The sequence below is a fragment of the Pavona decussata genome, unplaced genomic scaffold, assembly GCF_977016875.1.
Source record: "Pavona decussata unplaced genomic scaffold, jaPavDecu1.1 SCAFFOLD_50, whole genome shotgun sequence".
In the NCBI taxonomy this organism is placed as follows: domain Eukaryota; kingdom Metazoa; phylum Cnidaria; class Anthozoa; order Scleractinia; family Agariciidae; genus Pavona; species Pavona decussata.
Genome location: NW_028145472.1, coordinates 294,270 through 347,600, shown reverse-complemented (window position 1 = coordinate 347,600; position 53,331 = coordinate 294,270). Strand labels below are relative to the sequence as shown.

At 38.7% G+C, this 53,331-nt stretch overlaps 1 non-coding gene and 2 pseudogenes across 3 annotated transcripts; 1 reads left to right on the top strand and 2 right to left on the bottom strand.

Annotated features, from left to right (window-relative positions):
• Nucleotides 1-8,665: 8,665 nt before the first annotated feature.
• LOC146481354 (uncharacterized) lies at nt 8,666-15,177 on the bottom strand (annotated as a pseudogene). The gene is made up of 5 exons (XR_014864464.1): nt 14,083-15,177; nt 12,786-13,284; nt 11,373-11,581; nt 10,237-10,581; nt 8,666-9,610 (listed from the first exon to the last, which is right to left on the bottom strand). The product of XR_014864464.1 is annotated as an uncharacterized LOC146481354 (transcript).
• Nucleotides 15,178-29,496: 14,319 nt separating this feature from the next.
• On the top strand, nt 29,497-35,617 carry LOC146481353 (uncharacterized; annotated as a pseudogene). Its single transcript, XR_014864463.1, has 5 exons — nt 29,497-29,770; nt 32,054-32,238; nt 33,175-34,113; nt 34,884-35,009; nt 35,297-35,617. The product of XR_014864463.1 is annotated as an uncharacterized LOC146481353 (transcript).
• Nucleotides 35,618-41,696: 6,079 nt separating this feature from the next.
• Trnap-agg (transfer RNA proline (anticodon AGG)) lies at nt 41,697-41,769 on the bottom strand. The gene has a single exon. It is a non-coding gene; the product is annotated as a tRNA-Pro (tRNA).
• Nucleotides 41,770-53,331: the final 11,562 nt, after the last annotated feature.

Here is a 53,331-nt window from a genome sequence, read left to right as displayed (position 1 = left end):
CGGCGAAACGAAAATATTTAGGAAAAACACTTCAGAAGTCGTTTTCCGTTTTCTTTTTTGTCCTTTTGATAGCGATTTGCTATCAATCGGTGATAATAATCAGGCATGCGGTTCCGCTCTTAGCGTTTTCGATCGTGACTACTGCGCGGTCTAAAGCACATTCTCTGAAAGCTTGGCTAAGCGCACGTCATTCCGCAACGGATTGCGCAAGCTCCGGAAAATAACTCTGCATTCGCAAGTTTCAATTAATAGTACTCTCGGCTATTGCGAAAAAAAAAATAGCTCGTCCACACTAATAAGTTTTTGTTTCAAAAGATATACTTTCTGCGACGATAGCACACAGCTCTAGTTTAAAACCTCTAATTTCGTTGGACGTGGATCTCTGCAGTTCTATTTTATCATTGATAGGGTCCATTGCCTCTGCTGTTGCTAATAGACCCTTCTCCAAAGTGGCCGCCGAAAATTCAAATAAATTAAAATTAAAAACGTATACCTGCACTAGAAAGAGCACTTTTACTTTAGTAACCCTGCAAAGTTTCAGCATATCAGCTGAGAAAATGTAAGTTGAAAATGAAAATTTTACAGACGTTTGTATGACTGGGGGTCAATTTGTCAAATTTCATCTTACATTTCCTAGGCTGAAAGAACACCTAATATGCTGAGGTGCTCTTTCCAGTGCAGGTATCAGTTTTTCATTCAGTTCAATTTTAACTCATTTAAATCTGTTGGCGCCATTTTGGAGAAGGGTCTATTGTCCTGTTGTTGTTTTCCAGCCAATTCTGTGAACCATTATCAGAGCGAGCTCCATGGTGGATTTTTGTGTGTATGTTTTTGCCTACCATGCAAACTAAAACGATTGAAAACGGAGATGTTTCACACTCATCTTAACTGTAAAAGAAAACTTGAACGCTGATGTCTTCACAGTAGAGACGGTTGAAAACGGAGAGCTATCATGAGTCAGAGTGCTTTGGTAGTAAAAGCGAAGCATTCCGAAAACAAATTTGCATAGTCCAATTTCCCAAGCAGAATCCGTGGGAACTTAACAACAAAATAAAATATCGAGCGATACCTCGTTCTTTCTATCAAAACGGTCGACGTTTAATGGTATTACAGAACTGGTGGACTTTGGAACAATTTGGACCCCCTATTAAAATCAAGCCGTTCGGTTCAAGTTTTTAAACTTAATTTAAAGAATAAGCTTTTGGACAATTTTGTAAATACTTCCTGAACTTCATTTATTTTTAGTATTTTTCTCGATTATAAAGTTTAGATAATGTTGTGAATGTTTTCTTAAATTTGATTAATTTTTATTGTGTAGTTATCAGTAACTTTAGTATTTAAATAATTGTTCCTGAAAAGCCCCATCGGGGAGGTAACAATAAAGTATGTATGTATATCAAGAATTAAGAGCGCAGTTTGGCAATCAAACATGATCTAGATATGGAAAATGTTCCGGGGCTGTAAACAATTTTCCTAATAAAGGAGCACAAAAGATCACATAACAACCCAGATGTTGAATTTGTTTGGTTCTCAAGACACACAAATCCGAATGAAGCATTCATTTTTTGAGTGTTGGCATCTTTAATAATTCCTTCACACTGTAAAGTAACGCACCTTTCAATGAGCCAACAATCGTCTCCTTTATGCCATGGAGTGGCCCTGATATCACAAGTTTTCCCTGCTTGTTTTAGCGCAAATATCTCGCCATCGGTGTTTCGGCATCCCTAAAAGTCGTTTATTGTTTTCCAAGAATGTTTTCAGGTCGTTCAACGGGATATTTCTGAACGTTAACGTACGTTGCTCTGTTCAGAATCTTCATCCGTTATTCTAAGCAGCAGAAATTTAAGAGAACAGATTTACGTCCCGTTGTTGGCCAATAGAAAATCATAGCTGGCATTTGTTTGAAGGAACATTTCCCAACCCTCCGAAAACCAAAACAATTTATTTCTTCGTATCACTAAAGGTTTAGGTGACAGGTGACATCCCCACCCCCACCCCTTCCAAAAAGAGAGAAAGAAACGCTTGACTTTAATCACAATTCAATCCAAATCGGTTATTCCCTGTGAACAGATTTTCACCGACACGAGCCGTTGGTTGACCCTGATATCTACTCTACGCATTTATTCGTTTAGGCATTTCCATCAGAAGAAGACACGAGATCGGTAAATAACCTCACACTAAAATACTGCTTGATAGTTAGTCTGTGCCACGCTCCAGGAAGAGCCACCGAGTTACACCATCTTACATACCTTAGTAGGAAACGTTGCAAGGAAGTATATTGCATTTGTTGGCTTTCCGAAAATGTTACTTACTCTTGAAATGACTTGTTTTCGAATCGAAAACAAAGAAGTTTGACGTCCATTGGTACGAACGCGTTTACTCGACATTTTGCCAAGGAAAATTCCAATTTTTTTTTAAATCAAACTTAAGTCCTGAAATTTCTTAGATGGATAAGGCCTACGGGACCGCAGAATGTTCCACCAAAACCATCGAACCGTTAGCGAAGTGACCCTGCTCCTGGGTCATTTGTATTCCCAATTAAAAGCGTGCAGTTAGCGAGCTTGAAATCCGGAATCCATTTTTTTTACTTTTCTATTGCAACGAACGGTTAGTAATTGCATATTTCTGCCCAAGGCAACCGAATCTTATCCTTCGAATTTCCGGCTTTCCGAGAATGCAAGCTGCTCTTATATTGCACTTTAATAACACATAACCCCTATTTTTTTTTCCAAAAACAGAAGTTACCGGATTTTCAATGCACAAAAGTTTTAGACGATATTTTGTCGAATCAAATTCCAGGCTTAGACCTATCTGACAGATGTTCCGTGAATTAAACTGTCAGATGCTCTTGTTTTTAAATTGATTAAAATTTCGGTCATTATTTTTTTTTTCGCAATTTACAAACCGCGGTTAGCTCACTTGAAATTCGGTCTCCACAGTACTCCTTCTATGCTGTTTCTGTTCAGAAAACAGTTACTAATGATATCGTTCTGTCTTCACTATAAACCTCCTTCGTGTAAGTTTTCTTTCGAAGAAATCAGTAAACGCTGACACTGAGGAAACTTGGCGTATCACTTCAGGAATATACCAAACCTTGGTACATATATGGGCCTTCTTGAAGTGAACGAAACAGTATCTTTTCCTTCTCAGAAATTTCCGTAAACGGCTTTATCGGGCAAGAAAATTGTCTGTTTGTGCTCAGTCTGAAATTCTGAATTCACTTCTTTCAAAATGTAAGTCAGTGAAAAGCAATCAAGTTCATATGAAAGCACTGAGCCATTTATTATAACCCTCGACTTTCCCATTGAAGGCCGGAATATCATATTGTAATTCCGTTTGCCGGTTAACTAATATCGGACTGAACTTTGCTGAAAAGTATGGATAAATTATGCTCGTAAATTGGCGTGTTAACCTGCCGACAGCGCTAGTAAAAGTCATGTATAAGGTTCAAAGCTGTAAAGGAGAATCAAAATATAATAGTATTCTCGAATTTGCGCTCGATACGATACTACTTTACATTTATTGACTCATAGGTTCTTTACCGTCTAAGTGCGAAGACCTCAGAGGAAACCGTGACGGACGCCAGCGGCGAAAATTAACAAATTGACGTTAATTTTTTATGCGTCAGCCGGCGGTCGGGCATGCAGTGTCCTTAAGCAGGGCGGATATCCGCCCTGATCCTAGTATTGATGATAAATTACGTCATAACATTATCAAAGTTGTTGTGGATCCACCACACCAGAACCTTTACAGTTTAATTAAATAAATCAATTAATTAAATCTAATTATCTGTTTGCGTTGTTCGTTTGTTGTGGTTTTCTGTTGTGTGTAATTGCATCTAATTTACTGTGTTTTTACGTAAACGGATCTGAGCTATAGTGATGTTAATCTATGTAATCAAATGGTGACGAGTGAAATTAGGAAATAATTGCACATTTCCCTCGCCTAAAGGCTCGGAAAATTATTAGAATTTTGACAAAACGCGCGTGAAATTATTTCGTAATTTCACTCGTCACCATTTGATCACCTTTTAATATCGTGGGTGACGAATTTATATGCTCACAATCGTGGTCGGTTCCGTCTTGTTTACACACGCAGGCAAAAAACCGCTCGAGTACTTTATCCAACTGCTCAGGACGAACCGTCTCAGGGTTTTTCTCAAGGCCATTTTCATCACACCAGTTCTCAAAAACCCTCACCCGATTTTTTATGCTCTTTTGCGTGTTTAGGTTTTCTGCAGCGTCTTTTAATGCCTAACTTCTTTCATCCGTAACATCTTTAAACCTGGACGACATCTTGGCACTGAGATATAGAAAATGTTGCCATAGCCATTTTGTAATTTCACATGTGAAATTATAAATTAACTCTGAGAGGACTTTGAGACACACGAGAAGAGGATTGACTTTAAGATTCTCCTAATAACTTATTAGACCCTACATGGTCAGTCTACAAACTACTTGAGGCCTGTAATGGACGTGTATTATCCACCGCGAACTCTGTAACATCAGTGTCACTTTCACTGCTCTGCCCTCAAAAAATTAAAGCAAACAACTATGGTGGCAGAGCTTTTTCGTTTTTTGCACCAAAATTATGGAACTCCTTGCCAGAGGGTATTCAGAAAACGAAGACTGTGAGCTGTTTTAAAATCAAACTGAAAACTTATCCTTTTAGGAAAGCTTTTTTACCTTAGTTGTTATTAGTTGTACATGATCAGATAGAGCTGTAGGGCTTTTCGTATTTTTACTTTGTATGTATTGGCAATTATTGTAAGGTCCATTGAGCTCTGGAAATGCGCCATATTAGAATGCATAAATTATATTATTATATGAAATGCTATCAACCGGTCAGTTTTCGATCGTGACTGCATGAGAAGCGCATCATTAAACATCACGGTCTTAAGCACATTTTCTGAAAGCGGACATTTTTTCCATCCAGGACAAAGACGAGTCAAATTTGACCGTAATTCCGTCCACATTCAACTGCAAACAGTGCATCGAAAATCGAACTGTGTTCAGAGCGTAACCAAAAAAAAAGGATCTCGAGATATGGTTACCTTTCTGTTGAAATATTATCCTGAAGACAGAAGCCGGTAGCTGTTGTTGGCCAACCCAGGGCGAATGATCGTTTGCTAAACGAAGCTTTCAAAACGAGTCACGAAAGGACCGTTAAACCACTCGTGATACACAGAGGCGTAACAAGATATCATGACGCTTTGTTCGCGCTCTCGGTACTCGAAAAGCGAATGCTCAAGGCTGCGGAAAATGGCTCTGCATTCAAAACCAGTTTCCACATATTCAACATTTTCTCGGCTACTTAAATTTTTTGGAATATAACACACAGTTCCAGTTTAGAGCCGCTAATTTTGTTCGACCTGTGTATTAACCATATCACATGCAGCTCTACTCCATTCTGTCGTTTGTTCGTTATCCCGGTTTGTTTCTTTCAGCCAATCCTGTCAGCCGTTCTTAGATTTCAGATTTCAGATTTTTCTTATTTATGCACTATTTTAATAGTTTACTACAAAAGGAAATCACGATACATCACAAAAGTAACATAAAGACAACATTAAATTACATAAATCATCAAAGGTAAAATGTGCGCAGTGACCAAATGAACTTAGGCTTTCGAGTTTCACAAAACAGTAGCACAAAACAAAAGACAAGAAAATTAAGAGTGCATAAAATTATACTACAATTTTTACATAAAAAAACAATAGAAATGATAATTAATAGTGAGGGCAGAGAAATCAAATACTCATTGGGTTTTAAAAGGTACAATTAATTTTATTTGTATTGCTTGCAGAAGCTATTATATGGGAGTTTCTTAATTTAGAGGGAATTTTTTCCCAAATTTTAGACCCAGCAAATGCAAAAACGGCAGCTCCGTAACTATTCCTTTTATCCTCGGCCGATGAAAATTGAGGTTTGATAAAAATCTGGTGTTGTAGCTAGCTATGAACTTCAGAGGCAAGAGTAAGGGTTCCTTAGAGCTGTGGTCCGCACTTAAACGATCGTAAACGGACATGTTTACACATAAAAGCAAAAGATTTTGAAACTCGCACTCGCACTCGCAAATGAGCCTGAGTCGGGCCAAAAACATATTTTACGCCCGCGAACATCAATTCTACTGTTATATTAGTTTGGTTAGAAATGGTCTTCTTACCAATAGCCGTTTCTTGGCCTTTTCATGACAATGAAGGAAAGGCCAATATTTTTGACTGAAATGGTGTAAAATCGTGAAAAACGTCTATGGTGGACCTTTGCATGACATTTAATGAAAACTTATAGTTGTGGCTTGAGAGACGATTGACTGTATTATCCATTGATAATTATGACTGCATTATCCAATGACAATGATTTTAGGCTTAGTTTGGATCCTTTTTTTTTTTTCCTAAATGTTTCATTGCGTCTAGTCTTCTTTTTGTTGGTGTCGGTAACCAACTGAGAACTTTTTTATGATGATACGTGAACTGAGGGAAGATTGAATTGTAAGGACAATCACATGACTTTTGGAGGGCATATAGTTTATTTGTGGTCCGAGTAGCATCATTTGCGCCCGAGCGGAGCGAGGGCGCAAATGATGCTACGAGGGACACAAATAAACTATATGCCCCGACAAAAGTCATGCGATTATCATTATTATCAATTCACGAGACCAAATATTACAATGTCATTCAATGAGAAAATATTGCTTAACTGAGATGTAGCATGAAACTATGGTATGGAAAGTTGTTGTTACAATCGGCGATCAGCTAAACAAGAGCCAAATAAAATTCCTTCTTCTTTACAATAAAAGTCAAATATAATCTTACTAGTTTTAAAAAGATTGGTAACAATGATTAGCAAAAAGACAGTTTATATTTAAAAAATAATAGTCTTCCCGTTCACAGGCAATGGACTCAGGCTGTCTTTGCTAATTTCATTAAATAAGTTACGGCTTTTAGTCGCTATTATCGCTCTCGATTATTCGGCGGCGTTTGCGGGTTGGTGGCGACGGTTCTTCATAACTTCCGTGATAAATGATCATTGTTCCAATCTGAATATGTCGGGTGCAGTTTCGGTGCGACTGTGCCAAGGAAATAAATTGGTTTTGGAGAAGAGACGGTCGGTTTAAGTTTGAGCTAGGACCGGCTGACGGGCCGGCGACATTTTGCCTTGTGATTTCTGAGGCTTCTTGCTGAACAGCGAGTTGTTGCTGAAACGTGTCACTTAAAATCTTTGAACACTCTCTTTTTGTGCACTTGTTGTCTCGCTGGTGTTGTGGGAAAGGCTCCGTCCATCTTTGTGCTTTGTGATTGCACAGATTTTCCTTGCGTCCACACCGCGCTGGAACAAAGAAGTGAGAGTCGATGCACGAATGCAGTGATTTGTGTACCACTCCGATAACTCTGCTTTGATAGAAATCCTTTCCATCATCTTGCTGATGGTATTTTTTCCAGAGGTTCATTTCTGTACCAGTGTCAGACGCTTGCAAAGTTTATATTCTTGGTGATAGCTTTGTTTGGAGTCTGAAACAGTGCCTTGCAGTCGGGATGAGTCTTGCTGAGATAAAATTCAAACGCAGCCACTGGATCAAGTGCAGTTGAGGTTTCGTACATACGAACATCCGAGTATCACTGCTTAGACTGTTTAGCGCCTCCTTGGTAATTTTTAGTTTGTTCAGTAAGTTTTTCGGTGACGTAACGGGCTCCAGTGTCATCAGTTTTTATTTCAAATGACTGCTTTGAAAGCTCCCGCCATCCCTCTCTGCCGCGGCGAACAAAATCAAAACACCACGAACACCAAATAAGCTCAACTAACTCCACCCATCTTGCCAAACGCCGTCCGTGTTCTGCTCTTCCATGAAGTATCGATCCAATTTCTGCATGTCTCCTGACTGCATGAATAGATGATTTGTGTTTTGGTTTCGCATTGTTCTCTTTCGTAAAAAGCTGAGCTTCACTTCAAATATTTTGTTGGCAGACACGAATTCGCTGTCTTGCAAAATGTTTATGTTTCGGCTGAGGGAAGCACAGGTTAGATGGCGATGAATGGCCGCTCCAATTCCAGTCAATGCACTTGGAGGTAATGTTTGGCCTTTCTCTGTTTTCACTTCAGTGAAAAACTTTCGCAGCATTTTACTCAAGTCCTTTGCACTTACTGTTTTGAGATCCACTGCAATTTTTCTTTTCTCACACCATTTCCCGAACTTTTTCACTTCCCACTCAGTTGCTCTCTTAGTGTTTTTCGCTGGAGCTTTTTGTTCAATTTCATCCAGTTGCTCGTTTGGGACTTCTTCCATTTTAAAATAAAATCTCCAAACGTCAATGCAATCGTTCACTACAGAATTTCAAAGTGAGCAAGTGCAAACTCATCCACAAAAATTCGCGCCAACTCTGGCATTGAAACTCAGGATCTCATTGGCCGAGCAAAGTTGTTTGACATCTCTGCAGGCAATCAAAATCAGTGCGGCAAATGCATTTCAGCCCGTGCGTTTGCCGTTTGGCCCGCAAAAAAGCGCGTTTTACCGAGGGCAGTTTGTCATTTGGCCGCGCGTATTGATAATAATGATTATTATTTGTTTTTAGTAGATGAATAGATACAGATAGTTTTTATATATTATATGTATATATGTATTTTTATTATTATGATTACATTCTCTTTTAACTCCTAGGATAACAGGCTGCGCTGTGCGCCCTGTGCAGCTTTTTAACTGATTCAGTAACATCCAGTTGAGAACTCCGCTATAATAATAATCACTGTTCCACATCTTTGGCTAGAATTATAATTTGTAACATCAGTATAGCTCAGATCCGTTCACCCACAACACACAACAAATTAGATGCAAATGTGTGTGCCAAATTTGGTGCTTCTACGCGGCCGATTTGTCACGATTTTTTCCTTAAGCGGGTGGACTATATAACAAGGCTCGTGACCTAAACAACAAACGTTGTTATCCGACCCCTCTACCATGTACGCAAACAAGGAACCTGAGACGAAAGTACAATTCAGTGATGACAAGAGAGGCTTAGTGACAAAAGTCTTCTTAGTCTTCTCGGAAGCCAATAATTAACAGTTATCCTGCGAAATCGCGACTTATGACCTATGACTTATGTGATTACTGTTTAACGAATATTTTGGAAATTCACACTCGGTACACTATTATAAGTTTATCATACAGTACGTCGTTGTCCCCGGTAACAGTCTTTCACTCTCAACTAGCACACTGCTGCCTTTCTGTGATAACAGCTCTTAGAAAATCATCAGCGTTGGCCTCTGCGCATGCCCGATATCCTTCATGATGATAGGCTGAGAACATCCGAGGTGTAAAGAACTGGTTGGCCGTGTTAGTTTGTGGGAAGACGTTGCAAAGGATCTTGGACAACCGCTGACATGATTTTCGGTGACAACACTCGCAGCAACATAAAGTCAATTTACTGACGTCATCATGGAACATTCCGTCAGGCTCATCAAGCCCGTGGAGGTCAATAACAGCGGTATCACCGTGGAGGTCAACAACAGCGTTATCTACGCAATCACTGGCGTTAGGTTGTGAATTCTTTGGTATGATAAGCAGAATTTCTCCTTCACCTTCATCACCAGATTCATCGCTTTGATAATAAACTTTAAATCTGTTGAAATGACAATGGGAATAGTATTGGTAAGAAAAAAAGGAAGTGGGTTTAGTTTCATAAGAAATGTGTACTGCAATCTTTTTGCTTAATTGTTGCTAAGGAAGGTTATCAAGGTTTCTGGGAACCTTAACAACCTCCAGGAATAAGCTGTTGGCCGTTTCAGCCTGAAATGTTCTTAAGTTAAGTGGTATAAAATTTCAAAAAATCGATATGAACATGACGGGGAAACCTCAAAAAGACCATATTGCGCTGCATCATATCAAATTTCTTTTACATACGTGTCTGGCTAGCCTACATTTAAAGAATGCTGTTACTACGTGTTTTTAGCTCGTCGCAAAATAGGGTACAGAACTGAGTATAAATGCTTTATCTCTTAGTCTCAGCTTGGGTACGTTGTAAGCATATTCTTAAAATCTGGGTCAATTTCAGCCTCAATTCTCATATAAAAAGGTTCTTATATAAAAAAAGAGTGTAATGGCCTAACAATTCATTTGTCACGACCTCCTGGATTAGTGAACCTAGAAACATCTTTCACCCAGTAGAGGGTAACAATGACAAAAAACGGTTTCCTCTTTCCCAGCGAGATAAACAAAATTAAGTGACTTTGTAAAACAAACGCGTACTTGTAATGTCGCGGATTTCCCCCGTTCTGTTGTTTCGCTAACTTCTCCCGCAAGTCTGAAATGACATCTTTACCATCCTCACTAAGAAACGAGCATTTCAGCTTGGCCCGGGCCAGATGCATTGCGTTCAGAATGCTTTCTCCATAGAATGTATCCCCGCCCTTGTGGCCTCCATCTACTACGACAATCCTTGGCAGTCTTCTTTTCAACAGTGGAAGAATAGCAAGGTTTTCAACATGGCCACCATCACTGAGTAACAAGATTGGTGGCGGTACAGGTCCAATGTTATTCTTAGCAAATATTTCTCTCACATAATAAACGAAAGAACTGTGCACGATGAACCATCTAAAAGTAAACACAAATGGAATTACAAAACAAGCCTTTTTGAAAACGTCAGAATTGACGATAACGATAACGACGACGACTATGATGATTAAGACGATGATGATAATGATGATGATAATGATAATGCCGATGATGTAATCATGATGATGATGATGATGATGATGATGAGTCTTAAAGTCTTAAAGAACTAAACCTAGATAGGTAGAGCTAATTCAAATGTACACGCAGGAACAGGTCTTATAGTCTGCGTACATGGCCAGGAGCCTGCAGGATGTAACTACAGGAAGGGTGGCCGTCTTGAACGCTTGAAGAGTGGGAGCCATCACCACATTTTATCATGATGATGATTATGATAATGATGACATGGCAATGACGTGTAAATGATGTTGTAGGGGTGGTGTTGTGATGTCGATGGTAACGATGATGATGATGATGACGATGATGATGATGGTGGTTTCGGTTAAAGCTATTATGATTGTAGTTATGGTGATGGTTACTAAGGGTGACGGTGATGTCAGTATAATATCTCATTAAAGAATATCATAGGACAAGGAGAACAAAATCAATCTAGATCATGTTTTTACAGAGGATCGCTGCGACGTTATTGTGGTCAACTGCCGCCTATATAGTTGAAATCAATTATCCCAGACTTCAGATTTAAGGCTACTTTTCAGTCAATCGATTAGATTAAAGCTGCACGGTCCAATCACTCAATTTGAAGTCTTGCTTTTTCGAAGAAATCTTGTTTGGCCATCGGACAAAAACATACGAAAACTATGCCACACTCTTACCTGGCCAATCTCTCCCACCAGCGTGGTTCTGAGGCTCCTGTATCAATGAGGGCGATGATAGCCAACACGATGTGAATGATCAAAAAGATTATCATTGCGACTTCGACAGATGACTCGAAAGTTGTGGCTGCAGAATCATCATAAACATAGATTAATGGCACAGCAATCAAGGGAAGTCCACGGAGAATGTTTACCAGATATGCAGCGATCTGTTGAGTTAAGAAATAAAAAAAAATTGAAAGAGAATGAGGGTGATGGATCTGAGTGGGAATTTACCGAAAACGATGGAAGATTAAATAATGTGTGGATAAATGGGAACTGTTAGTTATCAAGGGAATAAAACATGCCAGGATGATCACATATTTTTGGTAAAATTTTACGTTATTATCTTAGTTCTTACATGAAGCACTTGTAGACCACCTACCTAACAGTGAGATTAGAGATCCAAGGAATTGCCTTAGAGGGCCTGGATTGTGTTCGACTACCGGCGGTTAAAGTATTTTATAATTCAGCCCGTTGTAACCTCCTTTCAAACAGTGGCCTCGATGTTCGTCGTCCGTACACAGCAGATATCCTGCGATATCTACGATACGCGTGTGTCGGGGAAAAAATGGCAAAATAAAGATTGCCTCCGTCTCTTCTACAATAAAACTGTGCTTTGTTATCAATGCTTTAAATGATAAAACAATTATCCTGCTCAATCTTGCGAAATATCCCTTAATGTTAGCCAACTCGGCCTACGGCCTCGTCGGCTAGGTATCAGGCCATATTCCGCGCGATTTCGCTGTTGTGATCTATCAGTTAAAAAACATAGCATTTATCTGCTGACAGTTAGAATGCAGGGCACTTCTCAGCTATCAGGACGACAGCAACAAAAATATTAACCCAACTTAGCCTCACAGGAGGGGAGGGACAGACAGTATCCTCACTGGATTAAAATAACTTTTGATATCCAAGCAAAAGTCAAAACCCTTTGTAAACAGCTTTTCATAAATTTATCTGGCAACAGCTTAGTACGAGATGCCATTCGTTGTCCGCAAGGTTTTTCTTTTTCATGGCTGCGAGCACGTTTTGTCATGTCAGTGTGTTTTTAATATTTTAAATCGAGGAATGACCAAGCTTGCTTGGCGTCCACAAAATGAGACGATGATGTCATATGACGTTTAAATAAAGCCTTTATTAACTTATTGTGTTCCTACTATAAACTTAAAAAAAAGTCGAAAACGCGCTTGCCAGAATGTTGACGACGTGGCGTAACCAATGAATGTCATACAAAATTGTTTTCTCCAGATACATTGAAGGAAAAGTTTGGTAGACTTATTAAATGAAGTTATGAATGTTTAATCTAGGGTTAGTAAATTAAATTAGGCAAATCCTAGTTGTTAAACGATGACAACGAAACACGAAACATACCTTCAATGCCAACGATTCCTGTTTCAGGGATTTGACGTTCGTTACCATGGTAGCGCCCATTTCGAGATCAAGAATTGTGTAAAGACGAGTCAGTCCTGTAATGGACTGATCATATTTTCCCATGTGGGTTGAAAGTGCTGCTGCAGATGTTGCCATGGCATCTGACAACATCACATCTTCAGGCTCCAGTCTACCCTCGAACTGCTTTTTATTCGTATCGCGGTCAAAGCGTTCAATCCCAGTTGGTGACATAATCAAAAGCTCATACTTTTCCTTGCAATCGTGACTTATTTTCCAACGGTTAACCACCATATTGGATAAGTACTCGGGCTTCATTCCTTTCAGATCTGCTAAGGTCAGAGGTCTTGTCCCGTCGGTACTTTGTTGCTCATTCCGACGCAGACATGTGCACAGAGGGCAGACGTCCTGAACGCGGATACCTGAACATCGACAGGGTCCCAGGGCGTCCTTGTGGTAAAATGCCTTCTGTAACCTCCACCTGCGTAGAAAACGTTCACTGTATTTATTTGATTCTTAAATTACGCTCATGGTACAGATGGTTCTTGTAACCGACTGACAAGCAGTGGTTACTGATTATTTTTTAGTTTCGATCACAGACAAAAGGGACGGAGAAATGAACTGGGTAAGTAAAAGTTGTTAACTCTATAATCATCTGTGGCTAGCCAAAGCAAACAGTCCTTCCACACCAAATCAACTCGTCTAAACGCTTCTTCATTTAAATGCTCCTTTCCTACTGGCATTTGCGTGAGCACGAGTTTTGCTTACCGATCACAGAGCTTAGTAAAGCAAAACTGCAGCGAACGCAATCGTTTCGACACTCACTTGAAAACCGATGCAAGAAAAGAGTTCAAGTTTTTTAATCAATCAAAACATCAATATCAAAGCAAAGCGAGAGAAAAAAGAGCGAAATACTTTGACAGTCAACTGAAAACCTCTGTAATAACATCTTCTTTTTGTGAATGATGTATTATTCAGTGAATGACACAGGCATACTCGGAAAAAAAGGAAATCCGAGTGCTCTTCTCAGGAGTCGTACGTAAGACCTTTCGATTACTAGTTCGGATGCTCTACTAGTGAGCTACAGGAGACTCGTGGGAGCTAAGACCATTTAAACTAGGTTCATGGGACAAACATCCTGCATACTACCTCGATTGGAATGTCAATGTGTGGCATATGCGCAATGGAATAAATGTGATGAAATATTTAGAGCCTGGTGAACAAATGATATATTATTCAGTGAATGACACAGGCATACTCATGAAAACATGCCACTCACCTGTTGAAAACATGCACAAGTCTCTCTTGTACTGTGCTCGCCAAAGGCACCATCCACAACGCGATCCCAGAAGCTCCGAGCAGCCAATAAAAAATAGAATCAGAATACGCAATATGACCGAACAACTTGAGTTGGTACACCTTCCAGTATATTACGTAAGAGTAAATGTAGATTATCAGGACATAAGACGTCTTGGTTCTTAGCAGAGGAAGAACAATCCATATTATTACGGCAATGACCCCCCCAAAGATTTTAGCCCATAGTGGAATCTTCGTGAAAAAGTCGTAAATTGTGAAGGGGATAAACGTGAACACGAAAAAGCTACCAAAGATGTATTGACTCAGATGAAGGAAGATTTTTAGCATTCGACATGACCGTTTGATTAGCCTTAACAGAACGTAAGAGGTGCTGAATAGAATAAACAACGCAATAAAAAGTATTACAGTGTCCACATCGTCAGTTCCCTGTAAGCAACGGTGGATTTCCTCATTACGCGATGAAGACGTACTCGCATCCGTTAACTCAGCATCGCAGTCAGCTGCATCTCGCATTAATTTTCCAAAGAAAAACTCAATGATAAAGGCTTCCCCATTTGATGATTGGCTGAATAACGGTCACCATCGTAACGAGGCAGGAAAAAACTAGCGTGTCTAGGATTCCTTTGAGGGGCTCCATCCAGTTGCATATGTATCCGCTCCTCTGAGTCATGTGGTTAAAGAAATCCTCGTACCAGTCGTTTTCCTTTCCTTGTACCAATTCTGTTTCTTCCCCTTCTTCCGCTTTTGTTCTTGCCTTCCTTTCCTCTCGGTATTTCCAGTCCAGGTAGGCAGTACCTGTGTAACCGCCCCCTGACACACAGCTCAGGAAGTCCACCTCTACTCCACGCTGGAGCAGTCTGCGCAGGACTCCGGAGCAGAATGCCGCTGACCGAATGCCACCACCTGAAAATGCAAGGCCGGTCTTAGCCATAATTCCTATAAAAACAAGAATAGAAAATGTATAAAGATTATATTGTACAAAGAGCGATTGTAATCTCATTTCCTAGTTTCTTGCTAACATTTGTTGATGACAAGCTAGATGGAAATATGGCTGTGTTAGTCGAATTTCACAACTTTCACCTCTCAATTGTTGAACAGAACTGAACTGCATTGCAGCCAAACGTTTAACAGATTTCCATAGACGATGGATGGAACTTCCTACTAACAGGTGTAGAAGAGCCTGTGAGTACGAGTCACTTTTGTAATTTATTCTTTTGAACTTCGGCTAAATCGCATGTTGTGATGAGTCCTCAAAGTAGATGAACTTTGTGCCCTCAGATTTATTACAGTAATTAAAGCTTACGATTGCAATTCATCACATTATAAACGTGAAGGTTCATCGTTTATAACTAGCAAATTAGGAAGTTTGGAATGATCTGCGCTCTCCAGAACTAACAGCTGCAAGTCTTGCAAAATTCACGATCTCGCTAGTGGGTTTCGAGCAAAGCCCGGGGTGTGAAAAGTTCGAATCACACATTTCCATGGCCTTTCCATGATCATAGGGATGATACAGTAAACTCAAAGGTCTCGCCAGACCTGTGGCCGGTTACCGTGGTAATTTTAGATTTAAACGTATGATATTTCCGCATCCGAGCCTTACTTCTTGAGTCAATTTTTGTTTGAAGACTAGTCCACATCAGTAAATTTTCTGTGGCAAGTTTTCTGTGACAAAGATACATGCTCGTGTATACGAGACAGCAAATTATGCTATGTTCAAAACTCGTTTGCCGATGCGGTTGAAATGACTTTGGACAGCGGAGAAAATGCATAACAACAAGGCGAGGGCACTAAGTATTGCTTTCCATCTTTCTGAAAGATGGCGCTTCTTAGCATTGTAGGTGGAAAAACGAAAGAAAATTGAAAGGAGATGATGGGCTAGACCCTGGGCATGAGACGGACAGGGTCAGGCTCCGGGTTTGGCTTGGAAACCATTGCCCACCTCCTTCGCATATGACATTTTTACTTTTGCCACATGTCACTGGAGTGCCAGTTTTTTAGCAACTGCATTTGTCACATTCACTAGCAAATAAAAAGGTTCATAGAAAACGAAAAAAAAATAAATTTTTTTCGTGGTAAAAATTACTTATATCTTCGGACTGATTCTTGCACTCTGTCAAGCTTTCACATTAGCTGTTGAGCGCTTCTTAGAATGGGCCCGCTTTGATTGACTTTTAATGTCCCTCGTTGACATATCAACGAAATGCCAATCAACTTCAAGCTTTATTAATTCTATTTTTATGACATGTCTATCGATGAAACGTCTAGCGTTGGACTGTCAGTATGAGAATGGCCACCTGCTAGGAGAACAATAGAGTTTACAATGTAGAACCAGCGAGTCAATAACACAAATTTCTGCAAGGCTGATCGGACTGCGTAGAAAACTTAACACGACAGCGGCATGATAGAGACCAAACAATGACCGAGAATCAACAGAATGTGGCAACCGTGGACAGCTGTTTCGAGATGGTTGGCTCTCGTCAGCACGGTTTAGCACAGCTAAAAGTAGAACAACCAACGCGAGTCGAGTTGTCTACCAAATGCACGTGGTAGTGATTTCGGATGGGCCCAAACTACCACATGCATTTGGTAGACAACTCGACTCGCGTTGGTTGTTCTACTTTTAGCTGTGCTAAACCGTGCTGTGCTACGCAGTCCGATCAGCCTTACAGAAATGTGAGTCATTTATATTTTTGGCTCATTAGATCTTTTACAGATCCTGCGTATACTTGCAGTAGTTTCGTTTGCGGCCCCTTGCTTATTGTTTACTTTTAAGTCAATAACATCCTGTCTTAACATCCTTTCCTAGTTCCTGCTCTTCAATTTTCCCTATTTCAATTACTTTTAATTTACTTTTATTTCATTTGAACTTGTCGAAAGTGGAAACAAACTGATTTTAAGTCATTATTGGATGCAACTACTTCTTTCTTGCCTGGCTTGCAAGGTTGTCGTTTGATATCTTATTTAGCTTGGGATAAAAGTATTCCAAATAATTTAAGGGCAAAAACAGTTATTCCATCTCGTGTTATTTGCGAAACACGGACCTGATAGTTTACCATACAGCAGTCGACTTTATCTGCTTACAGCATCCGAAAAAATCCCTTCAGTCTAAAAAACTCGTTTTCACTACAAAATCTTCAAGCATACAACCTGCTGCAAACTGTCATGAAATAGAAAAATGTAAACCACGGTGAATCTTACTTCGTTATAGAGTATTTTGTTTTAAAAACGTTAATGAAACTCCCTGAGCTAAAACGGCAAATCTACTGACCTGTTTTTAATTGTCGTGACCAATGCGGCTTTGTCGTATGTTTTACAACCTGCCAATAAAACCTTTTATCTTGTTTCTTTCTTTCTGTTGTATACCCAACAGGCTCATAAATATGGACAGTGGTAATTAAGCGACACGCGTTTTAAGAGCCACTCCTATTTTATGGTTGCCGAAATGTTGCTAGCAAAATTCGCTAAAATATATTTTTATCCGATAAAATATATTTTCGCTCCATAAAATATATTTTCATTCGATAAAATATATTTACATTCGATAAAAAATATATTTTCATTCGATAAAATATATCTTTATTTGTTAAAAAATATATTTTCATTCCATGAAAAATATATATTCATTTGATAAAGTCACGTGGTAACTGGCTTAGGCCTGGTTTCATTGCTTACACATGGCGACTGATGAAGACGTAACCGAGATTGACTGCTGTTGACTCCACGTGGGATGATTTTTTCTCAGCTCTTGCTCATCCGATTTGACATCTACGAGTGCAATGATTCGAGAGGAGATAGATTTGACAAAATGAATGTATCCTGGACAACAAGAGTCACTATAGGCCGACATACACATACTATACTTCGTGTCACCCACCAGGTGTCAAAAGAGGTTTTACTGAAGGTGAAGCAATGAGACTTCTTACAACAACAAAAAAGTGAATGCTGTGCCGCTGTCACTAAGGCCGCACAAATGGATCAGAGAATTAACTCTGCAGTGTATGTTTAAGTGCTAAAGTGAACCCATGAATTTCCCAATTTCCCATCGCACGAGGCAAAGAAGAAAAATCTCCGACCTCGACGGGAATCGAACTCACGACTCATACTACGGAAGCAAGTACAGTGGAACCCGGTTATTAAATACGGGCATCACGGGGACATTATTCGGGATGTCCGTGTTTAGCAGGCTGTCAGAAGAAAGGTCACAGACAGTCGCGGCCGGACACATTTTTCAATCAACTCAAAGAATAAAACAGACATTTTTACATCCAGAAAATGTTGTTTAATTTCTTAACTGTACAGTAACTGTAACCTTACTCTCATTTGCCATAGTCTCGGACTAAAATTAGGGACTGTGCAATAATTATCTGGAGAGGGAGGGGGGGGGGGTTCTAAGATTAATAGGGAGGGGGGGGGGGAGGGGGCTGAACTTAAACCAAAGCGCAGGGTAGGGGGGTAAGATGTCATTTCTTAAACATTTGTAGAGGGGGTTAGAAGTTAAACTGAGAAGTCTGATCTCAATCCATGGACTCAAGTTAATGTATATTACATGTAAGCTCATCAAAATAAATTTTTGGAATCTTTTAAGAAATATTAATATTAACAGCTTCAAAACCTTGTACTAAAAATGAACAGTTTATCTCAACGATATTGAACATATATTCAAGAACTTGAGTTAATCCCGAGTTGGTTTTGAACAAGCACTTCCGCTTCCCCAACGAAGCATTTACAGGAAAGCAAGTCTCTCAGACAAGATTTGTCCGTATGTGATGTAAACAGTAGTAATGTCTCTTGGTCAATATTGTCAATTTGCTTATGGTATCTCAGTGGAAACAAGGCACAATTAGTTGAGCGAATACTTAAGCATGCAGATGGTTCTGTAGCAAGAACATTTGATAAAGACATCGAAGATGATGATGAAAACATGTCCTCCAGTTCTCATGATGATACCTCAAGTGATTCTGAGGAGGAGTCAACCGAGTATGAAGGTGGTTCATCAGGCGACGATTATGTGGAGCGCAGCTTCCAAGTTTTATTTATTGATGATGCAGACATACCAGAAGTAGTGTAAAGGTAAAGAGGGATGTAGGGAGGATTGGAGGTCGGGGAGGGGGGGTTGAAAGTAATCTCCCCTCTAGACGGGGGTGGACAAGAAGTTATTTTAACTTTAATTCAGATGGAGGGGGGGTGCAACTTTATTTTAAGGCCTACTTTGCTAATAAACTTTGTTTATAACATAGAGGGCAAAATTTTCTCGTAAAACAGAAGCGGCCCGGAGTAAAAACATCCGTAAGCATAACAAACAAACAAACAAACAATTCACCTTTTTCTTTGCGTACAAAGCAGACAAAACGACAAAGAAGTCGTTGTTGTAGCGGCACAAAATGAAGAAGCCAACAAATGTGGAAAAGTCGCGCTCAGCCAATCAGGAGCAAGTATTTTCGCCGCTCCACCAATCAGGAATGAGTAATTTTGCCCTCGGTGAAACGAAAATTAAGAGAAAATGCCTTCTGTCTCGACCAATCAGCTTTCAGTAATTTTGTCCTCTATGTTATAAAGTGTGAAGAGCGACCATCTTTATATAACCCTGTTTATTTACGTTCTCCGTCAGTCAAACAATTGTTTTTACCATAAAAATACGCGATTTCCGAAGCTAAAAGTCTGAGCATTGTTTTTTAATTTTGCGCTTTATTCGGGTTGCTTAAATTACGAGAGTGTTGCATTGATGGCTGTTACCCAAAAATATTGTGGTCAAAACGATAGCGAGTTGTGTGTTTAGTGCGTTCATTGTGCATTGTGTTTTATTTAAAAGAAAAAAAAAAAAAAGAGAACTGAGATGAATGGCGTAGTATAAACCACTGAGAAGGGAGACAACCTTCAACTTAGCCTTTGTTAGCGTACTTCCTAGAACTCAGGCTAATTTACTATTTTAAGTAGATTTTAGAAGCCGGATAATTTATATTGTGTTGCAGCCAAACCTACACCACTCGATTTTCTATCGTTGCAATAGTTTTTCGTAAGTTTGATTTTAATGACGTTGATCAAACGTTGTTTTCTCCTCATACAAATTCAGTGTGAGGCAAGGGTTCTCTTTTGAGCTGTTTCAAGATAGCCATAAAGGCTTGTCAAGCACCCAAATTTTTGCCCCATTGTACACTCTCAGACTTCTTTTAAAAACATTTCCTACGGCGCCATTGAGCTGATTGAATAGATTTAATCCCTAAATAGAGATCAGGTACCACCCCCCTCCCCACTCCAAAAAAAAAAAAAAATTGAAATATTTTAGAGCCTTCGGAGTACTTAGCTTTCGAAAAGGAAAAAGAAAACTCTGGAAAGGGTCCACCATAGTTGAATTTCTACAACGGCTGAGGTACTATTTGAGATTTTACTGTAGTAAAAGGCGTTAACTATGGTTAAGAAAAGGTAGTCAAAGTTTATTATAGTAAATCAGACTTGATTACTTTTGAGGTTTTGTGTTTCGAGTGCGTCAATCAAACGTTAAGTTGGTGACAGACGTGAATAAATACAGACATTTCTTTTTCATTTGCGTGACTGATTTTCAAGTCAATAAAAATAGGCTTCATTCTGTCATAAGGTCTGAGCGCGTTAGTGATTATGACTATTGTGGCTCTTTTGTCTTTGATTCTTGCTATCCGGAAAGCTAAGGGGTTTCGATTTCTGGCTTTTTACTTTCTTCGTAAAAGAAAACGAGATTACGATTGCTCTCCTTGCAAGGAAAATCCGACAGCAGAGGAGACGGAGAGCAGCTTTCGCACGGTGAAGACGAGCGGCTTGGGTATATCCCAGACCGCAAGGCTGGTTTGAAGAGATGTATGAAAACCAGGTTATGTCATCCTTGTTATAAAACTACGGGATGGTGGAGCTCTGAAATAAAAAGAACTGAGAGTCAGCCTTAACGTTAGAAGCGAGAACAGGCTTCACAGGCTTCGACATCCATTCTCGTTGCCAAGTTTGCGCGTGCTCTGCGTCCAGTTGTGTAAGGGAAAAATACTTCGGCACCCTTCTCAGCGACCTGGGGGCGTAATAGCGGGAATCGGCGCACGTCTTCTAATATTTTGCACCGTGGGAAAAAGTATTCACAAACATCTATTCATAAGCAAACACACAGTGATTCAGAACGTATCTCAGGGTAACAAAAGCAGTGGTTTTACCACTCAGATATATAATTATACTTTCGATTGGAGAAGTTAAATTAAAACTTACCTTGAATTAAAGGAAAAGTTGTCTAACATGTTTAGTTCTCGTCAGAATTATCTCTGCAGAAACGGACCGGCTAACTGCCCGCGCTGATTGGTTGAAAACGAACTCTTAGCTTTAATGGATAAAGGCCACCCTTGGCGTAACAGTACAAATAACAAGGTGTTTGAAAGTGAAGTTTCCGAAGAATTTAGCGACTAAAACACAAAGCCAAGTAGAAACATAAACAAACGGAGATTTGCAAACATGTCAACCGCCGAAATTGACGAAATTAGAACAAAGGCAGAGCCAGAAAACACTAAAGATAACATAGAATGGGCAGCTCAAGTTTTTGAACGAAGTATGTAAAAATGCCATAAGCTTAAGTACAGCGTTAAAAGATACGGTAAACGCTCGTTAGCTATATTTTCATGTAGAAAAATCAAACAAAAAATAGAGAAAACTGAAAATTAGCTAGCGAATACACACATATAAGCTTACAAGATCCTAACATTTTCCGCGTAAGTTCCATCACGGCCACCGCCTCTCACCGCAGTGAAGCAAGCCTCAGAAATTACAACGCTCGTCCTTCGAGTGGACAACTAACAGCTTGTTCAAATATCCTCCCCGGAGAATTGAGTGGGAGGCCACAGCAGTCACAGCAGCCGGCCCAGTTTTCTTAACCGTGTCAACAGTTCGAACAAGCCTTTTGCTACCGTGAATTCGACTGTTGTTCATTCACAAAACACAGCGCAGCAGTTGGTTTAATACCAGCCGCAAGCTTTGAGCAGTTTGTTTTCGAATTGCCATGTTAATAACGTGCAGAGTTTCATGAGCCACAAATCCATCGGATTTCACTGAACATTTTACTTTCCCATCCTGTGACTGCAAAACAGGATGGGCCTAGGCTTAGGAGTTGAGTGGGGTTGGATTAGGGTTGGACACAGCCAAAAAAAAAAAATGGTAGTGTAAGGAGGCCCTGCCTAAGACCTAAAAAAAAAATACTCTTATCAGGGTACTAGACTCAGTGGAAGTCTTTCTTAGTAGTACCCTTATAAGAGTACTATGAAGAAGCGCTGGCGTTATATTCGAACTATGCAAAGTTTGTTAACTTTGATGCTTCGCTTTGACATGTTTGACAGCTTTCGTCTTCTTTAACCAATCAAATCATTCGAACTAATCTAACAACGATTGTGATTGGACTGTTTACGATTTACAGTTTGTTTCAGACAGGTTGTAAAAAAAATTATTTATTAATATCCCTAATATCTCTAATGATAATCGAGGGGAAAAAACTGTAAATATTTCAAACCCATTTATTTAGCTTGTGTGTGGTATACTGTCAAACAAAAGCTTTGGGAAAAAGAAGCCGAATTCTTACAAATAGCTCAATGGAACAACGAGAATTGACATTTGTAGCGTAGCTATTTAGTGCTCACGAAGAGACGCATGCACATGAAAAGATCAGCGCTATTATTTTTGTTTTAAGTTTATTTGTATCTTTTCCTTTATCCAAGTAGCAAAAACCGATATTCATGAGTGATTTGTTTGAGCTTTTGGTCTTGTGGATGAAATCGTTAACAATGTGAGCTTTAAAACGAACCTGAACTATTAAGCAGACAGCAGACTTTGTATGCGAATAGAAAGGTTCGCTAGCTGCGTGGTACTTAGTAAAACACAACATACAGATGAAAGTTAGAGGGAATAATAATGCAAAAGTTTCAAACGAATTCCAAACGCTTCGGGGTTTCCCTTCTTCAATGAGTGGATATCGAGACGCATTTCAAAACAGAAAGCACTGAAGGAGGGCAAAGCCCGAAACGTTTGCAATTCAATTATTTTAAATCATAACTTAGTTTCCTCGATGCTGTTTATATAGTTTTACACTGTTAAAGGTTATGGTAAATTTTGAAACTGTGGATAAAATCCTAACGGTGTAACCATTCAAGTGGAGGCTGTTGTGATCGTTCGCATCAGTACTTTTCTTTGGTGCTGATTGTTATGTTGTGCAACTGAGTTGATTTTAACTTATGACTGGATTTGTAGATGAAATCGTAGGCTCAATTGATGTGCACCCATACAAATTATTGAACAAGTTTCAATTGAGGTACGTGTTGGAAGACCAAGACCAGCTTTTTCGCAAAATGGACAATGCAAATAAGCTATTAATGAGTTCAATGAAGGTTTTGTGATCATGGCTCTTTTACAAATATCGGCCAACAGCAACTTAGCAAGCGTTGGCAAATGCCTATGCGCTTCGAAGACTATTTCCATTTTCCAAAACGTTTACTTAATTATAAGTTATGGGCAACACATCCAAGAAAAGGTTTCCCTTCAGAAAAACAGTCGTTAATCGAAAAAAAAAAAAAAACGATTCCAACAGTGACGAATTAACTCGTGAGCTTAGCGTCTGTATAGCAAAATTCACTCTGATAAACGAACCAAACGGAATTTATTTCTTCTCATAGGCAGCGATGAACTAAGTATTACTTTCCTGTGAACCTGATTGCTTGTAAATTGTAGTTTGAAAACTATTTTTTGAGACAGCACAAACGGAATAATTTTCTTGGGCGATGAAGACAATACCGAAATCTTTACGGAAAAAAAGATGCTGGGTCACTCACTTTAGCAAGCCAAGATGTAGGTATTTCAGTGTTTCCAAGTTTCCTGTCCGAAAACATTTACTGTTTTCTTCGACGGAAACTAACACGGGAAGTTGTAAGGAAACGAGACTTTGAGGAGACAGGAAGATGTAATTAGTAACTGTTTGTTGAACAGAAACAACAGCAAAGTATTTAGTAAAGTGGACACCGGATTTTGATTTGGCAAACTGCACGACTTGTTAATTACGAAGCAAATGATCCGGGACAGGGACACGTAACAATTCGTTTCGGAGGAACGTACTTCTATTTTGAAGGCCTCTTAGCCACCTCACAAAGTCGGGCGCTCAGCTTGAAATTGTGGAGAAAAACTCAGTGGAATTTTCTTGCATTGGAAATCTAACTTCTTTGTTTTCGGAGAGAAAAAAAGTTCCCTTCAAAGTGCAATATTTATGTATACAAGGGCAGTTGGCATTTTTCGGAAAGCCAACGGCAGCCTGCAGATTCGAATTTGAACTGAACTGAACTGAATATCACTAATTAAGGAAGCCGGAAACGAGCTGGGAATAAACACAAGAAACATCATTTTAAGTACATTTTGCATAAAATTTCCTTTAGGGTGTCACCGTACGGAAAGGAACTGATTTAATTGCTTCAAATACGTAGTTGTTACCAAATAAACCTCTAATAAAATGCAAGAGTTACACCTTTGAATCAATTGATATGTTTTAACTATCGAGTCTTTGGATATTTGCATGCATCAATTCAAATGAATTCTACCTGATTAGGTGCTGTATGATTATGCTGTATATATAACTCTGGCGAGTCTGTGAATGAAATCAACTAACTCTTCAAATACGGTCAAATGAACTTTACTTTCTTGTGGTGTTGTTTATTGAGCTGTGTAAAGTGGCTCTCACTTGATTACGTAGATAAAATCGTAAAGCGTGACAAAGAGACAAAAGCTATTGAACAGTTTTTTACCGATCTTTAATGTCCTCTTGGAAGTGAAATGCTTTCATGACTACGTAGACCAAATAATATTACCCACGATTTACCAGTGGGTGATACCTTAAACCATAAAGCGTGTCATTATAACATAAAACCACTACTTGGCAGGACCGTTATTTCGACGCCTTTGTAGGTCACAATAGCCGGGAGAAGACATGTAGTAAGTGGCCTTCTTTCGAGAGCTTAAGAATTCCTGTTTGGAAGTAGAACTGAGCGTGCGCTTAACCGCCAAGGTTAAGAAAAATCATCCGCTTTCAGAGAATGTGTTGTTGACCATAATGTTTAATGATGCGTCAGCCACGAAGTACGATTCAACAAGGGCAAACAACGGAACCCAAACGACTCTTCAGTCTGTCTTCTTCAGGTTAACCCTGAGCATACCTCAGTGACCGACTATCGCGTAACGCGCATTGTGATTGGCTACAAAGGTGCCGTCTATCGATCGATAGACGGCAGTTGGTCAGAGCGCGCGCGATTTAGCATGCATCATTGCACAAATATATCAAAATTTATGAAATAAAAAGATATTTTGCTTCATAGATCGATCACAGAGGTATGCTAAAACAATTAGACGGCTCGCTCTCGGTTTCTATCGCCTTTGATAGTTGGCTCGGGGCTTCGCCCCTCGCCAACTATCAGCCGATAGAAACCTCGAGCTCGCCGTCTAATTGTTAATTATTATCGCCGATTTAAAGCTGATTAACCTTAAAACCCTAAATAGTATCAGCATGGATATTCTACCCTCTCTATATTCATACATTCCTAACGTTAAAGGACAGTTTAATCATCATAAATAGCGAGACGCATTTCAAAACAGAAATCCACTGAAGAAGGGCAAAGCCCAAAACGTTTCCAATTCAATTATTTTAAATCTTAGCTTAGTTTATTTGATGTTGTTTATATAGTATTACACTGTTAAGGTTGCGGTAAATTTGAGACTATGGATAAAATCCTAAAGTGTAACCATTCAAATGAAAGCTGTTGTGATGGCTCCCGGCTATCAGTACTTTCCTTTGGCGCTGATTGAATTATGTTGTATAACTGAGTTGATTTTAACTTATGACTGGATTTGTAGATGAAATCGTAGGCTCAATTGATGTGCACCCATACAAATTATTGAACAAGTTTCAATTGAGGTACGTGTTGGAAGACCAAGACCAGCTTTTTCGCAAAATGGACGATGCAAACAAGCTTTTAATGAGTTCAATAAAGTTTTTGTAATTATGGCTCTTTTACAAATATATATCGGCCAACAGCAACTTAGCAAGAATTGGCAAATGCCTACGCGCTTCGAAGACTATTTTCATTTTCCAAAATGTTTCCTTAATTGTAAATTATAGGCAAGATATCCAAGAAAAGGTTTCCCTTCAGAAAAACAGTCGTTAATCGAACAAAAAAAAAAATGATTCCGGCAGTGACGAATCAACTCGGGAGCTTAGCGTCTGTATAGCAAAATTCACTCTGATAAATGAACCAAACAGAATTTATTTCTTTTCATGGACAAATGCAGCGATGTACTCAGTATTACTTTCCTGTGAACCTGATTGCTTGTAAATTATAGTTTGAAAACTGAATTTGGAAACTTCTTTGTCGACATTTGAGACAGAGCACAAACGGAATAATTTTCTTGGCCGATGAAGAAAATACGGAACAGTTTTTACGAAAAAAAAAAAAAAGATGCTGGGTCACTCACTCAGTAACAAGCCAAGATGTAGGTATTTCAGGTTTCCAAGTTTCCTGTCCGAATATATTTACTGTTTTCTTCGACGGAAACTAACACGGGAAGTTGTAAGGAAACGAGACTTTGAGGAGACAGGAAGATGTAATTAGTAACTGTTTGTTGAACAGCAACAACAGAAAAGTATCTAGTAAAGTGGACACCGGATTTGGATGTGGCAAACTGCACGACTTGTTAATTGCGAAAGCTAATGATCCGGGACAGGGACACGTAACAGTTCGTTTCGGCGAAACATCGGCGCTGGAAGTTTATCCACCTCAGAAAGTCGGAGACTCAGCGTGAAATTGTGGAGAGAATCTCAGTGGAGTTTTCTTGCATAACATACCGCCTAAACCTTTCTAGGCATTGGAAATCTAATTTCTTTGTTTTCGGAGAAAAAAATAAAAGTTCCGTTCAATCTGCAATATGTATACAAGGGCGGATGGCATTTTTCTGAAAGCCAACGGCGGCCCGTAGATTGGAAGAATATACTGAACTTAGGCTCCGTTTCATGAAACTTTGTGCGAGTAAAATGTTCTGCTAAAAAATCCAAACAGATGAAACTGTGATGTAAAGTATATGAAATAATTCATATATGAACTGCGGATATAGATGAAAGTGAGAAGTGATCATCGCAGTGAATTTTCCAATTTATGCAATTGGAAATTGGAAGCCTGAAAAAAATTCAGGCTTCAACGGGATTCGAACCCGTGACCTCCGCGTTACCGGTGCGATGCTCTACCAACTGAGCTATGAAGCCACACATTGGGAGCAAGGTCAATTGTAGGTTCCCATTTTCCCGTGAGAGGAGTGAAATGATGTAAAGTATATGAAATAATTCATATATGAACTGCGGATATAGATGAAAGTGAGAAGTGATCATCGCAGTGAATTTTCCAATTTATGCAATTGGAAATTGGAAGCCTGAATTTTTTTCAGGCTTCCAATTTCCAATTGCATAAATTGGAAAATTCACTGCGATGATCACTTCTCACTTTCAGATGAAACTGTGTTAGCTTACACAAAATAATATCACTATTAAAGAACCGGAAACGAACTCAGGGAACACAGGAAATACATTTTGCATTAAAGCTGTGTTCGAGTGTCTCCGCAACAGTGCGGAAACTAAGGATGTGGTTTCATTACTTCAAACACGTAATTTTTACCAAATAAACCTTTAATTCCAACTGTTACAGCTTGAGTCAATTGATATGGTTTTTACTATTGCGTCTTTGAATATTTACAAACTTAGTATCCATTCAAATGAAAGAGGCTATTTGATCAGTTGCTAAATGACTATGTTGTATATATAAGTGTGGTGAGTCTATGAAAGAAATCAACTGACCATTCAAATACAGTTAATTGAAGTCAACTTTCTTGTGGTGTTGTTTATTAAGATGTGTAAAGTGCTTCTAACTTGATAACGTAGATAAAATCGTAAAGCGTGACAAAGAGACAAAAGCTATATTGAACAGCTGTTTACCGATCTTTTTAATGTCCTCTTGGAAGTAAAATGCTTAAAAGACTACGCAGAACAAATAATATCACCCATGATGTACCAGGGGGTGATACCTTAAACCATAAAGCGTCACATTATCACATAGAACCATTACAGGACAGAACCTTTATTTAGACACCTTTGTGGGTCATAATATAACCGGGAGAATACCAAGTAGCCTGCTTTCGGGAGCTTGAGCGCACATTCCTGTTTGGAAGTAGAATAGCGTGCGCTTAACCGCCGAGGTTAAGAAAAAGGAATTAATGCTTGGAATTGTAGAGACTAAGGCTCTTTGAGGATTCTTTAAAATTCAGTATTCCACAGAACAACTCCCTTAAAGCGAATATTCAATATTTCATAATTTGTCTCGGTGAAGTGTAGATTAGAGGCCAACCTAGTTTTATACTTGTGCCTTGACGATATAGGAGTGAAGAAATCGTTAAAAGCAGAAGGTAGCTGCTTTAAATTAAATTTAAACATGAAGATACAATTTAAATAATATATAACATAAGGTATTTCATAATATTCAGATCTTTAAAAAAATGGAGGCGTATGTTCCTTATAATAAGAAAAAGTGACAATTCGAACAGCTTTCTTCTGCAATATAATTGCACCATAGATTAAAGAAGGGTAAATGAGTAAGAGGTACAGTGGGTAAGATTGGGATGATATGGCCCTTCAGTAGTGTGACCATTTAATGAATCTTAAATAATCACACTTTTTCAGTTTCTGCTCGTTTAGAACTATTTCTCGGATTCAAGAAAATGGGTCAAATTTAAACTGTTATCCAAGATCAGCGAAGGGAAATGTTAAAAACAATAATTTCCCTGATTAGATAGGACAACCTTTGGACGTTCCGAAAGACTTATAAACTTATGCTTGGTATACCCAACCTATATTTTACTAGTTCTGATTCCATTTTTGTGACGATTGTTTGGACCAGTAGAAGAATGTGCGTAATATAGCTATATGATAAAGCAACTACACACAGTCACTTAAGTCTATCAACATCAAAGACCGCAAATAAACCTACGTCATCCATAGTTCCCTTTTCTCCGATATTGGCTACTATTGTCTTTGAAAAAGATGACGAACAAAGTACTTCAAAGAACTTTTTAAGTATTTTTGAAGCGGTCAATTTTTTTCCGCTTCAAAAATGGCCGGAAACCACTTTGCTTTGTGAAATCAGAATTGAAACGAAGGGTGGTTTTCTTTTGTTAAAATCAACTTCAAGGCCGAATTCCTGTGGTTAGAAAAATTACACTTAAGCGAACGTCTTTTCTGTCGGTTTCAACACTACCTCGCGTCTTGAAGCGGCTAGGGAACTACGAAACGTTCTTATCCGAGACCGCCACCATGGACGCTAACAAGGAATCCGAGCCAAACGTACAATTTAGTGATGACAAGAGCAACCTGGTGACAAAAGGGTCTTCTCGGAAGACAAAGATAGTTGTTATCGGTGTCATAACAGTTCTTCTGTTACTGGGTGCGGTGGTTTCGGTAAGTGTGTATTTTTCGCTCAGAAATGCAACTCCATCGCGTTTGACTGAAGTTAAACTGGAAGAAGGCGAAACTCTGACATATCAAGTGGACCAGAACATAGAGATACAAGGAGGCGATGTACAGAAGGGTATGTTTAGTTTTGTTTTACAGGCCGAGTGCATGGTGTTGTTTTTACTCTTTCAGTCCCGAACAGATAATACTGAACTGAAAATATATAGGCTAGAACTCAAAATTTATACCCTTTATAGTGAAAACTGTTACTAACCGTAGTTTCAACAGCTGACCTCAGATCATCAGTTTATCAGTTTGATTGGTTTAATCACTGGATTTTTTAGTTATAACTACAAAAATTTAGGTTGCTTTTTTTTCACTGGTTGAATTTTTTAAATGACTAATCACTATCGAACCTTCTGCCCCGCAAGGCAACACACATCGCTGCAAGTCATGGCGGCCAAAACTAAATTACAGTTCCTAAAATAGCGCTAAATAAACCTAAAAACAAAACCAAATGAGAAATAAGCAAACCACTATTTCAAAAGGCATGCTGTAGAGGAAGTATTGCTCTCCCCAACATATATTCAAGATCAGATCTGGTCAATCACATATCGAAGATACCAGTTCCGTTAATTTCGGCAAATGTTTGCAAACTGAGCAATTATATAAACGAGTACGGGTATTCCCCTTAAAGATTTCGTTGAAAATTACTGATTAAGGGGGTGATTTTCATAATCATGAAGCTAGCCCCCTGCAATAATACTATCAATTGTTGGCATATTTCATGGTGAACTCAAGTGAATTGGACGGCAGGGATTCAACTGCGTGAATTTTTCGAGTCGTCACTGCAAATAAAGAAAGTTAAACTCCACGAGTGCTCTTCTTAAACTAAATTAAAAAAAAAATGTTAACCAATGATGCAAGAACTAATCATCGCCAGGCTTTTCTGACAGCTCGTATGCACCTTGTTTTATTTTGAAATCCAGGAAGGCACTCCAATTTCTGTAAAATTCAACTGCTTACTGTGAAAGAAATCTCCATTCCTACTTACTGGAACATAAATTATCCACTTTTACCTCAGAATAAACGAGAATCATTATCGGCAAGCGCATTATATCAAGCTTTCTATCTCCTACCCTGACATTGTTTATTAATTATTTGCCAACTTGTTAATTAGTAGCTATAGAGTGGACATAGTTACAATACAGACTATGTAATTGACATACTGTTTACAGCTTTGTCACGTATATCAGCCATGTTTAGCTTTTCTTGTTTTTTACCCATGTAAAACAGTGCCTAATTTTCTTTTCTTTATTGCATGATTAGGGCAATAACTGCGTAGTAAATAATTGATTTTCATGAGATTTGCTTTGAAGCATTTTTAGCTGCAAGTCGCGTTCGGTACGTTGTTTACAATGGCTGAAGAGAGCACTTATGTCAACGTAACTACCATCTGGTCTCACAAAATACATTGAAAATTTTATTTCTCTCTAAGGGCAATTTAACAGCTTTTTAAGAAGAGAAACTTGTTTGAGTACCTCTCCTTTAAGCTAATGTATACTTTTGACTGACACAAAGGCAGCGAACGTCTGTACGTTCTGTGAAATATATTTCTCGATAAAGTGATTTAGCCAACTTTTTGCTAACTTTTTTGTTACGGATATTGAAAAAACTTTAAACAGTCTACATCTACATCTACATCCATTGTTAATGGTGAGTTCTCAATCGACATAACATATCGGTCTTTCGATTTGAGTGAAAATTCTAGCTAAGGGTTATTTAAATGACTTGGAAGTACCCTTTCACATTTTGTTCGTACGTTAGTTTAGATCAACATTTAAATAGTTCTTTTCGCTCGAAGTAATAGAGGAAACCAGGATAATTCTTCAATTAAGTGAAAGTGGTTTTTCTGGCAGATTCTCGGTGAAAATGAATGTAGAGTGACAACACCTTCTTTGATCTGCCATGTTGGGACGCCATTCGAAGTCACTCCAAACAATCACTTCTCATAATTTCTGAACCAAACGTCAGTTTCGCAATTAGGAGCAAAAACCAAGAATACATGCCACGTTTCAGCTAAATTCGGAAAATGATATATCCGGCCGAAGTTTGATTCTTACAGAAAATGACTGATATTTAAAGGCTCAATCGATGCTCAAATTAGTCTCTCTAAAGATGGCGTTCAGGGCCTTTTATACTAATCAAAACGAAATTATGAAAACATTAAATATTACAGTGATGTTACGCTTTGTTTTTCGGTGTTTGTCATGGTAATTGAGAGTCGTGTTACAAAATTGAAGCTTGGCTCAGTAGTATATACTTCTGCCAAAGTGCGCGATCGATTGTTTAATGAAATGAAGTAAATAAACAAAATACGCACGTGCGTTTCCACTCACTCAATTGTATTTCTTTGCAGCTACCATCCGTGCAATAGTCAGCATCCGGGTTCTTAACAAGACATCAGAAGAGTACTGGTTCCTAATTAAATTCAATTTGTCAAACGTGGCTGGCAATGTGGACATAAGAGGCGTCAAGTCAGTGACAGAGTACTTCCTGGTTCGACTGCTAACGGATTCAAGGTGAACATTTAACAAATTTGCTGTAAAATGACTTAAATTTGTAAACCTCATTTTTTTCCTTTTATCTGTTTTGTGAGACAACGTATAATTTTGATACAGGAAATTTTTAATGAGATACAATTTACAGAGTATTTTTTGAAATATTTCTCGAAACAGTAAATAAATGTGGACCCATTTGATTATGTTGATTAAGCTTCTTCAATATTCTATTCGGAAAAAAATGCATTGAACCTATCTTTGTTGAAATTGTCACACAGTACAAAGCGTCTCAGTCTTCTTATGGCGTTCGAAAGAATTTAAGTTAGTAAGATTCACATTTGATCGTAGGAAACTCAAAATGTGCCACTCAGTGGACGGGTTTATGAAGTGCTCCTATCTCCAAGTTGAATTCTAGGTCACGAGCTTTGCTTTGCATTCCAGCATTGGAGCATCAATACTTATCGTAAGATGGCTCACCGAATACAGCCCCAGAACTCGAATTAGAAGCATGAAAATGGTGCCAAGCGCGACATTTAAACAAGTCTAAGTAAAAAATTTAGACTTGCCCACATTCAAGTCAACCTCAATAATTTTTTTCTCGGGAAGCAGGCAAAAACGGATAAAAAATAAATAAAAACAAAGAAATAAATAACGATAGTGAATTTTAACGGGAGTAATGGCAGCGAGGACGTATTCGACTGTATAGAGGCGAAGGATTTGCGAAAGGCTATAGACAAGTCACCATTTTCTAAAGTTTTCCTCCTTGCTATTGATTAGGAAAATACATTTGCGCTGACTAGTTTTAAATTAGTTTTGAAATGAATTGCAAAGCTCCAATGCTTGTAAGTATGGAGACGTTAACTTACTTTCGAGGAGAGACCTTTTCCAGCTGACTGATACAAAATATAATGACAATTATGATTTCTGACTAATTTAATTTTCTAGAATGCCTAACAACGGAAAGGTCGAGTCCTTTGAGGTCTATGGGCATCGTCATACCAATGCAGAGTTCCTTCGCCTTGTGTACGGTATTCTTGAGCAACTATTACCGACTGTGAAACGCGACCTTTACGAAGATGTGGATGGAAGGAAAGCGACCGATTCCAAACCACTCGATCCTGAAGAATCTCCACTGCTCCCTGGATCTGTGAAAATGCACCGAGAAGCAAACACATCGGATAAGGACACAGTTGTCATCAAAAACCATTTTGATCGTACCGATTTTGCTAACATGCCCTCAGAAATTGATCTTGACATGAAATATTCTGACGTCGCCCTCATCAACAAGAGCAACGGAATGGTCTCAGAAAGCCACGCGTATTTTTCTGAAGAGTTAATCTTTGGCGAACCAATACACAAGAACGACGGCTTTGATGTTACAAAGATGAAGGTCACTCTAACCATCCACATTTCGCTTATTGAAACTAACCATTTGGGATACGCAGAATCCAAGAGGGTTAGTTTCAAGTTTTTCAAGAAGTTAGATATACAAAATTCTAGCGTCTCCATTTCTGTTGACCAGGAAACAAGTCGTGTACCTGCCGATGCAGTTTCTAATTCAAGTCAGACTTCGTTAAATGCTCCATTGCCCAACCAACATCAGAATTTAACCAACTCACCAAGCATCCCTCTGAAACGATCCCGCCGAGCAGCGAGCGCCGTTGCATGGAATGAGGCTGGTCCCCTGTACTTGAGTGTTGAGCACTCGTTCACAGTTTTTGAGAAGAGTGTGATCGGAATTAATGTGAAGGGAGAGGGAAAGGTTTGGCTTGAAGATGGTGACGCCATGGAAGTAGGAGTTAGTTTCGGTCTTTCCATCGGAGGAATTAATTTGCCGGATATATTTAAGGAACTGTATCGAAAGAATCAGCTGGACGGAAAAGATAAACGCACGGGATATGAGTGGAGGAGAGGAGTAGTAAGTGAATTTTCCATTTGTTCTATATTGTCCTGAATACTGCTTAACGTTTGGGGCAGTGATTAAATAAGTTACTACCTGTTCAGTAAAACTGTTTAACGTAGTGAGTCAACTTTGTGTTCCATCTGTCTGTCCATCCATCCATTCATCCATACATTCACCCATCCATCCACTCATGCATTAATTAATTAATTAATTCATACATTCATACATTCATTTATTCATTCGTTCGTTCATTCATCCATCCAACCATTTATTCATTCATTCATTCATTCATTCATTCGTTCGCTCGTTCGTTCGTTCCGTCCTTCCTTCCTCCCATCGATCCGTCCGTCCATCCATCGATTGATCCATACATTCGCCTATCCATTCACTCATACATCGCTTCATTAATTATTAATTAATTAATTAATTAATCGATGTATGAGTGGATGGATGAGTCAAATTAATTAATTAATTAATTGATTGATTAGTTCATGCATCCACCCATCCATCCATTCAATCATCCATTCATTCATTCATTCATTCATTCATTCATTCATTCGTTCGCTCGCTCGCTCGCTCACTCGTTCGTTCGTTCGTTCGTTCGTTCGTTCGTTCCGTCCGTCCTTCCTTCCTTCCTTCATTCATTCAACCAAACAAAAAGAGAGGCTGACAGTTAAGCTGGCAATCAGTCAATAATTCGCAGACATTCCGAAATTGTCAGATGAATCTTTCCCTTACAAGATACTAAGATGTAAACTTACGCCTTGCTTTCTCTATCTCCTCAGACCGTTAGCATTCCTGTATTCGTTATATCAATTGGAGTCGATTTCAGTCTTAGTTTCCAAGTCAACAACCAACTGAGCTTTCCTCCGGAGGGAAATTCACTCAGTCCTGTCAAGTTGGCCATAGAGGTAAATATTCTAATAATTCCATTTTCTCTCTCGAAAACTCTTCTGTACCAGCTGTTTAGTAAACGACCGTGTGTTCCCAGCCACACTTTATTAGTCATTAGGAGAAGCCAGGTTTCCCTGTACCTGAAAAAAGTATTCACAAATTCAATTCGTTATGAAAGAAGACAACGTAGTTGAAAAGTATGTTTCTTTCACTGATTTTCTACCTTAGGCGTTTTACCGAAAATGAGTTAACCAACGATGACTGAAAAATTATTAAATGGCTGTTCCTTTTTTTTTTTTATCAGATTGAACCTTTTGCCGAAGTAACAGCAAGTATTGAAGCGTATGTGTCAGCCTACATTATCCGAGCTGGTGCCTACGGAGATGGCACACTAGTGCGCGTTGGTCTTCCTGTGACCCTGTCCTACCAAGAAGCCCGTTATCCAGGAAAGAGGTGGTGTGTGGACCTTTCTGCTCGTCTGAATGCACTGGAGCTGAGTGCTGGCATTTTCTACCAGTGGTGGGACTGGTGGTGGTGGGACTGGGGAACACGACATACTCTGTATGAGTTTGGAAAATGGTCTGCTCTAGACAAAAATTGGAAGGTGCTTGGAAGATGTGGCTAAGCGTGAGATGCAGCTCAGTATTTGGCAAGTGTGATTGTGTCTTCTAATAAAAGACTACAATATTTAGACTTTTGTAAGCTGGAGTAAGGAATTGAACGTTTAGTTTATCCATTAATAAACTGATTTTAATTTTTTTACTCTATTTTTACACGGTCTGACAGCGGAAGTTCACTGCACTGTGTGGACCTCTTCAAACATGATTCACCAGCCATGATTCGTTGGTCATCCTGACTTAGATATTGTCTGCTGAGATTAGAGAGTAACAGCCATACATATTTCACTGCAGTGCCAGTGCAGAGCTGAGTATTTCCATAAATGACTTGTCGGCTTTGATTCGCTTGTTACTCCCCAAAAGGTCCAAGGAATTTCCAGATATTTTTCTTTTTGGATGTTCATTCTAAGTACGGTGACACAAACCACCGGTAACTTACCGGTGGTATGTGTAACCGTACTTATTCCATGGAATGGAATTTTCCGTGGCAAATTATACTAGAGTTTTCATTCATCAGGGTAAATATGGTTACACTGAGTCTTATAAATTACTTTGGAAAATTTCTGGGCTGTTTTTTATTTTGATCTTGAACGAAGCAACGTAACTATTTTACTTAATATATGGGTTATCCCATCACCCAAGCTTTTTACCTGTCTTCCTTCAAGTGGAACTGGCGCTTCTACAAGAGTCCACTCTAAATTTGCGGAACTGTCACACGTACAAACGGCAATCAAGATTATCAATCATTTTCCACCGCGTAGCCGTCTTTCACTTGTCTGATCTTGCTCGAACCGTATACGTATACGCATGAATCATGTTTGAAAAGTCTGGTATGTACATGGCAGTGAAATTTGCTGCTATGAGATGGGAGGGATCTGAAAGAGACAACACCAAATGGAGCATATGAAAATAAATTTCATTTGCACATAAAGTATATTTATCAATAGTATTAAGCAAACGCAGGAGTCTTGGCAACTGCAATAATGGGCAAAAATTAATTGAAATACATTTTCAGCTGTTCCATTACCCGCATTACCCGTACACCTTTTGAATTGTCATATTTTTTGTGACACAAATCGCTCCCGTTTGTTGTGTGGTCCTTACATCTCTATAAGCAGCAGAGGCCTCTCTGACATCTCTCGTACCCGAGCGGAGATTGGGAGAGAAGAATAAGAAGCGAGAAAAAACATCCATGCGCCATTTTTTTGCCTTCCTTTTTATCCCGTTTTTCTCTCCGTTTACGATATGTCCCTCCTTTTGCAGAAGCCATTGTAATCTATAGCTTAGAGAGAAGGAGAAAATATATCTTCCATTTCCAGCCAGTTGTTATTCAAATTCCCATTTTGCAACTGCTCTAAATTGGCTAAAATTATTCGCTCAATACCATAAAAATCCCGTTTAATACAGAACCGAAGCTATTTAGTTTGCAGTGCCATATCCTTTATTGCTACGTCGTCAGAAAACTAATTCAATATGAGTTTTTTTTTCTTGGTATAAACGTCTTTCAGACTCTTAAGATGTTTGCCGTCGTATGTGTGTTGGCCTCGTCTCCATTCACCCTTCACGCGCTTTCGAGTGGCACGTCACTCGTTGAACCGGATCAGGAACACACGCGAATCCTCCGGCATGAAGCTCTAATCGTTTGATAGGGGGGAAAAGGCCTGGAAAGGAGGCTAAGTGTGTCAGTGTGTAAAGGGTAGTTTCAAGGGGGGAACAGTGTGTGTTTGCGTCATTCCTTGCATCCAACGTAACATAATAAAGAAAACCAGTGTATTTTAACGCATAAAAACGCTGTAATGTAGGTGCCCAGGATTGAATGTACGTGTGTGTTTGCTTTGGGGCGCTTGTCTTTCACAGCTTTCTGTAAGCTCGTTTAGAATAAATAAATCTACTCTGAAATTAACCTGACTTGACTGTCTGTGTTTCTTCGAAACGACTTCAATTCCGTGCAATGTGAGCGACCTTATTTCACAGTCAGTATTACATAAACCGTTTTTGCGGCAGTACAAGGTTCATTCTGTAACGAAATGGTATAAGAAACAGAAATCCACCGAAGACTGAAGGGCAAAGTAAAGCCTAAAACGTTTGCACTTCTTTTAACACTTAGTTTCTTTATGGCTGTTTATATAGTATTCCATGCACTGTTAAAGGTTGTGGTACTTTTGAGTCTCTGGATAAAATCCTAAAGTGTAACCATTTGAATGATCAAGCTATTGTGATCGCTCGGCATCACGGTTTTTTCCGTTGTGCTGTTTATTAAGTTGTATAACTGAGTTAATCTTAACTTTTGACTGGTTTTGTGGAGGAAATCGTAACTCGGCTTTTGTTATTGAACTAGTGTGAGACGACCGAAGTCGGCATTTACGCAGAGCTAGTGGACATTGTAAACAAGCTATAGTTCAATGAAGGTCTTGTGATTATGACTCTTTTCCAAAAAATTATCGGTCAATATTAAGCCGGTTGGCAATTCAAATGCCAGCGCGCTATAAAAACTTTAGTTGGAATATAATACCATTTTCCAAAACGTTTTCCTTAATTGTAAATTATAGGCAAGACTTCGCTTCAGAAAAACAGTCGTTTATCGAATAACTTAATTCACTCCTGAGCGTCCGTATAGCATAATTCAGTCAGTCCGATAAACGAACCAAACGGAATTTATTTCTTTTCATGGACAAATGCAGCGATAAAATATTACTTTCCTGTGAACCTTATTACTTGTAAATTGTGTTTTGAAAACTGAATTTGAAAATTTTTCGAGACTTGAGACAGAGAACAAATGGAATGATTTCCGTCTTGGCTGATGCAGACGATGCGGAATTTTTTTTAAGGAAAAAAAAAGATGCTGGGTCACTCACTTTAGCAAGCCAAGTTTCCGTTCAGAATACATTTACCGTTTTCGTCGACGGAAAGTAACGCGGGAAGTTGTAAGGAAACGAGACTTAGCGGAGACAGGAAGGTGTAATTAGCAACTGTTTGTTGAACAGAAACAATGAATAAGTAGGTAGGAAAAAGGACATCGGATATCGAGGTGGCTAGCTACAGTCCTCAAACAGAGACACGTAAGGATTCGTTTCGGCGAACCATCTGTTCGGAAAGCCTTAGCCACCCGTCAGAAAGTCGGAGACTTAGCATGAAATTGTGATGTAAAACTGGAATTTTCTTTCACAAAATGTCGCCTAAACATTTTGTGGCATTGGAAATCTAATTTCTTTTGATTTTGGAGAGAAAAAAAGAGTTCCGTTTAGAGTGCAATTTTTTAAAGAGCAATTTGCATTTTTCAAAAAGCCAACGACGACCTGCAAATTCGAAAAATAACTAAGATTCCTTTCCATGAAACTTTGTGACAGTAAAATCTTCAGCTGAAGAATATGAACGAATAAATTAAACTGTGTTAGCTTACGCAAATATCACTAATTAAGATCCGGAAACGAGCGGGAACACAAGAAACATCACTATATATTTAGCATTAAAGTTGTCTTTAGGTGTCGCCGTACGAAAAGAAACTGATTTAATTGCTTCAAACACGTATATATTACCAAATAAACCTTGAATTCCAAGAGGTACACCTTGAATCAATTGATATGGTTTGAACAATGGAGTCTTTGGATATTTGCATTCAAGTGAAAGCTATGCTTAGCCGCACTTTCACGATCATTTGCTGTTTGACTATACTGTATGACTTGTAATAACTTTGGTTTATTAGGGTTTAGTGTTAGAGTTAGGGTAACGTTTTTGAGTCTGTGGATGACATCAATGACCTTTCAAATACAGTCAGATGAACTTTACTTTCTTGTAGTGCTCTGTAACGTGTTTTTAATTTGATTACGTGTATAAAGTCTTCAAGCGTGACATTAAGACGCAAAGGCTATTGGGCAAAACCTTCGTCATGTTGAAGTGAACATTTTACAAATAAAATCACCCACATCATATTAGAGGGTGATATATTAAACCAGAAAACGTTTATTATCCGGAACGACTACACTGATAAAAAAACTGCACTCAGGATGAGGGACGATGGTGCGTTACAGAAATTTCTGCTGTACAGACTGGCACAAGTATTTGCGGGCGGAAATGGATCTTATGTAAATGACAGTTGTTAATAATAATAAAGTGAAAGTGAAGTGAAGTCAACGAGACGTCACAGCTCAAGATTTAATCGTTTCATTGATTTCTTTGTTTTGAAACAACGCAAATTTAAAAGCCGAGTTGTTATGTGATCTTTTGTGTTTCTTAAAATAAGGAATAATTTCTGGCTCACAATTTTGGAGGCCGGAACCTTTGAGAAAAGAGTCAAAATCTTAACCATTCTGTTCAGACCAAAACGGCTTTAAGCCATAAAAGACGGCTTTAAGCCATAAACGGATATAGAAAGATGCGTTTGCGCCATTCTAGAAGATTAAGCCGGGCCATCCGACATTTATCTGCCCCATATTAACAAAGAAATAAATACATAAGGTTAAAAAACATAGCAATATGTTCAACCACCGTATTAGCGCATGTTTAATTACAAAAAAGCGCTCTTTATCGCATCGATGCTTAGTGAGAACGGGGCCTTTGTTACGACACCTTTTCGGTTCACAATAGCCGGGAGAGCACTAATTGGGTTATTTTCAGGAGCCTGAGCATTCCTTTTTTTTACGTGCGTTTAGCCAAGGTTAAGAAAAAATTATCCGCTTTCAGAAAATGTGTTTTTGATCAAAATGTTTAATGATGCGCTTCTTAGTCACGAAGTAAGATAAAAAAAAAAAAAAAGAAAAACAACGAAACCCAAACGAACCAAACGTCACATCCCTGAGTATATTATCACTAATTTAGAGAAAAAAGTTTCAACCTGTAAAGTCCTAATTAGTATCAACGTTATATTCTCCCCTCTCCACATTTATATATTTCTAACAGCACAGGACAGGAGAATTTATTTAACCATCTTGATTTATCATTCGCCATTTATTACTTCTCCATTTTCCTAAACATTACTACTTCTCCCCACCTATTCTTTTTCTATGTAAACTCTCCAAAAATCCCCCAAACTATCTGAGATATTAATAACGACATTAGGTAACAAACCTTTGATGGCATTTTGTTGATTGCATGAAACCACAAGAACGTAATAATTGTTATAAGTTAAAGGTGAAAAATATCTTAGGATTCAGGGGTACGCCCCTTAGATTTTGCTCTTCACGCCTACATTGGTGTAAATAAAGTTCGTTATTAAAATTTATTTATGTAATAAGCGTCCTTTTTTCGTTTTTATATCTATTTATTCGTTTCTTTCTCTATTTTTTCATAGCCCTGTTTCTTTACGGTCTGTCGAAGCTCGACTGTTCTCATTTCCGTTGTTCTCGATAATGCGACCATTTGGTGAATCCTAATTAATCTCACTTTTTCAGTTACTGTTCGTTTAGAACTATTTTCTTATATCGGATTTAAGAAAATGCGTCAAATTTAAACTGCTAAACCAGAACAGGTAAGGGAAAGCTTAAGCCTGTAACTCAGTTAAACAAAAATATCCCTGATAAGATAGGACAGACTTTGGAAGTTCCAAAAGAAATAGAGCTTGGTACTGACCCAACCTATGTTTTACTTGTTCTGATTCCATTTTTGTGACCATTGTTTGGACCAGCTAACGAATGTGCGTAATGAAGCTATATGATAAAGTAAATACGCATAGTAGTTTATTCATTTAAGTTCAAAGTTCGCAAATAAACCTGCGTCATTCTGAGGTCCTTTTTTCCGCATACTAGCTAGAGTGATTGCCTTTGAAGAAAGATGAATCACAAAGTACTTGAGTCGTTTTATAATGTCTTAGACTCCAGGCGAATTGTGAAAACAGGTCTGTTGAATTTGCTCACTGGGGTGGCCCTGATCATATATAGCTGCCTCTGTTGCACCAAATGAAGTATTTTGACATAATTATTCAACCAGATGAAATGGGTAGAGAAACATACACTGACTGATCATGGGATCTAGTGACGAACATACCTCAGTTTGAAGGTCTACGTATTCTATATTTTTTTTACTACAACATTATATATGAGAATGATGTATTAGTCAGTAAATGACATAGGTATACCCGAAAAAAAATCCGAGTGCTCCTATCAGGAGTCGAACCAAAGTCCTTCCGATTCCTAGTTCGGATGCTCTACCACTGAGCTACAGGAGACTCACTCGCTTATAAGGCCATTAAACTAGGTTCATCGGAGACTAATATCCTGCATACTGCTAGGACTTGAGTATCATGTGTGGCATATGCGCAATGGAAATAATGTGATGGAATTTTTTAAGCCTGGTGAATAAATGAGAATGATGTATTAATCAGTAAATGACACAGGCATACCCGGAAAAAAATCCGAGTGCTTCTATCAGGAATCGAACCTAAGACCTTCTGATTACTAGTTCGGATGCTCACCACTAAGCTACAGGAGACTCGTGTGAGCTAAGGCCATTAAACTAGGTTCATGGGACAAACAAACATTATATATGTTCTCCCTAAAGATGCTTAAAAAATCATAGGGAAACCGTTGACAGAAACATGGCGGAAACAGACCGACAACAAAGTCAACGGTACAACATGACCAACTCTTCCGTCACTCCTCCGAAACGGCGATTTCGGTGGGTAACTCAAAATAAAGTGGTCACTTAAACTTGGAAGAAGGCCGGGCCTACTTATCTTAGCACCGAATTTCCAATAAAGCTGTTTGAGAAAAAAGTTGTCGGAATCACGGTAAAGGGAACCGGAATTGATTATTTCAGTGAAAAACAGAAACGGTTTGGAGATACAAGTGAAAGTCAAGATTTCTGTTGGAGGCAAAGAAAGGAAAAAGAAACCCGCACAGGATACCAGTGGAAAAAGACAGTAGTAAGTCGCTTAGATTTAAAGTTAATCGGGTGGAGAAAGGAAAATTAAATTCCATTTCTCACCCATTGTTTATTCCCTGATGGATCTTCCTTTCTGAGTTAAACGGGCATGACAACCCTTCAGATACAATCTGTTTTGCAGATTTAATCTACACTAGAACGCAGACAATTTCAAAGGACAATAACCTAGGCACTTCACAGTTTTAAAGCGTATCCATGCATAATAAACATCCACTGCGTACCAGACTCATGATCAACGAGTGGTATAAACAGTAAGATAGCCATTGCAAGGATGTTGTGATCTGGTAACGAAAGAGTTGCAGCCTTTGAAGCTGGGTGAAGGCTCAAAACTATTGCTTGCAACTAATAAAAAAAGGTCACTCTTTAAAGTTTTAAATAGTAGAAAAGTCCTTTGCTAATGCTTGGGTTTTCACATCCGTCTCATTTCTAAGTGGCTGTGCCCTCTTCTTTAGTAATTTTTCTTTCTTGTATTAATGTAACACCGTATAATTTCTGGGCACGAATAAACATTGTTGTTGTTGTTGTTTGTTAGACGATCACAGACTACTGAGTTTCCTTAGTCCAAGTAATCTGGGAGGGTGCATTTTGGTGATTGGGTAATCAATGTAACCACAATTCAACTAACCGCCAATTGTTCCCTCTTTTTTTTAGTCTGTTTCTATCCCTGTGTAATTATTACGAGTTGGAGTGGATTTTAACCTAAAATGTTCGGGCGAGTACAAGCTGACCTTCCCACCCGAGGGGAATTCACTCAGCCCTCTCAAGTTAGCCATACAGGTAATACTTTTAATTGAGCTGCTGTTGACAACTTCCTCAGTACAGCATACGAAATATTTAGCAACGAGCACAGATTAACCAAATAGGCAATTTGAGGCAAGATGTCACGGCAATGATGAAATCGTGGTTAAATTATTTTGTCCGACAACCCAGGCTGGCAAGATGTTTAACTACGAAGTTGCAGTAAATTTATTCAACAACTGAAAACCATCGATCGTATCATTATTTAAACGCGAGGTTCTAAACATTCTGGACCAAAACAAAGTTGGCAAACATACCACATTGTAACATTAATCCAGTTTATGGATCAAGAAGCGCTGACCAAAATTAACCAGTTTTTTGCCTTGGCAAGTTGTACGCCGAAACGGCTTGTACTTGTAAATTTGCTATCAAATAAAACCAAACATCCACTTTCACCGTTTGGGGGAAGCAGGGATTCAAAACTGTATTTTGCTTTAAATACAGGCCATATAGCAGATAAAACCGAAGATAAGTCCTATCCGTGCAAAGTGCGTCGCCAAGTCCTAAACGGATCTAGTGCAATGTGGAAGGATAAGCCATGCATTCAGCAAAAGATACAAATTAAACCACTTGATCTTGATCCGTAAAGCCACAACTTTCTTGGTGGGCGTGGAAATGTCAGTCCATGTTACCTAAAACATTCCTCAGTTTATTTAACTTTTGATTCACGCTGTAAGAAAGTCTTGAAAAAAGCTGTTGACCTTTCACTATTTTTAATATTGTTTTTTTCAATACCTGCAATTGTAAAGTTCCTGATATGGAAAACAGTTTTGACGTAAAACTTTCTAAGGTTGATTTTCTCAAGAATACTAAACTGAAGCAAGCGTAAGCGTTGTGCTTAGTTTTCACTAATAATGAGAACGGGGACGACATAAGACACAGGCGGCCCAAGCTCATGTTACGAAATAAACGTGACTGGTAGCGATCAGTACCGGGCGTATTGTGTTACATTTGAATTTATATAAGTTTGTATGGGAAACCAACGGCTTTGTTTAAAACCGTAGAAATTTGAACGATTTCTCAATAAAATTGACTTACCTTGACTCCTTGTTGTATTCTTTGTTGCTTGTCTGTTTTTAAAGTCGATTGGAAGCGATTTGGGGGAGTTATCGTTTCTGTTGACATCCACTCCTAGTGGATACTGATCGCTACCAGGTACTGATCGCTACCAGTCACGTTTATTTCGTAACATGAGCTTGGGCCGCCTGTGCATAATAATGAACACAAGCACAAGGCAGTCAACCGTTTCGTCCACCATCGAAGGGAGATGGCATAGAGCATATGTTTACGCTTATATCCTAGTGAAAATCTGGCATTGTACAGACCTTTCTTTTTACCATAGTCTCCTGATTACCCATTATTGACAGTGTTGCCGAACAGAACTTATAAATGAATTTACTTGAATGTAGCCTGATGACCAGGGGGGGCTGGCAGCTACCTTTGATCTTGCCGCTTTTCCGAAATAGATGATCGCCCCAGTAAAGAAATCTGTCAATCATTCGTAAACCGTAATGAGCATGCGCCAAATGCAAAAGATTTATGCGAATTTGTCCGTAGCGACTCGACGGTGGAACACGCGGTCGTATTTAGTTATTGATTATTTACTGTTAGCATGTTTTTTTGCGGTAGTACGAAGTTGAACACTACGATCAATCAAGACCGCTGGAATGAGATGCCACTTCATACTTTGTTTTAGGTTAGTAGAGCCGTCAACATTGAAATTGCGAGCGACATGTTCTCAGCTGAGCTGAGATTTAATACCAGCGAGTGTATGTGGTGAAGAATATGATTTGTAACGTAGCAAACGATTATGGTTTTCGTCGTCTCAGGAAGATATTGTACGTCGACAAAATAGTAGATTTCAATTTCGATTCTTGTTCAGTTCTGAAGAAACTAGAAACCACACAGTGTTTCACGACTGTCATCGCGAAAGCCCAGAATGTAAGCTTGTTTCTCAAGATCGGCTTGGAACTTTAGTGTAAGCTTATTAAAAGTATTTGTCCCACATTTTATGCGTATTAACTGTTGAAAGCGTAGTTACGAATGAAACAGCATGTTTATTTTATGGAATTCTCCCTCTGTTCGACGCGTGACGACAGTTATTCCTGAAAGGTTAATTTTAATGCACAAATGGTTTAAATGCATACACAAGGAAAACGGCTTTAGTCCTTAAGAAATTTTTAGATAAGAAAACGTTGCAACTGGAAAGGATAGCTTATAAAGATCTCAGAAGTAGATTGCTTAACATTATTGTGAATAGAGCTACCAGGTTTATATGAGCGGTTGCAAGGGTGTTTGTCTCTTGCGTGAAGAGACATTCAAGTCCTCATTCTCTTGTGCAAAAAATTGGGAAGTCGAGTTCAGTAGCACTGGGTGAACAATGTACTGATACACTGAGATCCTGCAGAAACCACATGCATGTGCAAAAAACCTTGGAAGGTACATGTAAATATTATTGTCTCACCTGTCACCCTTACAGATGTCCATGACCACCTCTATGGGTATGGTGGTTTTCCCCCATTGGTGGATGTCAAAATGGGGTTACTGGGAATGCACCCAAAACCCAACTGCAAGGGAGATACAGTACTAAATAGATCCTGGGATGGCAAACTCAGTCAACCATGGTTTCTCTATGTATGCAACAGCCATTTCGAAGAAGACAATCTAAATTATCGCCCCTTGATTACTGAAGTGTTTCTAAACACTCGAGGATTATCCCAGCTGACCACATTACTTTGCAGTATGATAATGTCATCAGTATATGACAATTTACATCAGAACTGCAACATTTTGCAATATTGTTTAATTGGTCCATATTTTGTAATATAGTCAAGTGTAATTAGCATATTGTAAATTATACAATTACTACACATTTTCACACACTTGACTGGCTGAAGTATTGCTGTTTAGCACCCTGCCTCTTTTATGTTTCAGTTCTCACACCAGAGGTATGATAGACAAAATCTAAAATAATTAAAGGTTACTTCACCTCTTCCTTTAAAATAATGAGATTTATTACCAAGCATACATACTGAATTCAAAAGTCAATATTAATTTTGTGGCTCACTTGGCAAAGTTGAAGAGCAAAGTGCTGCTTTCATCACCTCTCAACTTTTCACCGTTTAGAAGAGATTGGAAAAGAAAAATCTGTTGTTGAGGTATGATAGTAACATTTTAACTAATTAAAGCGAAACAAAAAATTAGATCACCAGAACATCCACAGTTTGTTGACTCTCAGTGGGCAGTTGCTGTAAAGGGAGGAAATTCTACAGTGTACAAAAGTGTACATAAATGAAAAAATAGCCGGAAGATAGCGATAAAGTGGAATGGAGGGAGGCTTACTACCTCTCGCGAGAGTCAATTTCTACAGGAGCAGGTCTAGCCCTGTGAACTGTGTCAGATCTAGAAACAGCCAACTCTCTCATAAGCGACAACCCTTGGTGCACGACAAATAAAAAAAGTGGTCGCTTACGGGAAAGATCAACAAAATAAGCCTAATGCTGGACTGATAAATTAATTACCTAAAAAATTACCCAAGCAGCTAAAGTTAGGCAAATAAAAACTAATTTATTTGATTTTTTCACATCTATTCATTCTTCTGACGAAATTTTGTGTAACATTTTGGAACAGTTCACTGAAACAATTCCCATTTACCTACAGATCTAATTATAGTAATCTTCTCTGTCTGTAAACTGTCAGTCTGAGAAATTATTTACTCAAATCATACGCGAATATGTTGGGTGGTCGCTTACCGGAAACAGAAAACAAAAGAATAATAATATGTCAAATTTCTGGCCTAAAAAGTGGTCGCAGTCCCTTAGAAATTTGAGTGGTGGTCGCTTACGAGAGAGCTCTTGAAACAGTATTTAACTGAGAAACAAAACGGTTGTTTACGAAGTGGTCGCTTTGAGAGAGTTGACTGTACTGATCCTCTCCGGGGTCAGCTAGTCGTCGCTTGCAGTATTTTCGTTTTTCGCTGCAGAATTTGCATCCGTGATCCCTCTTGATGACCAAACTTCAGGTAAAAGAGCGACCGAAACCTTCCTGTTTTGTTTGGACGTCGAATAGCCAAATTGTTTGCGAATCCGCACAGACGCGCTTTCACATAAAATCGCCGCCATGTTTGTTTATCAAAAAATCAGTACTTAGTCTCGCTCGGCCAAATTTTTTAACTGGGGCGATCATACAAACTCGGTTCCAGGCCTCGCTGCTGGCCCCCCCTGCTGATGACCTTAATTTCGTTTCCGGTTTTATCAGATCGAACCCTTTGGTCAAGGGAAGCATTAAAGCATATGTTTCGGCCTACATTATCCGAGCTGGTGTCTACGGAGATGGCACATTAATACGAATTGGCCTTCTTTTGACGCTGTCTTACGTCCAGGGCACTGGATCGTGTTTACGCCTGTCTTTTCGTCTGACTGCTCTGGAGTTGCGTGCAGGCATTTTCTGTGGGTGGAGAAAATGGAGCTAGTGGAGAGGGCTGTACTGGGGTAGGCGGAATACAATATACGAGTTCGGAACATGGAGTGCATTCGAAAAGAACTGGAAGCTGTTAGAACAATGCACCTGAGTGCAATCAGCCAAGCTATGCAAATCAAATAGGACATCAACTTACTCAACGAAACCGATTACACTAACCGTATAATTAACCGACTACGCAAACAAAGCCCTGACTAACTTAACCAAATTACTATAAGAACTGAACCGACTTGACCGACTACACTAGCTTAAGGACGGTGCCTACTAATACCAAAGTATTTTTGTGTGGTTTATGACTATACGGAAAAAGCAGATCTTGGCAACGGCTATGGAAATCCAAAAAAGAAAATTGGGGGTAAACACGCATTTTTTTTTAGAGATAATTAAGCAACAATTACGTAGTCTAAAAACCAGTAAAATACAAAGCAATATATGGCTTTTTTCCAAATTGAAGCTTAATTATCTAAGAAAAATGCATGGTTACCCCCAACTTTCTTTTTGGATACCAAGAACACCTCCTGAGTTCTGCTTTCTCCCCATAGTTTAAATCGCGCAAAAATATCGCTGATTAGTAGGCACCACCGACTGGACCGACTTCACTAACTTGACCGACTAACCCAACTACACAAACTGAAGCGTATTTCAGACCCTCTGATCTGCAAATCCACAGTACCGAGAAAGATGGCGACTGCTACATTTACCTATAATTCTAAGCGAAAAAACCCGAAAAACGCTCATAAAACACACAGGGGAGTTCTAAAAACTTCAAACCAACCATACATATGTTGTTAGTACAGGGACAAATTTAGCAAAGAAACAAAAGGCTTTCTATGTGCTGTGTTAGGTTCGTAAGATACTGTGGTAAGATGTACCACCGCCATCTTTTTTCCGTACGGTGGATCAAGTGTGTATTAGTCTACGTTTTTACTTTACATCAGTGGCCCAGCGTTGTTTTTTTATTTCATGCTGTTTAGTCTCATAGTGCATTAAATGAGCAAACCAAGAACTCTAAAACCATCTTCTTTAACGTATAACGTATATGAACATCAATAAAATACAAGTCCGCTTTCGAGCGGAGACGGAGAGGTAAATAAGGACCAAGGAAAACATCATGCGCCATTTTTATTTGCGTTCCTTTTATCCCGTCTTTCTCTCCAATATTTTCCTCCTTTTACAGAAGCCATTGTAATCTATAGCTTAGGGAGCAAGGAGAAAATTATATATTCATTTCCAGACACTTGTTATTCAAATTCCCATTTTGCAACTCTAAATTGGCCAAAAAGTACTCGCTCAATACCATACTGAAGTCCCGTTTAAAACAGAACTGCAAGGTTTTACTTTTTTGGTCATCATTCGAAAAATGAGGAAGTCCTTTATTACTGCATGGTCAAAAAACCAATGCAATATGAGTTCTTGTAGCGTACCATAAAGTTTTCTTTTCCGGTGTTAACGTCTTTCAGACTTCAAAGATGTTTGAAGTCGTATGTGTGTCAGCCTCGTCGACTCTATCTACCCTTAACGGGCGTTCGAATGTCACGTCACTCGTTGAGCTGATCAGGAACACACAACATGAAGCTCGAATTGTTCGATAAGGGCAAAAAGGCCTGGAAACGAGGCCGAGTGTGTCTGTGTGCGAAGGGTAGTTTCAAGGGGGGAACAGTGTGTGTTCTGGCGTCATTCCTTGCATTATCCTCTCTTAATACAACCTGATATTATAAAGGAAACCGGTGTAATTAACTGTATAAAAATGCTGTAATGCAGGTGCTCGGGATAAAATGTACGTGTGTTTTTGATTCGGGATTCTTGTCTTTCACAGTTTAATGTAAGCTCGTTTATTATAAATAAAATATACTCTTCAGTTAACTTGACTTGTTTCTTAGTGTGTCTTCAGTACGACTTCAACTCCGTGCGATGTGAGAACCTTGTTGCACAATTAGTATAATACATAAATTGTTTTCAAGGCAGTACAAGATTCATTCTGTAACGAAATGGTATGGGTCTCTCTGTGGTATTGGGAATCTAGATAATGTACAGCTACCTCTGTGAGTTAGCACCGGACGGAGATATGACTTGTTGTAATGTGAAATTTTAGGCCAATTTCTTGTAAAAGAATACGTAGACACAAAAGAGTAGCAGTCTGAACTTGTACTGGTGTTTTTGAATTGAAAGTGGTATCGGTGGTATGGAAACAGCCTTACTGATATTAGCAAAATAGTCGGATAATCTGGGCTGGCGTTAAAAACCCATTAACTTACAGTTTATCCCTTCAAAATTTCAGGAAATCTTGTTCTTCCAATTTATCACTTTTCATTCAAAATTTTCATACTCATCGGCGCTTTGGTGGGAAAATTTTCAGGTGAACTAAAGGGCTAAAATATACTGCACAAGAAATAGATAGAGAGATAAGCAATAAGAAAAAACAAAAAAACAAAACAAAACAAAACAAGGTTTGTCCTTCCTTTGCTTTTCTCGTTTGTTCTGGTGCGCCCAAAAAAGTTGAATTACTTAGAAGGGGATGTTAGTTAACTGGTTTTAAATGAGATCTTTGCCAGTCGGTCTGCATACATATCCATCGGGATATTTCGGCCAGGAAAAGAAGCATCCTTAGCTTTAAATCGCCTTTTTTGAAGAAAAAAAAAATCGGGAGTCCATCCCATCCTGATATGGCCCCTATTCTGTTGTTCAACAAAAATCTATAACCAAAAAAAAAAAAAAAAGACAAATAGGGATTAACCATTACGTTCAGTTTATTATGGGAAATAAACGCGTGTGGAGTAAAGTTATTTTTGAGGCGTCCTTTCTTTGTGGGTACATTCAACCCGACTGGATTATTACAGTTGCATTGTTATTTATGTCTACCAATGGGCTAATGGGAAAAGAAATATTCCAAACACCTCGAAACCACACTAAATGCACTTGGCCTGAGTTTCTCCGTGTTTGTATGTTTTAAGCCTAGGTTGCGTTCAATTTACTGTATTCCTGAACTGATACAATGGGAATAGTTGTTAGATTTTTCTTTTTAAGTAAATTTGGGACGACGTTTCTACAAACTTTCGCCGACATATAATAATTTAAAAGCTATTTTGTACTCTAGTAACTCCACTGCATGTATCCCTTTTCCGGAATAGGGTCCATCGAATGCGCCCCTAATATCAGTCACCGTCTCAGTATGCTTATACATTCTCTGTAATACATAGATTTTGGTCATTTCATTTTCTTGCAGAAGATGGAAAGGAAATGTACAAAGATGTATAGCACTGGTAATGGGCCGCTGTTACGATATTACTTAATTAATTTCTCAAATTTTCGGTGTCAGTGTTCGGCGATGTTGTCGCAGTCGGGTCACCTCCACTCTTAAAAACAAATTTATACCGTAAAGCATAAAAAGTGGACAGAGGCTATCTTGCGTTTAAATTATACGCACACCACCATTTTGGATTTTATGTCGCCAAATTGTTGCCGCTTTTTTTAAGAAGCAGGGCTGAGTTGCTCGAAGCATGGTTAGCGCTAACCATTGGTTAAGAGGTATTAAAACCTATAGGTTGTCATGGCATTTAACCCGGGTTAGCGCTAACCATGCTTCAAGCAACTGGGCCCAGAAGTTCATTTTTGTAGATTAATTAGGCAAGCGTAAGACGCCATGGAATCAAAAATGGCGGAGCGGACAAAATGTGAAAGTGAAAAAAATGTTAGGCTCGGGCTCATTTTCCCGAACAGCGGCTGGTAATCGAGCCTAACATTTGTTGCTTATGTTTGCTTTTGCGTTTTCTCCGCTCCGCCATTCATGATTAAATTTACTGAATTTAATGACTCTTTGAACTCCCAAATATTCTACACAAATTTTAACACATTTAAAAATTACGTTATAATATCATATACACTATTTCCAACAATTTGACGTCAATTTGTTGTAAGTGAGACAGTTACCCAGGACAATACAATACAATACAATACGATACTATACGATACGATACGATACGATACGATACGATACGATACGATACGATACAATACAATACAATACAATGCAATAAAATACAATATTTATTTAAAGTCGGGGGCATAGGGAGTGGGCGCCCAGTCTCTCGAGACAGGGGCTCGTGATAAAGTTGCTCCACTAAAAAAAAAAAAAAAATAGTTATGTAATGTTAAATTGACTCTGAAAAGCCCCGTGGGGACGAGCCAATAAAGTATGTATGTATGTATGTATGTATGTATGTATGTATGTATGTATGTATGTATGTATGTATGTATGTATGTATGTATGTATGTATGTATGTATTTATGTATGTATGTATGTATGTATGTATGTATGTATGTATGTATGTATGTATGTATGTATGTATGTATGTATGTATGTATGTATGTATGTATGTATGTATGTATGTATGTATGTATGTATGTATGTATGTATGTATGTATGTATGTAAATACTTGTATTCTGGGTAGAATGTGTTTCGCAGAGCGCTCAATTCGTTTGATTGAAGAGCAATGTATAATTCTTGACAGAAGTTCAGGCTTCAGGAGTTTTCATCGTTTATTGCGACAATACTGTTTCGTATGGTTCGAAGTTATCGGACCACACTGTATGTATGTATGTATGTATGTATGTATGTATGTATGTATGTATGTATGTATGTATGTATGTATGTATGTATGTATGTATGTATGTATGTATGTATGCAATATTTATAGATCTCAAAATACATAAATGGTAAAAATGGTAAAATAGTACAAAATGACTCAGATGATTCGTGAAATTTCAAGGGAGAAATATGTAGCCAAGACAATGAAAACTACAATGTGATCAAGAAATGCAGCCATTTAATCGACATCCTGATCGAATTTTGTCGACCAGGTTCAGTTTAGATATTTGGTGTTTGAAGGATTTTAGGGTTTCTGAGGACTGGATAGTAGCTGCTGTGTTAGCGTCAGTCAATTTCTTTTTCGCAGTTGCGCAGGCAATTAGCTGTTACGCATTTCAACTTCAAGACAACACTTTGCGATGTTCATATGGCATAGTCTTAGAAAACAGCTGTTGAGTCAACCAGAAAATAGACTTTTTAATAATAGGTTTGTGTAAAACGCTTTTCTGATTGCCTGGAAATTTAATACTCTTATTTCTTAAGAGCAATTTAATAGGTGACTGGAATAAACGGCGTTTATCAGCAGATCACGGAGAAGTGTGGAAAGAGCGTCATGATCACCTATTCATTTTCGGCGCTGGTTCAAATTTTATATGATAACGAATACGTGTCATAAAATGACAATAGCACAACGGCGTTTGAAAAACCACACCAAATATACAGGAACTGGGTTATGCACATTTCGTGTATATTATTTATGACAAAGAAAGCCAATTTAGAGTTTTAAGAAAGTGCCAGGGTAAATTTGATTGTTTAGTCTTTATCAAGAATCTCAAGCCCAATTTAGATATCCAGACGGACTCCACACCTGCCAAACTTTTTGTTTAATTTTTCTTACGTTATAGCTTTTTCAATCAGCTATTGTTCTTTTTAGTATTTATAGACTGCAACTTACAAACATATTTTGACTTGACAATGACGTT